Source organism: Salmo salar, chromosome 11 (genome assembly GCF_965601325.2).
Source record: "Salmo salar chromosome 11, fSalSal1, whole genome shotgun sequence".
Lineage (NCBI taxonomy): Eukaryota > Metazoa > Chordata > Actinopteri > Salmoniformes > Salmonidae > Salmo > Salmo salar.
Window position 1 is genome coordinate 67,875,180 of NC_138301.1, and position 72,089 is coordinate 67,947,268.

Consider the following 72,089-nt stretch of genomic DNA (forward strand, 5'->3'; position numbering starts at 1 on the left):
AGTGGGATGGTGGTAACATGAATATAGTTCTGTCAGTGGGATGGTGTTTACATGAATATAGTTCTGTCAGTGGTTACATGAATATAGTTCTGTCAGTGGGATGGTGGTAACGTGAATATTGTTCTGTCAGTGGGATGGTGGTTACATGAATATAGTTCTGTCAGTGGGATGGTGGTAACATTAATATAGTTCTGTCAGTGGGACGGTGGTAACATGAATATAGTTCTGTCAGTGGTTACATGAATATAGTTCTGTCAGTGGGATGGTGGTTACATGAATATAGTTCTGTCATTGGGATGGTGCTAACATGAATATTGTTCTGTCAGTGGTTACATGAATATAGTTCTTTCAGTGGGATGGTGGTTACATGAATATAGTTCTGTCAGTGGTTACATGAATATAGTTCTGTCAGTGGGATGGTGGTTACATGAATATAATTCTGTCAGTGGGCTGGTGGTTACATGAATATAGTACTGTCAGTGGGATGGTGGTTACATGAATATAGTTCTGTCAGTGGGATGGTGGTTACATGAATATAGTTCTGTCAGTGATTACATGAATATAGTTCTGTCAGTGTGATGGTGGTTACATGAATATAGTTCTGTCAGTGGGATGGTGGTAACATTAATATAGTTCTGTCAGTGGGATGGTGGTAACATGAATATAGTTCTGTCAGTGGTTACATGAATATAGTTCTGTCAGTGGGATGGTGGTTACATGAATATAGTTCTGTCAGTGGTTACATGAATATAGTTCTGTCAGTGGGATGGTGGTAACATGAATATAGTTATGTCAGTGGTTACATGAATATAGTTCTGTCAGTGGGATGGTGGTTACATGAATATAGTTCTGTCAGTGGGATGGTGGTAACATTAATATATTTCTGTCAGTGGTTACATGAATATAGTTATGTAAGGGGGATGGTGGTTACATGAATATAGTTCTGTCAGTGGGATGGTTGTAACATGAATATAGTTATGTCAGTGGTTACATGAATATAGTTCTGTAAGGGGGATGGTGGTTACATGAATATAGTTCTGTCAGTGGGATGGTGGTAACATGAATATAGTTCTGTCAGTGGGATGGTGGTAACATGAATATAGTTCTGTCAGTGGGATGGTGGTTACATGAATATAGTTCTGTCAGTGGGATGGTGGTAACATGAATATAGTTATGTCAGTGGTTACATGAATATAGTTCTGTCAGTGGGATGGTGGTAACATGAATATAGTTCTGACAGTGGGATGGTGGTTACATGAATATAGTTCTGTCAGTGGGATGGTGGTAACATTAATATAGTTCTGTCAGTGGTTACATGAATATAGTTCTGTAAGGGGGATGGTTGTTACATGAATATAGTTCTGTCAGTGGGATGGTGGTAACATGAATATAGTTCTGTCAGTGGGATGGTGGTAACATGAATATAGTTCTGTCAGTGGGATGGTGGTAACATGAATAAAGTTCTGTCAGTGGGATGGTGGTAACATGAATATAGTTCTGTCAGTGGGATGGTGGTTACATGAATATAGTTCTGTCAGTGGGATGGTGGTAACATGAATATAGTTCTGTCAGTGGGATGGTGGTAACATGAATATTGTTCTGTCAGTGGGATGGTGGTAACATGAATATAGTTCTGTCAGTGGGATGATGGTAACATGAATATAGTTCTGTCAGTGGGATGGTGGTTACATGAATATAGTTCTGTCAGTGGGATGGTGGTAACATGAATATAGTTCTGTCAGTGGGATGGTGTTTACATGAATATAGTTCTGTCAGTGGTTACATGAATATAGTTCTGTCAGTGGGATGGTGGTTACATGAATATAGTTCTGTCAGTGGGATGGTGGTAACATGAATATAGTTCTGTCAGTGGGATGGTGGTAACATGAATATAGTTCTGTCAGTGGGATGGTGGTTACATGAATATAGTTCTGTCAGTGGGATGGTGGTAACATGAATATAGTTATGTCAGTGGTTACATGAATATAGTTCTGTCAGTGGGATGGTGGTAACATGAATATAGTTCTGACAGTGGGATGGTGGTTACATGAATATAGTTCTGTCAGTGGGATGGTGGTAACATTAATATAGTTCTGTCAGTGGTTACATGAATATAGTTCTGTAAGGGGGATGGTGGTTACATGAATATAGTTCTGTCAGTGGGATGGTGGTAACATGAATATAGTTCTGTCAGTGGGATGGTGGTAACATGAATATAGTTCTGTCAGTGGGATGGTGGTAACATGAATAAAGTTCTGTCAGTGGGATGGTGGTAACATGAATATAGTTCTGTCAGTGGGATGGTGGTTACATGAATATAGTTCTGTCAGTGGGATGGTGGTAACATGAATATAGTTCTGTCAGTGGGATGGTGGTAACATGAATATTGTTCTGTCAGTGGGATGGTGGTAACATGAATATAGTTCTGTCAGTGGGATGATGGTAACATGAATATAGTTCTGTCAGTGGGATGGTGGTTACATGAATATAGTTCTGTCAGTGGGATGGTGGTAACATGAATAAAGTTCTGTCAGTGGGAATGTGGTAACATGAATATAGTTCTGTCAGTGGGATGGTGGTTACATGAATATAGTTCTGTCAGTGGGATGGTGGTCCAATGAATATAGTTCTGTCAGTGGTTACATGAATATAGTTCTGTCAGTGGGATGGTGGTTACATGAATATAGTTCTGTCAGTGGTTACATGAATATAGTTCTGTCAGTGGGATGGTGGTAACATGAATATAGTTCTGTCAGTGGGATGGTGGTTACATGAATATAGTTCTGTCAGTGGGATGGTGGTTACATTAATATAGTTCTGTCAGTGGGATGGTGGTAACATGAATATAGTTCTGTCATTGGTTACATGAATATAGTTCTGTCAGTGTGATGGTGGTTACATGACTATAGTTCTGTCAGTGGGATGGTGGTAACATTAATATAGTTCTGTCAGTGGGATGGTGGTAACATGAATATAGTTATGTCAGTGGTTACATGAATATAGTTCTGTAAGGGGGATGGTGGTTACATGAATATAGTTCTGTCAGTGGGATGGTGGTAACATGAATATAGTTCTGTCAGTGGGATGGTGGTAACATGAATATAGTTCTGTCAGTGGGATGGTGGTTACATGAATATAGTTCTGTCAGTGGGATGGTGGTAACATGAATATAGTTATGTCAGTGGTTACATGAATATAGTTCTGTCAGTGGGATGGTGGTAACATGAATATAGTTCTGACAGTGGGATGGTGGTTACATGAATATAGTTCTGTCAGTGGGATGGTGGTAACATGAATATAGTTCTGTCAGTGGGATGGTGGTAACATGAATATAGTTCTGTCAGTGGGATGGTGGTAACATGAATAAAGTTCTGTCAGTGGGATGGTGGTAACATGAATATAGTTCTGTCAGTGGGATGGTGGTTACATGAATATAGTTCTGTCAGTGGGATGGTGGTAACATGAATATAGTTCTGTCAGTGGGATGGTGGTAACATGAATATTGTTCTGTCAGTGGGATGGTGGTAACATGAATATAGTTCTGTCAGTGGGATGATGGTAACATGAATATAGTTCTGTCAGTGGGATGGTGGTTACATGAATATAGTTCTGTCAGTGGGATGGTGGTAACATGAATATAGTTCTGTCAGTGGGATGGTGTTTACATGAATATAGTTCTGTCAGTGGGATGGTGGTTACATGAATATAGTTCTGTCAGTGGGATGGTGGTAACATGAATATAGTTCTGTCAGTGGTTACATGAATATAGTTCTGTCAGTGGGATGGTGGTAACATGAATATAGTTATGTCAGTGGTTACATGAATATAGTTCTGTCAGTGGGATGGTGGTTACATGAATATAGTTCTGTCAGTGGGATGGTGGTAACATGAATATAGTTCTGTCAGTGGGATGGTGGTAACATGAATATAGTTCTGTCAGTGGGATGGTGGTTACATGAATATAGTTCTGTCAGTGGGATGGTGGTAACATGAATATAGTTATGTCAGTGGTTACATGAATATAGTTCTGTCAGTGGGATGGTGGTAACATGAATATAGTTCTGACAGTGGGATGGTGGTTACATGAATATAGTTCTGTCAGTGGGATGGTGGTAACATTAATATAGTTCTGTCAGTGGGATGGTGGTAACATTAATATAGTTCTGTCAGTGGGACGGTGGTAACATGAATATAGTTCTGTCAGTGGTTACATGAATATAGTTCTGTCAGTGGGATGGTGGTTACATGAATATAGTTCTGTCATTGGGATGGTGCTAACATGAATATTGTTCTGTCAGTGGTTACATGAATATAGTTCTTTCAGTGGGATGGTGGTTACATGAATATAGTTCTGTCAGTGGTTACATGAATATAGTTCTGTCAGTGGGATGGTGGTTACATGAATATAATTCTGTCAGTGGGCTGGTGGTTACATGAATATAGTACTGTCAGTGGGATGGTGGTTACATGAATATAGTTCTGTCAGTGGGATGGTGGTTACATGAATATAGTTCTGTCAGTGATTACATGAATATAGTTCTGTCAGTGTGATGGTGGTTACATGAATATAGTTCTGTCAGTGGGATGGTGGTAACATTAATATAGTTCTGTCAGTGGGATGGTGGTAACATGAATATAGTTCTGTCAGTGGTTACATGAATATAGTTCTGTCAGTGGGATGGTGGTTACATGAATATAGTTCTGTCAGTGGTTACATGAATATAGTTCTGTCAGTGGGATGGTGGTAACATGAATATAGTTATGTCAGTGGTTACATGAATATAGTTCTGTCAGTGGGATGGTGGTTACATGAATATAGTTCTGTCAGTGGGATGGTGGTAACATTAATATATTTCTGTCAGTGGTTACATGAATATAGTTATGTAAGGGGGATGGTGGTTACATGAATATAGTTCTGTCAGTGGGATGGTGGTAACATGAATATAGTTCTGTCAGTGGGATGGTGGTAACATGAATATAGTTCTGTCAGTGGGATGGTGGTTACATGAATATAGTTCTGTCAGTGGGATGGTGGTAACATGAATATAGTTATGTCAGTGGTTACATGAATATAGTTCTGTCAGTGGGATGGTGGTAACATGAATATAGTTCTGACAGTGGGATGGTGGTTACATGAATATAGTTCTGTCAGTGGGATGGTGGTAACATTAATATAGTTCTGTCAGTGGTTACATGAATATAGTTCTGTAAGGGGGATGGTGGTTACATGAATATAGTTCTGTCAGTGGGATGGTGGTAACATGAATATAGTTCTGTCAGTGGGATGGTGGTAACATGAATATAGTTCTGTCAGTGGGATGGTGGTAACATGAATAAAGTTCTGTCAGTGGGATGGTGGTAACATGAATATAGTTCTGTCAGTGGGATGGTGGTTACATGAATATAGTTCTGTCAGTGGGATGGTGGTAACATGAATATAGTTCTGTCAGTGGGATGGTGGTAACATGAATATTGTTCTGTCAGTGGGATGGTGGTAACATGAATATAGTTCTGTCAGTGGGATGATGGTAACATGAATATAGTTCTGTCAGTGGGATGGTGGTTACATGAATATAGTTCTGTCAGAGGGATGGTGGTAACATGAATATAGTTCTGTCAGTGGGATGGTGTTTACATGAATATAGTTCTGTCAGTGGTTACATGAATATAGTTCTGTCAGTGGGATGGTGGTTACATGAATATAGTTCTGTCAGTGGGATGGTGGTAACATGAATATAGTTCTGTCAGTGGGATGGTGGTAACATGAATATAGTTCTGTCAGTGGGATGGTGGTTACATGAATATAGTTCTGTCAGTGGGATGGTGGTAACATGAATATAGTTATGTCAGTGGTTACATGAATATAGTTCTGTCAGTGGGATGGTGGTAACATGAATATAGTTCTGACAGTGGGATGGTGGTTACATGAATATAGTTCTGTCAGTGGGATGGTGGTAACATTAATATAGTTCTGTCAGTGGTTACATGAATATAGTTCTGTAAGGGGGATGGTGGTTACATGAATATAGTTCTGTCAGTGGGATGGTGGTAACATGAATATAGTTCTGTCAGTGGGATGGTGGTAACATGAATATAGTTCTGTCAGTGGGATGGTGGTAACATGAATAAAGTTCTGTCAGTGGGATGGTGGTAACATGAATATAGTTCTGTCAGTGGGATGGTGGTTACATGAATATAGTTCTGTCAGTGGGATGGTGGTAACATGAATATAGTTCTGTCAGTGGGATGGTGGTAACATGAATATTGTTCTGTCAGTGGGATGGTGGTAACATGAATATAGTTCTGTCAGTGGGATGATGGTAACATGAATATAGTTCTGTCAGTGGGATGGTGGTTACATGAATATAGTTCTGTCAGTGGGATGGTGGTAACATGAATATAGTTCTGTCAGTGGGATGGTGTTTACATGAATATAGTTCTGTCAGTGGTTACATGAATATAGTTCTGTCAGTGGGATGGTGGTAACGTGAATATAGCTCTGTCAGTGGGATGGTGGTTACATGAATATAGTTCTGTCAGTGGGATGGTGGTAACATTAATATAGTTCTGTCAGTGGGATGGTGGTAACATGAATATAGTTCTGTCAGTGGTTACATGAATATAGTTCTGTCAGTGGGATGGTGGTTACATGAATATAGTTCTGTCATTGGGATGGTGCTAACATGAATATAGTTCTGTCAGTGGTTACATGAATATAGTTCTTTCAGTGGGATGGTGGTTACATGAATATAGTTCTGTCAGTGGTTACATGAATATAGTTCTGTCAGTGGGATGGTGGTTACATGAATATAATTCTGTCAGTGGGCTGGTGGTTACATGAATATAGTACTGTCAGTGGGATGGTGGTTACATGAATATAGTTCTGTCAGTGGGATGGTGGTTACATGAATATAGTTATGTCAGTGATTACATGAATATAGTTCTGTCAGTGTGATGGTGGTTACATGAATATAGTTCTGTCAGTGGGATGGTGGTAACATTAATATAGTTCTGTCAGTGGGATGGTGGTAACATGAATATAGTTCTGTCAGTGGTTACATGAATATAGTTCTGTCAGTGGGATGGTGGTTACATGAATATAGTTCTGTCAGTGGGATGGTGGTAACATGAATATAGTTCTGTCAGTGGTTACATGAATATAGTTCTGTCAGTGGGATGGTGGTAACATGAATATAGTTATGTCAGTGGTTACATGAATATAGTTCTGTCAGTGGGATGGTGGTTACATGAATATAGTTCTGTCAGTGGGATGGTGGTAACATTAATATATTTCTGTCAGTGGTTACATGAATATAGTTATGTAAGGGGGATGGTGGTTACATGAATATAGTTCTGTCAGTGGGATGGTTGTAACATGAATATAGTTATGTCAGTGGTTACATGAATATAGTTCTGTAAGGGGGATGGTGGTTACATGAATATAGTTCTGTCAGTGGGATGGTGGTAACATGAATATAGTTCTGTCAGTGGGATGGTGGTAACATGAATATAGTTCTGTCAGTGGGATGGTGGTTACATGAATATAGTTCTGTCAGTGGGATGGTGGTAACATGAATATAGTTATGTCAGTGGTTACATGAATATAGTTCTGTCAGTGGGATGGTGGTAACATGAATATAGTTCTGACAGTGGGATGGTGGTTACATGAATATAGTTCTGTCAGTGGGATGGTGGTAACATTAATATAGTTCTGTCAGTGGTTACATGAATATAGTTCTGTAAGGGGGATGGTGGTTACATGAATATAGTTCTGTCAGTGGGATGGTGGTAACATGAATATAGTTCTGTCAGTGGGATGGTGGTAACATGAATATAGTTCTGTCAGTGGGATGGTGGTAACATGAATAAAGTTCTGTCAGTGGGATGGTGGTAACATGAATATAGTTCTGTCAGTGGGATGGTGGTTACATGAATATAGTTCTGTCAGTGGGATGGTGGTAACATGAATATAGTTCTGTCAGTGGGATGGTGGTAACATGAATATTGTTCTGTCAGTGGGATGGTGGTAACATGAATATAGTTCTGTCAGTGGGATGATGGTAACATGAATATAGTTCTGTCAGTGGGATGGTGGTTACATGAATATAGTTCGGTCAGTGGGATGGTGGTAACATGAATATAGTTCTGTCAGTGGGATGGTGTTTACATGAATATAGTTCTGTCAGTGGTTACATGAATATAGTTCTGTCAGTGGGATGGTGGTAACGTGAATATAGTTCTGTCAGTGGGATGGTGGTTACATGAATATAGTTCTGTCAGTGGGATGGTGGTAACATTAATATAGTTCTGTCAGTGGGATGGTGGTAACATGAATATAGTTCTGTCAGTGGTTACATGAATATAGTTCTGTCAGTGGGATGGTGGTTACATGAATATAGTTCTGTCTTTGGGATGGTGCTAACATGAATATAGTTCTGTCAGTGGTTACATGAATATAGTTCTTTCAGTGGGATGGTGGTTACATGAATATAGTTCTGTCAGTGGTTACATGAATATAGTTCTGTCAGTGGGATGGTGGTTACATGAATATAATTCTGTCAGTGGGCTGGTGGTTACATGAATATAGTACTGTCAGTGGGATGGTGGTTACATGAATATAGTTCTGTCAGTGGGATGGTGGTAACATTAATATAGTTCTGTCAGTGGGATGGTGGTAACATGAATATAGTTATGTCAGTGGTTACATGAATATAGTTCTGTCAGTGGGATGGTGGTTACATGAATATAGTTCTGTCAGTGGGATGGTGGTAACATTAATATATTTCTGTCAGTGGTTACATGAATATAGTTATGTAAGGGGGATGGTGGTTACATGAATATAGTTCTGTCAGTGGGATGATGGTAACATGAATATAGTTCTGTCAGTGGGATGGTGGTAACATGAATATAGTTCTGTCAGTGGGATGGTGGTAACATGAATAAAGTTCTGTCAGTGGGATGGTGGTAACATGAATATAGTTCTGTCAGTGGGATGGTGGTTACATGAATATAGTTCTGTCAGTGGGATGGTGGTAACATGAATATAGTTCTGTCAGTGGGATGGTGGTAACATGAATATTGTTCTGTCAGTGGGATGGTGGTAACATGAATATAGTTCTGTCAGTGGGATGATGGTAACATGAATATAGTTCTGTCAGTGGGATGGTGGTTACATGAATATAGTTCTGTCAGTGGGATGGTGGTAACATGAATATAGTTCTGTCAGTGGTAACATGAATATAGTTCTGTCAGTGGGATGGTGTTTACATGAATATAGTTCTGTCAGTGGTTACATGAATATAGTTCTGTCAGTGGGATGGTGGTAACGTGAATATAGTTCTGTCAGTGGGATGGTGGTTACATGAATATAGTTCTGTCAGTGGGATGATGGTAACATTAATATAGTTCTGTCAGTGGGATGGTGGTAACATGAATATAGTTCTGTCAGTGGTTACATGAATATAGTTCTGTCAGTGGGATGGTGGTAACATGAATATAGTTCTGTCAGTGGGATGGTGGTAACATGAATATTGTTCTGTCAGTGGGATGGTGGTAACATGAATATAGTTCTGTCAGTGGGATGATGGTAACATGAATATAGTTCTGTCAGTGGGATGGTGGTTACATGAATATAGTTCTGTCAGTGGGATGGTGGTAACATGAATATAGTTCTGTCAGTGGGATGGTGGTTACATGAATATAGTTCTGTCAGTGGGATGGTGGTAACATGAATATAGTTATGTCAGTGGTTACATGAATATAGTTCTGTCAGTGGGATGGTGGTAACATGAATATAGTTCTGACAGTGGGATGGTGGTTACATGAATATAGTTCTGTCAGTGGGATGGTGGTAACATTAATATAGTTCTGTCAGTGGTTACATGAATATAGTTCTGTAAGGGGGATGGTGGTTACATGAATATAGTTCTGTCAGTGGGATGGTGGTAACATGAATATAGTTCTGTCAGTGGGATGGTGGTAACATGAATATAGTTCTGTCAGTGGGATGGTGGTAACATGAATAAAGTTCTGTCAGTGGGATGGTGGTAACATGAATATAGTTCTGTCAGTGGGATGGTGGTTACATGAATATAGTTCTGTCAGTGGGATGGTGGTAACATGAATATAGTTCTGTCAGTGGGATGGTGGTAACATGAATATTGTTCTGTCAGTGGGATGGTGGTAACATGAATATAGTTCTGTCAGTGGGATGATGGTAACATGAATATAGTTCTGTCAGTGGGATGGTGGTTACATGAATATAGTTCTGTCAGTGGGATGGTGGTAACATGAATATAGTTCTGTCAGTGGGATGGTGTTTACATGAATATAGTTCTGTCAGTGGTTACATGAATATAGTTCTGTCAGTGGGATGGTGGTTACATGAATATAGTTCTGTCAGTGGGATGGTGGTAACATGAATATAGTTCTGTCAGTGGGATGGTGGTAACATGAATATAGTTCTGTCAGTGGGATGGTGGTTACATGAATATAGTTCTGTCAGTGGGATGGTGGTAACATGAATATAGTTATGTCAGTGGTTACATGAATATAGTTCTGTCAGTGGGATGGTGGTAACATGAATATAGTTCTGACAGTGGGATGGTGGTTACATGAATATAGTTCTGTCAGTGGGATGGTGGTAACATTAATATAGTTCTGTCAGTGGTTACATGAATATAGTTCTGTAAGGGGGATGGTGGTTACATGAATATAGTTCTGTCAGTGGGATGGTGGTAACATGAATATAGTTCTGTCAGTGGGATGGTGGTAACATGAATATAGTTCTGTCAGTGGGATGGTGGTAACATGAATAAAGTTCTGTCAGTGGGATGGTGGTAACATGAATATAGTTCTGTCAGTGGGATGGTGGTTACATGAATATAGTTCTGTCAGTGGGATGGTGGTAACATGAATATAGTTCTGTCAGTGGGATGGTGGTAACATGAATATTGTTCTGTCAGTGGGATGGTGGTAACATGAATATAGTTCTGTCAGTGGGATGATGGTAACATGAATATAGTTCTGTCAGTGGGATGGTGGTTACATGAATATAGTTCTGTCAGTGGGATGGTGGTAACATGAATATAGTTCTGTCAGTGGGATGGTGTTTACATGAATATAGTTCTGTCAGTGGTTACATGAATATAGTTCTGTCAGTGGGATGGTGGTAACGTGAATATAGCTCTGTCAGTGGGATGGTGGTTACATGAATATAGTTCTGTCAGTGGGATGGTGGTAACATTAATATAGTTCTGTCAGTGGGATGGTGGTAACATGAATATAGTTCTGTCAGTGGTTACATGAATATAGTTCTGTCAGTGGGATGGTGGTTACATGAATATAGTTCTGTCATTGGGATGGTGCTAACATGAATATAGTTCTGTCAGTGGTTACATGAATATAGTTCTTTCAGTGGGATGGTGGTTACATGAATATAGTTCTGTCAGTGGTTACATGAATATAGTTCTGTCAGTGGGATGGTGGTTACATGAATATAATTCTGTCAGTGGGCTGGTGGTTACATGAATATAGTACTGTCAGTGGGATGGTGGTTACATGAATATAGTTCTGTCAGTGGGATGGTGGTTACATGAATATAGTTATGTCAGTGATTACATGAATATAGTTCTGTCAGTGTGATGGTGGTTACATGAATATAGTTCTGTCAGTGGGATGGTGGTAACATTAATATAGTTCTGTCAGTGGGATGGTGGTAACATGAATATAGTTCTGTCAGTGGTTACATGAATATAGTTCTGTCAGTGGGATGGTGGTTACATGAATATAGTTCTGTCAGTGGGATGGTGGTAACATGAATATAGTTCTGTCAGTGGTTACATGAATATAGTTCTGTCAGTGGGATGGTGGTAACATGAATATAGTTATGTCAGTGGTTACATGAATATAGTTCTGTCAGTGGGATGGTGGTTACATGAATATAGTTCTGTCAGTGGGATGGTGGTAACATTAATATATTTCTGTCAGTGGTTACATGAATATAGTTATGTAAGGGGGATGGTGGTTACATGAATATAGTTCTGTCAGTGGGATGGTTGTAACATGAATATAGTTATGTCAGTGGTTACATGAATATAGTTCTGTAAGGGGGATGGTGGTTACATGAATATAGTTCTGTCAGTGGGATGGTGGTAACATGAATATAGTTCTGTCAGTGGGATGGTGGTAACATGAATATAGTTCTGTCAGTGGGATGGTGGTTACATGAATATAGTTCTGTCAGTGGGATGGTGGTAACATGAATATAGTTATGTCAGTGGTTACATGAATATAGTTCTGTCAGTGGGATGGTGGTAACATGAATATAGTTCTGACAGTGGGATGGTGGTTACATGAATATAGTTCTGTCAGTGGGATGGTGGTAACATTAATATAGTTCTGTCAGTGGTTACATGAATATAGTTCTGTAAGGGGGATGGTGGTTACATGAATATAGTTCTGTCAGTGGGATGGTGGTAACATGAATATAGTTCTGTCAGTGGGATGGTGGTAACATGAATATAGTTCTGTCAGTGGGATGGTGGTAACATGAATAAAGTTCTGTCAGTGGGATGGTGGTAACATGAATATAGTTCTGTCAGTGGGATGGTGGTTACATGAATATAGTTCTGTCAGTGGGATGGTGGTAACATGAATATAGTTCTGTCAGTGGGATGGTGGTAACATGAATATTGTTCTGTCAGTGGGATGGTGGTAACATGAATATAGTTCTGTCAGTGGGATGATGGTAACATGAATATAGTTCTGTCAGTGGGATGGTGGTTACATGAATATAGTTCGGTCAGTGGGATGGTGGTAACATGAATATAGTTCTGTCAGTGGGATGGTGTTTACATGAATATAGTTCTGTCAGTGGTTACATGAATATAGTTCTGTCAGTGGGATGGTGGTAACGTGAATATAGTTCTGTCAGTGGGATGGTGGTTACATGAATATAGTTCTGTCAGTGGGATGGTGGTAACATTAATATAGTTCTGTCAGTGGGATGGTGGTAACATGAATATAGTTCTGTCAGTGGTTACATGAATATAGTTCTGTCAGTGGGATGGTGGTTACATGAATATAGTTCTGTCTTTGGGATGGTGCTAACATGAATATAGTTCTGTCAGTGGTTACATGAATATAGTTCTTTCAGTGGGATGGTGGTTACATGAATATAGTTCTGTCAGTGGTTACATGAATATAGTTCTGTCAGTGGGATGGTGGTTACATGAATATAATTCTGTCAGTGGGCTGGTGGTTACATGAATATAGTACTGTCAGTGGGATGGTGGTTACATGAATATAGTTCTGTCAGTGGGATGGTGGTAACATTAATATAGTTCTGTCAGTGGGATGGTGGTAACATGAATATAGTTATGTCAGTGGTTACATGAATATAGTTCTGTCAGTGGGATGGTGGTTACATGAATATAGTTCTGTCAGTGGGATGGTGGTAACATTAATATATTTCTGTCAGTGGTTACATGAATATAGTTATGTAAGGGGGATGGTGGTTACATGAATATAGTTCTGTCAGTGGGATGATGGTAACATGAATATAGTTCTGTCAGTGGGATGGTGGTAACATGAATATAGTTCTGTCAGTGGGATGGTGGTAACATGAATAAAGTTCTGTCAGTGGGATGGTGGTAACATGAATATAGTTCTGTCAGTGGGATGGTGGTTACATGAATATAGTTCTGTCAGTGGGATGGTGGTAACATGAATATAGTTCTGTCAGTGGGATGGTGGTAACATGAATATTGTTCTGTCAGTGGGATGGTGGTAACATGAATATAGTTCTGTCAGTGGGATGATGGTAACATGAATATAGTTCTGTCAGTGGGATGGTGGTTACATGAATATAGTTCTGTCAGTGGGATGGTGGTAACATGAATATAGTTCTGTCAGTGGTAACATGAATATAGTTCTGTCAGTGGGATGGTGTTTACATGAATATAGTTCTGTCAGTGGTTACATGAATATAGTTCTGTCAGTGGGATGGTGGTAACGTGAATATAGTTCTGTCAGTGGGATGGTGGTTACATGAATATAGTTCTGTCAGTGGGATGATGGTAACATTAATATAGTTCTGTCAGTGGGATGGTGGTAACATGAATATAGTTCTGTCAGTGGTTACATGAATATAGTTCTGTCAGTGGGATGGTGGTAACATGAATATAGTTCTGTCAGTGGGATGGTGGTAACATGAATATTGTTCTGTCAGTGGGATGGTGGTAACATGAATATAGTTCTGTCAGTGGGATGATGGTAACATGAATATAGTTCTGTCAGTGGGATGGTGGTTACATGAATATAGTTCTGTCAGTGGGATGGTGGTAACATGAATATAGTTCTGTCAGTGGTAACATGAATATAGTTCTGTCAGTGGGATGGTGTTTACATGAATATAGTTCTGTCAGTGGTTACATGAATATAGTTCTGTCAGTGGGATGGTGGTAACGTGAATATAGTTCTGTCAGTGGGATGGTGGTTACATGAATATAGTTCTGTCAGTGGGATGATGGTAACATTAATATAGTTCTGTCAGTGGGATGGTGGTAACATGAATATAGTTCTGTCAGTGGTTACATGAATATAGTTCTGTCAGTGGGATGGTGGTTACATGAATATAGTTCTGTCATTGGGATGGTGCTAACATGAATATAGTTCTGTCAGTGGTTACATGAATATAGTTCTTTCAGTGGGATGGTGGTTACATGAATATAGTTCTGTCAGTGGTTACATGAATATAGTTCTGTCAGTGGGATGGTGGTTACATGAATATAATTCTGTCAGTGGGCTGGTGGTTACATGAATATAGTACTGTCAGTGGGATGGTGGTTACATGAATATAGTTCTGTCAGTGGGATGGTGGTTACATGAATATAGTTCTGTCAGTGATTACATGAATATAGTTCTGTCAGTGTGATGGTGGTTACATGAATATAGTTCTGTCAGTGGGATGGTGGTAACATTAATATAGTTCTGTCAGTGGGATGGTGGTAACATGAATATAGTTCTGTCAGTGGTTACATGAATATAGTTCTGTCAGTGGGATGGTGGTTACATGAATATAGTTCTGTCAGTGGGATGGTGGTAACATGAATATAGTTATGTCAGTGGTTACATGAATATAGTTCTGTCAGTGGGATGGTGGTAACATGAATATAGTTCTGTCAGTGGGATGGTGTTTACATGAATATAGTTCTGTCAGTGGGATGGTGGTTACATGAATATAGTTCTGTCAGTGGGATGGTGGTAACATGAATATAGTTCTGTCAGTGGTTACATGAATATAGTTCTGTCAGTGGGATGGTGGTAACATGAATATAGTTATGTCAGTGGTTACATGAATATAGTTCTGTCAGTGGGATGGTGGTTACATGAATATAGTTCTGTCAGTGGGATGGTGGTAACATGAATATAGTTCTGTCAGTGGGATGGTGGTAACATGAATATAGTTCTGTCAGTGGGATGGTGGTTACATGAATATAGTTCTGTCAGTGGGATGGTGGTAACATGAATATAGTTATGTCAGTGGTTACATGAATATAGTTCTGTCAGTGGGATGGTGGTAACATGAATATAGTTCTGACAGTGGGATGGTGGTTACATGAATATAGTTCTGTCAGTGGGATGGTGGTAACATTAATATAGTTCTGTCAGTGGTTACATGAATATAGTTCTGTAAGGGGGATGGTGGTTACATGAATATAGTTCTGTCAGTGGGATGGTGGTAACATGAATATAGTTCTGTCAGTGGGATGGTGGTAACATGAATATAGTTCTGTCAGTGGGATGGTGGTAACATGAATAAAGTTCTGTCAGTGGGATGGTGGTAACATGAATATAGTTCTGTCAGTGGGATGGTGGTTACATGAATATAGTTCTGTCAGTGGGATGGTGGTAACATGAATATAGTTCTGTCAGTGGGATGGTGGTAACATGAATATTGTTCTGTCAGTGGGATGGTGGTAACATGAATATAGTTCTGTCAGTGGGATGATGGTAACATGAATATAGTTCTGTCAGTGGGATGGTGGTTACATGAATATAGTTCTGTCAGTGGGATGGTGGTAACATGAATATAGTTCTGTCAGTGGGATGGTGGTAACATGAATATAGTTCTGTCAGTGGGATGGTGGTTACATGAATATAGTTCTGTCAGTGGTTACATGAATATAGTTCTGTCAGTGGTAACATGAATATAGTTCTGTCAGTGGGATGGTGTTTACATGAATATAGTTCTGTCAGTGGTTACATGAATATAGTTCTGTCAGTGGGATGGTGGTAACGTGAATATTGTTCTGTCAGTGGGATGGTGGTTACATGAATATAGTTCTGTCAGTGGGATGGTGGTAACATTAATATAGTTCTGTCAGTGGGACGGTGGTAACATGAATATAGTTCTGTCAGTGGTTACATGAATATAGTTCTGTCAGTGGGATGGTGGTAACATGAATATAGTTCTGTCAGTGGGATGGTGGTAACATGAATATAGTTCTGTCAGTGGGATGGTGGTTACATGAATATAGTTCTGTCATTGGGATGGTGCTAACATGAATATTGTTCTGTCAGTGGTTACATGAATATAGTTCTTTCAGTGGGATGGTGGTTACATGAATATAGTTCTGTCAGTGGTTACATGAATATAGTTCTGTCAGTGGGATGGTGGTTACATGAATATAATTCTGTCAGTGGGCTGGTGGTTACATGAATATAGTACTGTCAGTGGGATGGTGGTTACATGAATATAGTTCTGTCAGTGGGATGGTGGTTACATGAATATAGTTCTGTCAGTGATTACATGAATATAGTTCTGTCAGTGTGATGGTGGTTACATGAATATAGTTCTGTCAGTGGGATGGTGGTAACATTAATATAGTTCTGTCAGTGGGATGGTGGTAACATGAATATAGTTCTGTCAGTGGTTACATGAATATAGTTCTGTCAGTGGGATGGTGGTTACATGAATATAGTTCTGTCAGTGGTTACATGAATATAGTTCTGTCAGTGGGATGGTGGTAACATGAATATAGTTATGTCAGTGGTTACATGAATATAGTTCTGTCAGTGGGATGGTGGTTACATGAATATAGTTCTGTCAGTGGGATGGTGGTAACATTAATATATTTCTGTCAGTGGTTACATGAATATAGTTATGTAAGGGGGATGGTGGTTACATGAATATAGTTCTGTCAGTGGGATGGTTGTAACATGAATATAGTTATGTCAGTGGTTACATGAATATAGTTCTGTAAGGGGGATGGTGGTTACATGAATATAGTTCTGTCAGTGGGATGGTGGTAACATGAATATAGTTCTGTCAGTGGGATGGTGGTAACATGAATATAGTTCTGTCAGTGGGATGGTGGTTACATGAATATAGTTCTGTCAGTGGGATGGTGGTAACATGAATATAGTTATGTCAGTGGTTACATGAATATAGTTCTGTCAGTGGGATGGTGGTAACATGAATATAGTTCTGACAGTGGGATGGTGGTTACATGAATATAGTTCTGTCAGTGGGATGGTGGTAACATTAATATAGTTCTGTCAGTGGTTACATGAATATAGTTCTGTAAGGGGGATGGTTGTTACATGAATATAGTTCTGTCAGTGGGATGGTGGTAACATGAATATAGTTCTGTCAGTGGGATGGTGGTAACATGAATATAGTTCTGTCAGTGGGATGGTGGTAACATGAATAAAGTTCTGTCAGTGGGATGGTGGTAACATGAATATAGTTCTGTCAGTGGGATGGTGGTTACATGAATATAGTTCTGTCAGTGGGATGGTGGTAACATGAATATAGTTCTGTCAGTGGGATGGTGGTAACATGAATATTGTTCTGTCAGTGGGATGGTGGTAACATGAATATAGTTCTGTCAGTGGGATGATGGTAACATGAATATAGTTCTGTCAGTGGGATGGTGGTTACATGAATATAGTTCTGTCAGTGGGATGGTGGTAACATGAATATAGTTCTGTCAGTGGGATGGTGTTTACATGAATATAGTTCTGTCAGTGGTTACATGAATATAGTTCTGTCAGTGGGATGGTGGTTACATGAATATAGTTCTGTCAGTGGGATGGTGGTAACATGAATATAGTTCTGTCAGTGGGATGGTGGTAACATGAATATAGTTCTGTCAGTGGGATGGTGGTTACATGAATATAGTTCTGTCAGTGGGATGGTGGTAACATGAATATAGTTATGTCAGTGGTTACATGAATATAGTTCTGTCAGTGGGATGGTGGTAACATGAATATAGTTCTGACAGTGGGATGGTGGTTACATGAATATAGTTCTGTCAGTGGGATGGTGGTAACATTAATATAGTTCTGTCAGTGGTTACATGAATATAGTTCTGTAAGGGGGATGGTGGTTACATGAATATAGTTCTGTCAGTGGGATGGTGGTAACATGAATATAGTTCTGTCAGTGGGATGGTGGTAACATGAATATAGTTCTGTCAGTGGGATGGTGGTAACATGAATAAAGTTCTGTCAGTGGGATGGTGGTAACATGAATATAGTTCTGTCAGTGGGATGGTGGTTACATGAATATAGTTCTGTCAGTGGGATGGTGGTAACATGAATATAGTTCTGTCAGTGGGATGGTGGTAACATGAATATTGTTCTGTCAGTGGGATGGTGGTAACATGAATATAGTTCTGTCAGTGGGATGATGGTAACATGAATATAGTTCTGTCAGTGGGATGGTGGTTACATGAATATAGTTCTGTCAGTGGGATGGTGGTAACATGAATAAAGTTCTGTCAGTGGGAATGTGGTAACATGAATATAGTTCTGTCAGTGGGATGGTGGTTACATGAATATAGTTCTGTCAGTGGGATGGTGGTCCAATGAATATAGTTCTGTCAGTGGTTACATGAATATAGTTCTGTCAGTGGGATGGTGGTTACATGAATATAGTTCTGTCAGTGGTTACATGAATATAGTTCTGTCAGTGGGATGGTGGTAACATGAATATAGTTCTGTCAGTGGGATGGTGGTTACATGAATATAGTTCTGTCAGTGGGATGGTGGTTACATTAATATAGTTCTGTCAGTGGGATGGTGGTAACATGAATATAGTTCTGTCATTGGTTACATGAATATAGTTCTGTCAGTGTGATGGTGGTTACATGACTATAGTTCTGTCAGTGGGATGGTGGTAACATTAATATAGTTCTGTCAGTGGGATGGTGGTAACATGAATATAGTTATGTCAGTGGTTACATGAATATAGTTCTGTAAGGGGGATGGTGGTTACATGAATATAGTTCTGTCAGTGGGATGGTGGTAACATGAATATAGTTCTGTCAGTGGGATGGTGGTAACATGAATATAGTTCTGTCAGTGGGATGGTGGTTACATGAATATAGTTCTGTCAGTGGGATGGTGGTAACATGAATATAGTTATGTCAGTGGTTACATGAATATAGTTCTGTCAGTGGGATGGTGGTAACATGAATATAGTTCTGACAGTGGGATGGTGGTTACATGAATATAGTTCTGTCAGTGGGATGGTGGTAACATGAATATAGTTCTGTCAGTGGGATGGTGGTAACATGAATATAGTTCTGTCAGTGGGATGGTGGTAACATGAATAAAGTTCTGTCAGTGGGATGGTGGTAACATGAATATAGTTCTGTCAGTGGGATGGTGGTTACATGAATATAGTTCTGTCAGTGGGATGGTGGTAACATGAATATAGTTCTGTCAGTGGGATGGTGGTAACATGAATATTGTTCTGTCAGTGGGATGGTGGTAACATGAATATAGTTCTGTCAGTGGGATGATGGTAACATGAATATAGTTCTGTCAGTGGGATGGTGGTTACATGAATATAGTTCTGTCAGTGGGATGGTGGTAACATGAATATAGTTCTGTCAGTGGGATGGTGTTTACATGAATATAGTTCTGTCAGTGGGATGGTGGTTACATGAATATAGTTCTGTCAGTGGGATGGTGGTAACATGAATATAGTTCTGTCAGTGGTTACATGAATATAGTTCTGTCAGTGGGATGGTGGTAACATGAATATAGTTATGTCAGTGGTTACATGAATATAGTTCTGTCAGTGGGATGGTGGTTACATGAATATAGTTCTGTCAGTGGGATGGTGGTAACATGAATATAGTTCTGTCAGTGGGATGGTGGTAACATGAATATAGTTCTGTCAGTGGGATGGTGGTTACATGAATATAGTTCTGTCAGTGGGATGGTGGTAACATGAATATAGTTATGTCAGTGGTTACATGAATATAGTTCTGTCAGTGGGATGGTGGTAACATGAATATAGTTCTGACAGTGGGATGGTGGTTACATGAATATAGTTCTGTCAGTGGGATGGTGGTAACATTAATATAGTTCTGTCAGTGGTTACATGAATATAGTTCTGTAAGGGGGATGGTGGTTACATGAATATAGTTCTGTCAGTGGGATGGTGGTAACATGAATATAGTTCTGTCAGTGGGATGGTGGTAACATGAATATAGTTCTGTCAGTGGGATGGTGGTAACATGAATAAAGTTCTGTCAGTGGGATGGTGGTAACATGAATATAGTTCTGTCAGTGGGATGGTGGTTACATGAATATAGTTCTGTCAGTGGGATGGTGGTAACATGAATATAGTTCTGTCAGTGGGATGGTGGTAACATGAATATTGTTCTGTCAGTGGGATGGTGGTAACATGAATATAGTTCTGTCAGTGGGATGATGGTAACATGAATATAGTTCTGTCAGTGGGATGGTGGTTACATGAATATAGTTCTGTCAGTGGGATGGTGGTAACATGAATATAGTTCTGTCAGTGGGATGGTGTTTACATGAATATAGTTCTGTCAGTGGTTACATGAATATAGTTCTGTCAGTGGGATGGTGGTAACGTGAATATTGTTCTGTCAGTGGGATGGTGGTTACATGAATATAGTTCTGTCAGTGGGATGGTGGTAACATTAATATAGTTCTGTCAGTGGGACGGTGGTAACATGAATATAGTTCTGTCAGTGGTTACATGAATATAGTTCTGTCAGTGGGATGGTGGTTACATGAATATAGTTCTGTCATTGGGATGGTGCTAACATGAATATTGTTCTGTCAGTGGTTACATGAATATAGTTCTTTCAGTGGGATGGTGGTTACATGAATATAGTTCTGTCAGTGGTTACATGAATATAGTTCTGTCAGTGGGATGGTGGTTACATGAATATAATTCTGTCAGTGGGCTGGTGGTTACATGAATATAGTACTGTCAGTGGGATGGTGGTTACATGAATATAGTTCTGTCAGTGGGATGGTGGTTACATGAATATAGTTCTGTCAGTGATTACATGAATATAGTTCTGTCAGTGTGATGGTGGTTACATGAATATAGTTCTGTCAGTGGGATGGTGGTAACATTAATATAGTTCTGTCAGTGGGATGGTGGTAACATGAATATAGTTCTGTCAGTGGTTACATGAATATAGTTCTGTCAGTGGGATGGTGGTTACATGAATATAGTTCTGTCAGTGGTTACATGAATATAGTTCTGTCAGTGGGATGGTGGTAACATGAATATAGTTATGTCAGTGGTTACATGAATATAGTTCTGTCAGTGGGATGGTGGTTACATGAATATAGTTCTGTCAGTGGGATGGTGGTAACATTAATATATTTCTGTCAGTGGTTACATGAATATAGTTATGTAAGGGGGATGGTGGTTACATGAATATAGTTCTGTCAGTTAGTTCTTTCAGTGGGATGGTGGTTACATGAATATAGTTCTGTCAGTGGTTACATGAATATAGTTCTGTCAGTGGGATGGTGGTTACATGAATATAATTCTGTCAGTGGGCTGGTGGTTACATGAATATAGTACTGTCAGTGGGATGGTGGTTACATGAATATAGTTCTGTCAGTGGGATGGTGGTTACATGAATATAGTTCTGTCAGTGATTACATGAATATAGTTCTGTCAGTGTGATGGTGGTTACATGAATATAGTTCTGTCAGTGGGATGGTGGTAACATTAATATAGTTCTGTCAGTGGGATGGTGGTAACATGAATATAGTTCTGTCAGTGGTTACATGAATATAGTTCTGTCAGTGGGATGGTGGTTACATGAATATAGTTCTGTCAGTGGTTACATGAATATAGTTCTGTCAGTGGGATGGTGGTAACATGAATATAGTTATGTCAGTGGTTACATGAATATAGTTCTGTCAGTGGGATGGTGGTTACATGAATATAGTTCTGTCAGTGGGATGGTGGTAACATTAATATATTTCTGTCAGTGGTTACATGAATATAGTTATGTAAGGGGGATGGTGGTTACATGAATATAGTTCTGTCAGTGGGATGGTTGTAACATGAATATAGTTATGTCAGTGGTTACATGAATATAGTTCTGTAAGGGGGATGGTGGTTACATGAATATAGTTCTGTCAGTGGGATGGTGGTAACATGAATATAGTTCTGTCAGTGGGATGGTGGTAACATGAATATAGTTCTGTCAGTGGGATGGTGGTTACATGAATATAGTTCTGTCAGTGGGATGGTGGTAACATGAATATAGTTATGTCAGTGGTTACATGAATATAGTTCTGTCAGTGGGATGGTGGTAACATGAATATAGTTCTGACAGTGGGATGGTGGTTACATGAATATAGTTCTGTCAGTGGGATGGTGGTAACATTAATATAGTTCTGTCAGTGGTTACATGAATATAGTTCTGTAAGGGGGATGGTGGTTACATGAATATAGTTCTGTCAGTGGGATGGTGGTAACATGAATATAGTTCTGTCAGTGGGATGGTGGTAACATGAATATAGTTCTGTCAGTGGGATGGTGGTAACATGAATAAAGTTCTGTCAGTGGGATGGTGGTAACATGAATATAGTTCTGTCAGTGGGATGGTGGTTACATGAATATAGTTCTGTCAGTGGGATGGTGGTAACATGAATATAGTTCTGTCAGTGGGATGGTGGTAACATGAATATTGTTCTGTCAGTGGGATGGTGGTAACATGAATATAGTTCTGTCAGTGGGATGATGGTAACATGAATATAGTTCTGTCAGTGGGATGGTGGTTACATGAATATAGTTCTGTCAGTGGGATGGTGGTAACATGAATATAGTTCTGTCAGTGGGATGGTGTTTACATGAATATAGTTCTGTCAGTGGTTACATGAATATAGTTCTGTCAGTGGGATGGTGGTTACATGAATATAGTTCTGTCAGTGGGATGGTGGTAACATGAATATAGTTCTGTCAGTGGGATGGTGGTAACATGAATATAGTTCTGTCAGTGGGATGGTGGTTACATGAATATAGTTCTGTCAGTGGGATGGTGGTAACATGAATATAGTTATGTCAGTGGTTACATGAATATAGTTCTGTCAGTGGGATGGTGGTAACATGAATATAGTTCTGACAGTGGGATGGTGGTTACATGAATATAGTTCTGTCAGTGGGATGGTGGTAACATTAATATAGTTCTGTCAGTGGTTACATGAATATAGTTCTGTAAGGGGGATGGTGGTTACATGAATATAGTTCTGTCAGTGGGATGGTGGTAACATGAATATAGTTCTGTCAGTGGGATGGTGGTAACATGAATATAGTTCTGTCAGTGGGATGGTGGTAACATGAATAAAGTTCTGTCAGTGGGATGGTGGTAACATGAATATAGTTCTGTCAGTGGGATGGTGGTTACATGAATATAGTTCTGTCAGTGGGATGGTGGTAACATGAATATAGTTCTGTCAGTGGGATGGTGGTAACATGAATATTGTTCTGTCAGTGGGATGGTGGTAACATGAATATAGTTCTGTCAGTGGGATGATGGTAACATGAATATAGTTCTGTCAGTGGGATGGTGGTTACATGAATATAGTTCTGTCAGTGGGATGGTGGTAACATGAATATAGTTCTGTCAGTGGGATGGTGTTTACATGAATATAGTTCTGTCAGTGGTTACATGAATATAGTTCTGTCAGTGGGATGGTGGTAACGTGAATATAGCTCTGTCAGTGGGATGGTGGTTACATGAATATAGTTCTGTCAGTGGGATGGTGGTAACATTAATATAGTTCTGTCAGTGGGATGGTGGTAACATGAATATAGTTCTGTCAGTGGTTACATGAATATAGTTCTGTCAGTGGGATGGTGGTTACATGAATATAGTTCTGTCATTGGGATGGTGCTAACATGAATATAGTTCTGTCAGTGGTTACATGAATATAGTTCTTTCAGTGGGATGGTGGTTACATGAATATAGTTCTGTCAGTGGTTACATGAATATAGTTCTGTCAGTGGGATGGTGGTTACATGAATATAATTCTGTCAGTGGGCTGGTGGTTACATGAATATAGTACTGTCAGTGGGATGGTGGTTACATGAATATAGTTCTGTCAGTGGGATGGTGGTTACATGAATATAGTTATGTCAGTGATTACATGAATATAGTTCTGTCAGTGTGATGGTGGTTACATGAATATAGTTCTGTCAGTGGGATGGTGGTAACATTAATATAGTTCTGTCAGTGGGATGGTGGTAACATGAATATAGTTCTGTCAGTGGTTACATGAATATAGTTCTGTCAGTGGGATGGTGGTTACATGAATATAGTTCTGTCAGTGGGATGGTGGTAACATGAATATAGTTCTGTCAGTGGTTACATGAATATAGTTCTGTCAGTGGGATGGTGGTAACATGAATATAGTTATGTCAGTGGTTACATGAATATAGTTCTGTCAGTGGGATGGTGGTTACATGAATATAGTTCTGTCAGTGGGATGGTGGTAACATTAATATATTTCTGTCAGTGGTTACATGAATATAGTTATGTAAGGGGGATGGTGGTTACATGAATATAGTTCTGTCAGTGGGATGGTTGTAACATAAATATAGTTATGTCAGTGGTTACATGAATATAGTTCTGTAAGGGGGATGGTGGTTACATGAATATAGTTCTGTCAGTGGGATGGTGGTAACATGAATATAGTTCTGTCAGTGGGATGGTGGTAACATGAATATAGTTCTGTCAGTGGGATGGTGGTTACATGAATATAGTTCTGTCAGTGGGATGGTGGTAACATGAATATAGTTATGTCAGTGGTTACATGAATATAGTTCTGTCAGTGGGATGGTGGTAACATGAATATAGTTCTGACAGTGGGATGGTGGTTACATGAATATAGTTCTGTCAGTGGGATGGTGGTAACATTAATATAGTTCTGTCAGTGGTTACATGAATATAGTTCTGTAAGGGGGATGGTGGTTACATGAATATAGTTCTGTCAGTGGGATGGTGGTAACATGAATATAGTTCTGTCAGTGGGATGGTGGTAACATGAATATAGTTCTGTCAGTGGGATGGTGGTAACATGAATAAAGTTCTGTCAGTGGGATGGTGGTAACATGAATATAGTTCTGTCAGTGGGATGGTGGTTACATGAATATAGTTCTGTCAGTGGGATGGTGGTAACATGAATATAGTTCTGTCAGTGGGATGGTGGTAACATGAATATTGTTCTGTCAGTGGGATGGTGGTAACATGAATATAGTTCTGTCAGTGGGATGATGGTAACATGAATATAGTTCTGTCAGTGGGATGGTGGTTACATGAATATAGTTCGGTCAGTGGGATGGTGGTAACATGAATATAGTTCTGTCAGTGGGATGGTGTTTACATGAATATAGTTCTGTCAGTGGTTACATGAATATAGTTCTGTCAGTGGGATGGTGGTAACGTGAATATAGTTCTGTCAGTGGGATGGTGGTTACATGAATATAGTTCTGTCAGTGGGATGGTGGTAACATTAATATAGTTCTGTCAGTGGGATGGTGGTAACATGAATATAGTTCTGTCAGTGGTTACATGAATATAGTTCTGTCAGTGGGATGGTGGTTACATGAATATAGTTCTGTCTTTGGGATGGTGCTAACATGAATATAGTTCTGTCAGTGGTTACATGAATATAGTTCTTTCAGTGGGATGGTGGTTACATGAATATAGTTCTGTCAGTGGTTACATGAATATAGTTCTGTCAGTGGGATGGTGGTTACATGAATATAATTCTGTCAGTGGGCTGGTGGTTACATGAATATAGTACTGTCAGTGGGATGGTGGTTACATGAATATAGTTCTGTCAGTGGGATGGTGGTAACATTAATATAGTTCTGTCAGTGGGATGGTGGTAACATGAATATAGTTATGTCAGTGGTTACATGAATATAGTTCTGTCAGTGGGATGGTGGTTACATGAATATAGTTCTGTCAGTGGGATGGTGGTAACATTAATATATTTCTGTCAGTGGTTACATGAATATAGTTATGTAAGGGGGATGGTGGTTACATGAATATAGTTCTGTCAGTGGGATGATGGTAACATGAATATAGTTCTGTCAGTGGGATGGTGGTAACATGAATATAGTTCTGTCAGTGGGATGGTGGTAACATGAATAAAGTTCTGTCAGTGGGATGGTGGTAACATGAATATAGTTCTGTCAGTGGGATGGTGGTTACATGAATATAGTTCTGTCAGTGGGATGGTGGTAACATGAATATAGTTCTGTCAGTGGGATGGTGGTAACATGAATATTGTTCTGTCAGTGGGATGGTGGTAACATGAATATAGTTCTGTCAGTGGGATGATGGTAACATGAATATAGTTCTGTCAGTGGGATGGTGGTTACATGAATATAGTTCTGTCAGTGGGATGGTGGTAACATGAATATAGTTCTGTCAGTGGTAACATGAATATAGTTCTGTCAGTGGGATGGTGTTTACATGAATATAGTTCTGTCAGTGGTTACATGAATATAGTTCTGTCAGTGGGATGGTGGTAACGTGAATATAGTTCTGTCAGTGGGATGGTGGTTACATGAATATAGTTCTGTCAGTGGGATGATGGTAACATTAATATAGTTCTGTCAGTGGGATGGTGGTAACATGAATATAGTTCTGTCAGTGGTTACATGAATATAGTTCTGTCAGTGGGATGGTGGTTACATGAATATAGTTCTGTCATTGGGATGGTGCTAACATGAATATAGTTCTGTCAGTGGTTACATGAATATAGTTCTTTCAGTGGGATGGTGGTTACATGAATATAGTTCTGTCAGTGGTTACATGAATATAGTTCTGTCAGTGGGATGGTGGTTACATGAATATAATTCTGTCAGTGGGCTGGTGGTTACATGAATATAGTACTGTCAGTGGGATGGTGGTTACATGAATATAGTTCTGTCAGTGGGATGGTGGTTACATGAATATAGTTCTGTCAGTGATTACATGAATATAGTTCTGTCAGTGTGATGGTGGTTACATGAATATAGTTCTGTCAGTGGGATGGTGGTAACATTAATATAGTTCTGTCAGTGGGATGGTGGTAACATGAATATAGTTCTGTCAGTGGTTACATGAATATAGTTCTGTCAGTGGGATGGTGGTTACATGAATATAGTTCTGTCAGTGGGATGGTGGTAACATGAATATAGTTCTGTCAGTGGTTACATGAATATAGTTCTGTCAGTGGGATGGTGTTAACGTGAATATAGTTCTGTCAGTGGAATGGTGGTAACATGAATATAGTTCTGTCAGTGGGATGGTGGTTACATGAAAATAGTTCTATCAGTGGGATGGTGGTTACATGAATATAGTTCTGTCAGTGGGATGGTGGTTACATGAATATAGTTCTGTCAGTGATTACATGAATATAGTTCTGTCAGTGATTACATGAATATAGTTCTGTCAGTGTGATGGTCGTTACATGAATATAGTTCTGTCAGTGGGATGGTGGTAACATGAATATAGTTCTGTCAGTGGGATGGTGGTTACATTAATATAGTTCTGTCAGTGGGATGGTGGTAACATGAATATAGTTCTGTCAGTGGTTACATGAATATAGTTCTGTCAGTGGGATGGTGGTTACATGAATATAGTTCTGTCAGTGGGATGGTGGTAACATGAATATAGTTCTGTCAGTGGTTACATGAATATAGTTCTGTCAGTGGGATGGTGGTAACATGAATATAGTTATGTCAGTGGTTACATGAATATAGTTCTGTCAGTGGGATGGTGGTTACATGAATAGAGTTATGTCAGTGGGATGCTGGTTACATGAATATAGTTCTGTCAGTGGGATGGTGGTTACATGAATATAGTTATGTCAGTGGGATGGTGGTAACATGAATATAGTTCTGTCAGTGGTTACATGAATATTGTTCTGTCAGTGGGATGGTGGTAACATGAATATAGTTCTGTCAGTGGGATGGTGGTAACATGAATATAGTTCTGTCAGTGGGATGGTGGTTACATGAATATAGCTCTGTCAGTGGGATGGTGGTAACATGAATATAGTTCTGTCAGTGGTAACATGAATATAGTTCTGTCAGTGGGATGGTGGTTACATGAATATAGTTCTGTCAGTGGTTACATGAATATAGTTCTGTCAGTGGGATGGTGTTAACGTGAATATAGTTCTGTCAGTGGAATGGTGGTAACATGAATATAGTTCTGTCAGTGGGATGGTGGTTACATGAAAATAGTTCTATCACTTGGATGGTGGTTACATGAATATAGTTCTGTCAGTGGGATGGTGGTTACATGAATATAGTTCTGTCAGTGATTACATGAATATAGTTCTGTCAGTGTGATGTGGTTACATGAATATAGTTCTGTCAGTGGGATGGTGGTAACATGAATATAGTTCTGTCAGTGGTTACGTGAATATATTTCTATCAGTGGGATGGTGGTTACATGAATATAGTTCTGTCAGTGGGATGGAGGTTACATGAATATAGTTCTGTCAGTGGTTACATGAATATAGTTCTGTCAGTGGGATGGTGGTTACATGAATATAGTTCTGTCAGTGGGATGGTGGTAACATTAATATATTTCTGTCAGTGGTTACATGAATATAGTTATGTAAGGGGGATGGTGGTTACATGAATATAGTTCTGTCAGTGGGATGGTGGTAACATGAATATAGTTCTGTCAGTGGGATGGTGGTAACATGAATATAGTTCTGTCAGTGGGATGGTGGTAACATGAATAAAGTTCTGTCAGTGGGATGGTGGTAACATGAATATAGTTCTGTCAGTGGGATGGTGGTTACATGAATATAGTTCTGTCAGTGGGATGGTGGTAACATGAATATAGTTCTGTCAGTGGGATGGTGGTAACATGAATATTGTTCTGTCAGTGGGATGGTGGTAACATGAATATAGTTCTGTCAGTGGGATGATGGTAACATGAATATAGTTCTGTCAGTGGGATGGTGGTTACATGAATATAGTTCTGTCAGTGGGATGGTGGTAACATGAATATAGTTCTGTCAGTGGTAACATGAATATAGTTCTGTCAGTGGGATGGTGTTTACATGAATATAGTTCTGTCAGTGGTTACATGAATATAGTTCTGTCCGTGGGATGGTGGTAACGTGAATATAGTTCTGTCAGTGGGATGGTGGTTACATGAATATAGTTCTGTCAGTGGGATGGTGGTAACATTAATATAGTTCTGTCAGTGGGATGGTGGTAACATGAATATAGTTCTGTCAGTGGTTACATGAATATAGTTCTGTCAGTGGGATGGTGGTTACATGAATATAGTTCTGTCATTGGGATGGTGCTAACATGAATATAGTTCTGTCAGTGGTTACATGAATATAGTTCTTTCAGTGGGATGGTGGTTACATGAATATAGTTCTGTCAGTGGTTACATGAATATAGTTCTGTCAGTGGGATGGTGGTTACATGAATATAATTCTGTCAGTGGGCTGGTGGTTACATGAATATAGTACTGTCAGTGGGATGGTGGTTACATGAATATAGTTCTGTCAGTGGGATGGTGGTAACATGAATATAGTTCTGTCAGTGGGATGGTGGTCCAATGAATATAGTTCTGTCAGTGGTTACATGAATATAGTTCTGTCAGTGGGATGGTGGTTACATGAATATAGTTCTGTCAGTGGGATGGTGGTAACATGAATATAGTTCTGTCAGTGGGATGGTGGTTACATGAATATAGTTCTGTCAGTGGGATGGTGGTCCAATGAATATAGTTCTGTCAGTGGGATGGTGGTTACATGAATATAGTTCTGTCAGTGGTTACATGAATATTGTTCTGTCAGTGGGATGGTGGTAACATGAATATAGTTCTGTCAGTGGGATGGTGGTTACATGAATATAGTTCTGTCAGTGGGATGGTGGTTACATTAATATAGTTCTGTCAGTGGGATGGTGGTAACATGAATATAGTTCTGTCATTGGTTACATGAATATAGTTCTGTCAGTGTGATGGTGGTTACATGACTATAGTTCTGTCAGTGGGATGGTGGTAACATTAATATAGTTCTGTAAGTGGGATGGTGGTAACATGAATATAGTTATGTCAGTGGTTACATGAATATAGTTCTGTCAGTGGGATGGTGGTAACATGAATATAGTTCTGTCAGTGGGATGGTGGTAACATGAATATAGTTCTGTCAGTGGTAACATGAATATAGTTCTGTCAGTGGGATGGTGTTTACATGAATATAGTTCTGTCAGTGGTTACATGAATATAGTTCGTCAGTGGGATGGTGGTAACGTGAATATAGTTCTGTCAGTGGGATGGTGGTTACATTAATATAGTTCTGTCAGTGGGATGGTGGTAACATGAATATAGTTCTGTCATTGGTTACATGAATATAGTTCTGTCAGTGTGATAGTGGTTACATGACTATAGTTCTGTCAGTGGGATGGTGGTAACATTAATATAGTTCTGTCAGTGGGATGGTGGTAACATGAATATAGTTATGTCAGTGGTTACATGAATATAGTTCTGTCAGTGGGATGGTGGTAACATGAATATAGTTCTGACAGTGGGATGGTGGTTACATGAATATAGTTCTGTCAGTGGGATGGTGGTAACATGAATATAGTTCTGTCAGTGGTTACCAAATATAGTTCTGTAAGGGGGATGGTGGTTACATGAATATAGTTATGTCAGTGGGATGGTGGTAACATGAACATAGTTCTGTCAGTGGGATGGTGGTAACATGAATAAAGTTCTGTCAGTGGGATGGTGGTAACATGAATATAGTTCTGTCAGTGGGATGGTGGTTACATGAATATAGTTCTGTCAGTGGGATGGTGGTAAAATGAATATAGTTCTGTCAGTGGGATGGTGGTTACATGAATATAGTTCTGTCAGTGGGATGGTGGTTACATGGATATAGTTCTGTCAGTGGGATGGTGGTAACATGAATATAGTTCTGTCAGTGGTTACATGAATATAGTTCTGTCAGTGGGATGGTGGTTACATGAATATAGTTCTGTCAGTGGGATGGTGGTTACATGAATATAGTTCTGTCAGTGGGATGGTGGTTACATGAATATAGTTCTGTCAGTGGGATGGTGGTAACATGAATATAGTTCTGTCAGTGGGATGGTGGTAACATGAATATAGTTCTGTCAGTGGGATGGTGGTTACATGAATATAGTTCTGTCAGTGGGATGGTGGTCCAATGAATATAGTTCTGTCAGTGGTTACATGAATATAGTTCTGTCAGTGGGATGGTGGTTACATGAATATAGTTCTGTCAGTGGTTACATGAATATAGTTCTGTCAGTGGGATGGTGGTAACATGAATATAGTTCTGTCAGTGGGATGGTGGTTACATGAATATAGTTCTGTCAGTGGGATGGTGGTTACATTAATATAGTTCTGTCAGTGGGATGGTGGTAACATGAATATAGTTCTGTCATTGGTTACATGAATATAGTTCTGTCAGTGTGATGGTGGTTACATGACTATAGTTCTGTCAGTGGGATGGTGGTAACATTAATATAGTTCTGTAAGTGGGATGGTGGTAACATGAATATAGTTATGTCAGTGGTTACATGAATATAGTTCTGTCAGTGGGATGGTGGTAACATGAATATAGTTCTGTCAGTGGGATGGTGGTCACATGAATATAGTTCTGTCAGTGGTAACATGAATATAGTTCTGTCAGTGGGATGGTGTTTACATGAATATAGTTCTGTTAGTGGTTACATGAATATAGTTCGTCAGTGGGATGGTGGTAACGTGAATATAGTTCTGTCAGTGGGATGGTGGTTACATTAATATAGTTCTGTCAGTGGGATGGTGGTAACATGAATATAGTTCTGTCATTGGTTACATGAATATAGTTCTGTCAGTGTGATAGTGGTTACATGACTATAGTTCTGTCAGTTGGATGGTGGTAACATTAATATAGTTCTGTCAGTGGGATTTTGGTAACATGAATATAGTTATGTCAGTGGTTACATGAATATAGTTCTGTCAGTGGGATGGTGGTAACATGAATATAGTTGTGACAGTGGGATGGTGGTTACATGAATATAGTTCTGTCAGTGGGATGGTGGTAACATGAATATAGTTCTGTCAGTGGTTACCAAATATAGTTCTGTAAGGGGGATGGTGGTTACATGAATATAGTTATGTCAGTGGGATGGTGGTAACATGAACATAGTTCTGTCAGTGGGATGGTGGTAACATGAATAAAGTTCTGTCAGTGGGATGGTGGTAACATGAATATAGTTCTGTCAGTGGGATGGTGGTTACATGAATATAGTTCTGTCTGTGGGATGGTGGTAAAATGAATATAGTTCTGTCAGTGGGATGGTGGTTACATGAATATAGTTCTGTCAGTGGGATGGTGGTTACATGAATATAGTTCTGTCAGTGGGATGGTGGTAACATGAATATAGTTCTGTCAGTGGTTACATGAATATAGTTCTGTCAGTGGGATGGTGGTTACATGAATATAGTTCTGTCAGTGGGATGGTGGTTACATGAATATAGTTCTGTCAGTGGGATGGTGGTTACATGAATATAGTTCTGTCAGTGGGATTGTGGTAACATGAATATAGTTCTGTCAGTGGGATGGTGGTTACATTAATATAGTTCTGCCAGTGGGATGGTGGTTACATGAATATAGTTCTGTCAGTGGTTACATGAATATAGTTCTGTCAGTGGGATGGTGGTTACATGAATATAGTTCTGTTAGTGGGATGGTGGTTACATGAATATAGTTCTGTCAGTGGGATGGTGGTAACATGAATATAGTTCTGTCAGTGGGATGGTGGTTACATGAATATAGTTCTGTCAGTGGGATGGTGGTTACATGAATATAGTTCTGTCAGTGGGATGGTGGTCCAATGAATATAGTTCTGTCAGTGGTTACATGAATATAGTTTTGTCAGTGGGATGGTGGTCCAATGAATATAGTTCTGTCAGTGGTTACATGAATATAGTTCTGTCAGTGGGATGGTGGTTACATGAATATAGTTCTGTCAGTGGGATGGTGGTTACATGAATATAGTTCTGTCATTTGGATGGTGGTAACATGAATATTGTTCTGTCAGTGGGATGGTGGTAACAGGAAAATAGTTATGTCAGTGGTAACATGAATATAGTTCTGTCAGTGGGATGGTGGTTACATGAATATAGTTCTATCAGTGGTTACATGAATATAGTTTTGTCAGTGGGATGGTGGTAACGTGAATATAGTTCTGTCAGTGGGATGGTGGTAACATGAATATAGTTCTGTCAGTGGGATGGTGGTTACATGAATATAGTTCTGTCAGTGGGATGGTGGTTACATGAATATAGTTCTGTCAGTGGGATGGTGGTTACATGAATATAGTTCTGTCAGTGATTACATCAATATAGTTCTGTCAGTTGGATGGTGGTAACATGAATATAGTTCTGTCAGTGGGATGGTGGTAACATAAATATAGTTCTGTCAGTGTGATGGTGGTTACATGAATATAGTTCTGTCAGTGGGATGGTGGTAACATTAATATAATTCTGTCAGTGGGATGATGGTAACATGAATATAGTTCTGTCAGTGGTTACATGAATATAGTTCTGTCAGTGGGATGGTGGTTACATAAATATAGTTCTGTCAGTAGGATGGTGGTAACATGAATATAGTTATGTCAGTGGTTACATTAATATATTTCTGTCAGTGGGATGGTGGTTACATGGATATAGTTCTGTCAGTGGGATGGTGGTTACATGAATATTGTTCTGTCAGTGGTTACATGAATATAGTTCTGTCTGTGGGATGGTGGTAACGTGAATATAGTTCTGTCAGTGGGATGGTGGTAACATGAATATAGTTCTGTCAGTGGGATGGTGGTTACATGAATATAGTTCTGTCAGTGGGATGCTAGTTACATGAATATAGTTCTGTCAGTGGGATGGTGGTTACATGAATATAGTTCTGTCAGTAATCACATGAATATAGTTCTGTCAGTGGGATGGTGGTAACATGAATATAGTTCTGTCAGTGTGATGGTGGTTACATGAATATAGTTCTGTCAGTGGTTACATGAATATAGTTCTGTCAGTGGGATGGTGGTTACATAAATATAGTTCTGTCAGTAGGATGGTGGTAACATGAATATAGTTCTGTCAGTGGTTACATGAATATATTTCTGTCAGTGGGATGGTGGTTACATGGATATAGTTATGTCAGTGGGATGGTGGTTACATGAATATAGTTCTGTCAGTGGTTACATGAATATAGTTCTGTCAGTGGTTACATGAATATAGTTCTGTCAGTGTGATGGTGGTTACATAAATATACTTCTGTCAGTGGGATAGTGGTAACATGAATATAGTTCTGTCAGTGGTTACATGAATATATTTCTGTCAGTGGGATGGTGGTTACATGAATATAGTTCTGTCAGTGGGATGGTGGTTACATGGATATAGTTCTGTCAGTGGTTACATGAATATAGTTCTGTCAGTGGGATGGTGGTTACATGAATATAGTTCTGTCAGTGGTTACATGAATATAGTTCTGTCAGTGGGATGGTGGTAACATGAATATAGTTCTGTCAGTGGGATGGTGGTTACATATATATATTTCTGTCAGTGGGATGGTGGTTACATGAATATAGTTCTGTCAGTGGTTACATGAATATAGTTCTGTCAGTGGGATGGTGGTAACATGAACTGGCGATATGGTACTCTATACCAGCCATACTCAATAAGGACCGTGGGTTCTGGACCCAGAACGGAGTCAATAAGGACCGTGGGATTTGGACCCAGAACGGAGTCAATAAGGACCGTGGGATCCGTACCCAGAACGGAGTTAATAAGGACCGTGGGATCCGGACCCAGAACAAGTTTTTTTTGTTTTGTTTTTTTAAACATAACATTTTCACATTTAATTCGGTCGGGATTTGCCTCCTGGTGTCATATGAACACACATAAGACATGGAAAATGTGTAGAATTGCAGGAAATGAGCTTTAAAACTGCTAAGGGTTGTGAACAGTTCAACGGGTTGGGTGACATGGGTTGTGAGGGTCTGTTACACTGATAAATGACAATATCCGTCCGGACCTTTGCCATCTAGGACATCTGTGTGACTGGATCATCTCAAATAGTATTAGAGTACTCCTGGACTACTGTGCTTATTGAAATATTTAAAGAAACTATTCATGTTTGGAGCACATTATAGAAAAAGACATGTATGGACAAAAGACAAAGTAGGAAAAAAAACTATAACAATTCCCTTTGTCATTTTCTTATCCTGGGTCAAATGAAAAACATTTGTTCCAAAAAATAACATAATTAACAAGCACAATAAATATACATACAGTGTCAAATAAATACTATATTTTGTTTCCCAAATCATGATTTGTGAGGAGGATCCCCGCCATTTAATTAGTCTCTTTTCATACTTTAGAACAGTGGGTACTAGGGTACTAGGACTCCTGGGGGTACTAGGCCTGTTCTCAGGGGGTACTAGGACTCCTGGGGGTATTTGGCCTGTCCTCAGGGGGTACTAGGACTCCTGGGGGTACTAGGACTCCTGGGGGTACTTGGCCTATCCTCAGCGGGTACTAGAACTCCTGGGGGTACTTGGCCTGTCCTCAGGGGGTACTAGGGTACTAGGGCTCCTGGGGGTACTTGGCCTATCCTCAGCGGGTACTAGGACTCCTGGGGGTACTTGGCCTGTCCTCAGTGGGTACTAGGGTACTAGGACTCCTGGGGGTACTAATTCTCCTGGGGGTACTAGGACTCCTGGGGGTACTTAGCCTATCCTCAGGGGGTACTAGGGTACTAGGACTCCTGGGGGTACTTGGACTCCTGGGGGTACTAGGACTCCTGGGGGTACTTGGCCTATCCTCAGGGGGTACTTGAGAAGACTCATGAGACCATAGGCCTACTGGTAAAATGCACCTGAGGGGGTACTCCAGGGGTACTCTGGGCAGAGCAACATTTAGCTGGTGGTACAGTAACAGATAAAGGTTGTGAATCACTGCTTTAGAATGAGGGGGTACTCCAGGGGTACTCTGGGCAGAGCAACATTTAGCTGGTGGTACAGTAACAGATAAAGGTTGTGAACCATTGCTTTAGAATGAGGGGGTACTCCAGGGGTACTCTGGGCAGAGCAACATTTAGCTGGTGGTACAGTTAGAGATAAAGGTGCTTTAGAATGCTGCCTGTTCCTCTGACAGTATCTAAGGTTCCATCCATAGAACCATTCTAGTTCTATGATTCCATTCCTGGAGTATTCTGGAATGTTCTTATTCTACTGCATCGACATATAAGGCCAATTAAAACTGCTTCCGGAAAGCAACATATCTCTAATGAGAGTTTCTATTGGTGTTTTTCCGACCAACCGGATGAAGAATAACTGTTCTATAACGGACGAGGAGACGGTGCGTAGAGAGGGCAGACGGAGTAATAGCTTCCCAAACCGGTTTGGTTGGTTAGGATACTGGTTCCTGATGTACCCGTCCAGGGCGCACTGGGATTTCTCCTGAAGATCATCCACGTGAGTTACGTCTGACAGACCGCACGCATCTATAAAAACAGAGAATTCAAATCAGAAATCATTAGCAATAATATAGGCTTATCTTCTTCGTGTACAATGCAATATTGGCTAATATTAGATCATCAATTCATTACAAATAATACAATGGCTGAGTTTACACAGGCAGCCCAATTCCGTTCTCGTTTTTGCTCTTTTGATCAATCAGATCAGCTGTTTAACCAATAATTGGGCAATATATCAGAATTGGGCTGCTTGTGTAAATCCAGCCAATATGGCATAGACATTTAACGCCTACTGCAATTTTTCGAAATCAATATTATTATAGGCTATTGTTAATACAGTATGTTGTATGCCTATATAGGCCCACTCCAATTGATTACATTTTTACATTTTACATTTTAGTCATTTAGCAGACGCTCTTATCCAGAGCGCTCTTATCCAGAGTAAGTGCATACATTTTTCATATGAAATCAATTTAACTGCGTAAAGAACAAGACAAAGCAAATTATGCCGTATTTGCTTCACTCAAAATGGCGCTACAGGGGCTTTTCAATAGAACATGGCCCTCTGAAATTAAACGGGTCCGAAATAACATCACAAACAGGCCTATATAACCTACAGCCCTGTCTGCTAAATAAAACGGGTCGAAAATAACATCACAAACAGGCCTATAAAACGTACAGCCCTGTCTGCTAAATTAAATGGGTCGAAAATAACATCACAAACAGGCCTATATAACGTACAGCCCTGTCTGCTAAATAAGATGGCTCCGAAATAACATCACAAACAGGCCTATAAAACGTACAGCCCTGTCTGCTAAATAAAACGGGTCGGAAATAACATCACAAACAGGCCTATAAAACGTACAGCCTGTCTGCTAAATAAAACGGGTCGAAAATAACATCACAAAAAGGCCTATAAAACGTACAGCCCTGTCTGCTAAATAAATCAGGTGCGAAATAACATCACAAACAGGCCTATAAAATGTACAGCCCTGTCTGCTAAATAAAACGGGTCGAAAATAACATCACAAACAGGCCTATAAAACGTACAGCCCTGTCTGCTAAATAAAACGTGTCGAAAATAACATCACAAACAGGCCTATAAAACGTACAGCCCTGTCTGCTAAATAAAACGGGTCGAAAATAACATCACAAACAGGCCTATATAACCTACAGCCCTGTCTGCTAAATAAAACGGGTCCGAAATAACATCACAAACAGGCCTATAAAATGCACAGCCCTGTCTGCTAAATTAAACGGGTCGAAAATAACATCACAAACAAGCCTATAAAACGTACAGCCCTGTCTGCTAAATTAAACGGGTCCGAAATAACATCACAAACAGGCCTATAAAACATACAGCCCTGTCTGCTAAATAAAACAGGTCCGAAATGACATCACAGACAGGCCTATAAAACGTACAGCCCTGTCTGCTAAATAAAACGGGTCGAAAATAACATCACAAACAGGCCTATAAAACGTACAGCCCTGCCTGCTAAATAAAACGGGTCGAAAATAACATCACAAACAGGCCTATATAACGTACAGCCCTGTCTGCTAAATAAAACGGGTCCGAAATAACATCACAAACAGGCCTATAAAACGTACAACCCTATCTGCTAAATAAAACGGTTCGAAAATAACATTACAAACAGGCCTATAAAACGTACAGCCCTGTCTGCTAAATAAAATGGCTCCGAAATAACATCACAAACAGGCCTATAAAACGTACAGCCCTGTCTGCTAAATAAAACGGGTCCGAAATAACATCACAAACAGGCCTATAAAACGTACAACCCTATCTGCTAAATAAAACGGTTCGAAAATAACATTACAAACAGGCCTATAAAACGTACAGCCCTGTCTGCTAAATAAAATGGCTCCGAAATAACATCACAAACAGGCCTATAAAACGTACAGCCCTGTCTGCTAAATAAAACGGGTCGGAAATAACATCACAAACAGGCCTATAAAACGTACAGCCCTGTCTGCTAAATAAATCGGGTCCGAAATAACATCACAAACAGGCCTATAAAACGTACAGCCCTGTCTGCTAAATAAAACGGGTCGAAAATAACGTACAGCCCTGTCTGCTAAATAAAACGAGTCTGAAATAACATCACAAACAGGCCTATAAAACGTACAGCCCTGTCTGCTAAAGAAAACGGGTCGAAAATAACATAACAAACAGGCCTATATAACCTACTGCCCTGTCTGCTAAATAAAACGGGTCGAAAATAATATCACAAACAGGCCTATATAACGTACAGCCCTGTCTGCTAAATAAAACAGGTCCGAAATAACATCACAGACAGGTCTATAAAACGTACAGCCCTGTCTGCTAAATAAAACGGGTCGAAAATAACATCACAAACAGGCCAATAAAACGTACAGCCCTGTCTGCTAAATAAATCGGGTCCAAAATAACATCACAAACAGGCCTATAAAATGTACAGCCCTGTCTGCTAAATAAAACGGGTCGAAAATAACATCACAAACAGGCCTATAAAACGTACAGCCTGTCTGCTAAATAAAACGGGTCCGAAATAATATCACAAACAGGCCTATAAAACGTACAGCCCTGTCTGCTAAATAAAACAGGTCCGAAATAACATCACAGACAGGCCTATAAAACGTACAGCCCTGCCTGCTAAATAAAACGGGTCGAAAATAACATCACAAACAGGCCTATATAACGTACAGCCCTGTCTGCTAAATTAAACGGGTCCGAAATAACATCACAAACAGGCCTATAAAACGTACAGCCCTGTCTGCTAAATAAAACAGGTCCGAAATAACATCACAGACAGGCCTATAAAATGTACAGCCCTGTCTGCTAAATAAAACGGGTCGAAAATAACATCACAAACAGGCCTATAAAACGTACAGCCCTGTCTGCTAAATAAAACGGGTCGGAAATAACATCACAAACAGGCCTATAAAACGTACAGCCCTGTCTGCTAAATAAAACGGTTCCGAAATAACATCACAAACAGGCCTATAAAATGTACAGCCCTGTCTGCTAAATAAAACGGGTCGAAAATAACATCATTAACAGGCCTATAAAACGTACAGCTCTGTCTGCTAAATAAAACGGGTCGAAAATAACATCACAAACAGGCCTATAAAACGTACAGCCTGTCTGCTAAATAAAACGGGTCCGAAATAACATCACAAACAGGCCTATAAAACGTACAGCCCTGTCTGCTAAATAAAACGTGTCGAAAATAACATCACAAACAGGCCTATAAAACGTACAGCCCTGTCTTCTAAATAAAACGGGTCGAAAATAACATAACAAACAGGCCTATATAACCTACAGCCCTGTCTGCTAAATAAAACGGGTCCGAAATAACATCACAAACAGGCCTATAAAATGCACAGCCCTGTCTTCTAAATTAAACGGGTCGAAAATAACATCACAAACAAGCCTATAAAACGTACAGCCCTGTCTGCTAAATTAAACGGGTCCGAAATAACATCACAAACAGGCCTATAAAACGTACAGCCCTGTCTGCTAAATAAAACAGGTCCGAAATAACATCACAGACAGGCCTATAAAATGTACAGCCCTGTCTGCTAAATAAAACGGGTCGAAAATAACATCACAAACAGGCCTATAAAACGTACAGCCCTGCCTGCTAAATAAAACGGGTCGAAAATAACATCACAAACAGGCCTATATAACGTACAGCCCTGTCTGCTAAATAAAACGGGTCCGAAATAACATCACAAACAGGCCTATAAAACGTACAACCCTATCTGCTAAATAAAACGGGTCGAAAATAACATTACAAACAGGCCTATAAAACGTACAGCCCTGTCTGCTAAATAAAATGGCTCCGAAATAACATCACAAACAGGCCTATAAAACGTACAGCCCTGTCTGCTAAATAAAACGGGTCGGAAATAACATCACAAACAGGCCTATAAAACGTACAGCCATGGCTGCTAAATAAAACGGTTCCGAAATAACATCACAAACAGGCCTATAAAACGTACAGCCCTGTCTGCTAAATAAATCGGGTCCGAAATAACATCACAAACAGGCCTATAAAACGTACAGCCCTGTCTGCTAAATAAAACGGGTCGGAAATAACATCACAAACAGGCCTATAAAACGTACAGCCCTGTCTGCTAAATTAAACGGGTCCGAAATAACATCACAAACAGGCCTATAAAACGAACAGCCCTGTCTGCTAAATAAAACGGGTCGGAAATAACATCACAAACAGGCCTATAAAACGTACAGCCCTGTCTGCTAAATAAAACGGGTCGAAAATAACATCACAAACAGGCCTATAAAACGTACAGCCTGTCTGCTAAATAAAACGGGTCGAAAATAACATCACAAACAGGCCTATATAACCTACAGCCCTGTCTGCTAAATAAAACGGGTCCGAAATAACATCACAAACAGGCCTATAAAATGCACAGCCCTGTCTGCTAAATTAAACGGGTCGAAAATAACATCACAAACAGGCCTATAAAACGTACAGCCCTGTCTGCTAAATTAAACGGTTCCGAAATAACATCACAAACAGGACTATAAAACGTACAGCCCTGTCTGCTAAATAAAACAGGTCCGAAATAACATCACAGACAGGCCTATAAAACGTACAGCCCTGTCTGCTAATTAAAACGGGTCGAAAATAACATAACAAACAGGCCTATAAAACGTACAGCCCTGTCTGCTAAATAAAACGGGTCGAAAATAACGTACAGCCCTGTCTGCTAAATAAAACGGGTCTGAAATATCATCACAAACAGGCCTATAAAACGTACAGCCCTGTCTGCTAAATAAAACGGGTCGAAAATAACATAACAAACAGGCCTATATAACCTACAGCCCTGTCTGCTAAATAAAACGGGTCGAAAATAATATCACAAACAGGCCTATATAACGTACAGCCCTGTCTGCTAAATAAAACAGGTCCGAAATAACATCACAGACAGGCCTATAAAACGTACAGCCCTGTCTGCTAAATAAAACGGGTCGAAAATAACATCACAAACAGGCCTATAAAACGTACAGCCCTGTCTGCTAAATTAAACGGTTCCGAAATAACATCACAAACAGGCCTATAAAACGTACAGCCCTGTCTGCTAAATAAATCGGGTCCAAAATAACATCACAGACAGGCCTATAAAATGTACAGCCCTGTCTGCTAAATAAAACGGGACGAAAATAACATCACAAACAGGCCTATAAAACGTACAGCCCTGCCTGCTAAATAAAACGGGTCGAAAATAACATCACAAACAGGCCTATATAACGTACAGCCCTGTCTGCTAAATAAAACGTGTCGAAAATAACATCACAAACAGGCCTATAAAGCGTACAGCCCTGTCTGCTAAATAAAACGGGTCGAAAATAACATCACAAACAGGCCTATATAACCTATAGCCCTGTCTGCTAAATAAAACGGGTCCGAAATAACATCACAAACAGGCCTATGAAATGCACAGCCCTGTCTGCTAAATTAAACGGGTCGAAAATAACATCACAAACAAGCCTATAAAACGTACAGCCCTGTCTGCTAAATTAAACGGGTCCGAAATAACATCACAAACAGGCCTATAAAACGTACAGCCCTGTCTGCTAAATAAAACAGGTCCGAAATAACATCACAGACAGGCCTATAAAACGTACAGCCCTGTCTGCTAAATAAAACGGGTCGAAAATAACATCACAAACAGGCCTATAAAACGTACAGCCCTGCCTGCTAAATAAAACGGGTCGAAAATAACATCACAAACAGGCCTATATAACGTACAGCCCTGTCTGCTAAATAAAACGGGTCCGAAATAACATCACAAACAGGCCTATAAAACGTACAACCCTATCTGCTAAATAAAACGGGTCGAAAATAACATTACAAACAGGCCTATAAAACGTACAGCCCTGTCTGCTAAATAAAATGGCTCCGAAATAACATCACAAACAGGCCTATAAAACGTACAGCCCTGTCTGCTAAATAAAACGGGTCGGAAATAACATCACAAACAGGCCTATAAAACGTACAGCCCTGTCTGCTAAATAAAACGGTTCCGAAATAACATCACACGTACAGCCCTGTCTGCTAAATAAAACGGGTCGAAAATAACATCACAAACAGGCCTATAAAACGTACAGCCTGTCTGCTAAATAAAACGGGTCGAAAATAACATCACAAACAGGCCTATATAACCTACAGCCCTGTCTGCTAAATAAAACGGGTCCGAAATAACATCACAAACAGGCCTATAAAATGCACAGCCCTGTCTGCTAAATTAAACGGGTCGAAAATAACATCACAAACAGGCCTATAAAACGTACAGCCCTGTCTGCTAAATTAAACGGGTCCGAAATAACATCACAAACAGGCCTATAAAACGTACAGCCCTGTCTGCTAAATAAAACAGGTCCGAAATAACATCACAGACAGGCCTATAAAACGTACAGCCCTGTCTGCTAATTAAAACGGGTCGAAAATAACATAACAAACAGGCCTATAAAACGTACAGCCCTGTCTGCTAAATAAAACGGGTCGAAAATAACGTACAGCCCTGTCTGCTAAATAAAACGGGTCTGAAATAACATCACAAACAGGCCTATAAAACGTCTGCTAAATAAAACGGGTCGAAAATAACATAACAAACAGGCCTATATAACCTACAGCCCTGTCTGCTAAATAAAACGGGTCGAAAATAATATCACAAACAGGCCTATATAACGTACAGCCCTGTCTGCTAAATAAAACAGGTGCGAAATAACATCACAGACAGGCCTATAAAACGTACAGCCCTGTCTGCTAAATAAAACGGGTCGAAAATAACATCACAAACAGGCCTATAAAACGTACAGCCCTGTCTGCTAAATTAAACGGTTCCGAAATAACATCACAAACAGGCCTATAAAACGTACAGCCCTGTCTGCTAAATAAATCGGGTCCAAAATAACATCACAAACAGGCCTATAAAATGTACAGCCCTGTCTGCTAAATAAAACGGGTCGAAAATAACATCACAAACAGGCCTATAAAACGTACAGCCCTGTCTGCTAAATAAAACGGGTCGAAAATAACATCACAAACAGGCCTATAAAACGTACAGCCTGTCTGCTAAATAAAACAGGTCCGAAATAACATCACAAACAGGCCTATAAAACGTACAGCCCTGTCTGCTAAATAAAACAGGTCCGAAATAACATCACAGACAGGCCTATAAAACGTACAGCCCTGTCTGCTAAATAAAACGGGTCGAAAATAACATCACAAACAGGCCTATAAAACGTACAGCCCTGCCTGCTAAATAAAACTGGTCGAAAACAACATTACAAACCGGCCTATATCACGTATACCCCTGTCTGCTAATTAAAACGGGTCGGAAATAACATCACAAACAGGCCTATAAAACGTACAGCCCTGTCTGCTAAATAAAACGGGTCGAAAATAACATCACAAACAGGCCTATAAAACGTACAGCCTGTCTGCTAAATTAAACGGGTCGAAAATAACATCTCAAACAGGCCTATAAAACGTACAGCCCTGTCTGCTAAATTAAACGGGTCCGAAATAACATCACAAACAGGCCTATAAAACGTACAGCCCTGTCTGCTAAATGAAACAGGTCCGAAATAACATCACAGACAGGCCTATAAAACGTACAGCCCTGTCTGCTAATTAAAACGGGTCGAAAATAACATAACAAACAGGCCTATAAAACGTACAGCCCTGTCTGCTAAATAAAACGGGTCGTAAATAACGTACAGCCCTGTCTGCTAAATAAAACGGGTCGGAAATAACATCACAAACAGGCCTATAAAACGTACAGCCCTGTCTGCTAAATAAAACGGTTCCGAAATAACATCACAAACAGGCCTATAAAACGTACAGCCCTGTCTGCTAAATAAATCGGGTCCGAAATAACATCACAAACAGGCCTATAATACGTACAGCCCTGTCTGCTAAATAAAACGGTTCCGAAATAACATCACAAACAGGCCTATAAAACGTACAGCCCTGTCTGCTAAATAAATCGGGTCCGAAATAACATCACAAACAGGCCTATAAAACGTACAGCCCTGTCTGCTAAATAAAACGGGTCGAAAATAACATCACAAACAGGCCTATAAAACGTACAGCCCTGTCTGCTAAATTAAACGGGTCCGAAATAACATCACAAACAGGCCTATAAAACGTACAGCCCTGTCTGCTAAATAAAACGGGTCGAAAATAACATCACAAACAGGCCTATAAAACGTACAGCCCTGTCTGCTAAATAAAACGGGTCGAAAATAACATCACAAACAGGCCTATAAAACGTACAGCCCTGTCTGCTAAATAAAACGGGTCGAAAATAACATCACAAACAGGCCTATATAACCTACAGCCCTGTCTGCTAAATAAAACGGGTCCGAAATAACATCACAAAAAGGCCTATAAAATGCACAGCCCTGTCTGCTAAATTAAACGGGTCGAAAATAACATCACAAACAGGCCTATAAAACGTACAGCCCTGTCTGCTAAATTAAACGGGTCCGAAATAACATCACAAACAGGCCTATAAAACGTACAGCCCTGTCTGCTAAATGAAACAGGTCCGAAATAACATCACAGACAGGCCTATAAAACGTACAGCCCTGTCTGCTAATTAAAACGGGTCGAAAATAACATAACAAACAGGCCTATAAAACGTACAGCCCTGTCTGCTAAATAAAACGGGTCGAAAATAACGTACAGCCCTGTCTGCTAAATAAAACGGGTCTGAAATAACATCACAAACAGGCCTATAAAACGTACAGCCCTGTTTGCTAAATAAAACGGGTCGAAAATAACATAACAAACAGGCCTATATAACCTACAGCCCTGTCTGCTAAATAAAACGGGTCGAAAATAATATCACAAACAGGCCTATATAACGTACAGCCCTGTCTGCTAAATAAAACAGGTCCGAAATAACATCACAGACAGGCCTATAAAACGTACAGCCCTGTCTGCTAAATAAAACGGGTCGAAAATAACATCACAAACAGGCCTATAAAACGTACAGCCCTGTCTGCTAAATTAAACAGGTCCGAAATAACATCACAGACAGGCCTATAAAACGTACAGCCCTGTCTGCTAATTAAAACGGGTCGAAAATAACATAACAAACAGGCCTATAAAACGTACAGCCCTGTCTGCAAAATAAAACGGGTCGAAAATAACGTACAGCCCTGTCTGCTAAATAAAACGGGTCTGAAATAACATCACAAACAGGCCTATAAAATGTACAGCCCTGTCTGCTAAATAAAACGGGTCGAAAATAACATAACAAACAGGCCTATATAACCTACAGCCCTGTCTGCTAAATAAAACGGGTCGAAAATAATATCACAAACAGGCCTATATAACGTACAGCCCTGTCTGCTAAATAAAACAGGTCCGAAATAACATCACAAACAGGCCTATAAAACGTACAACCCTATCTGCTAAATAAAACGGGTCGAAAATAACATTACAAACAGGCCTATAAAACGTACAGCCCTGTCTGCTAAATAAAATGGCTCCGAAATAACATCACAAACAGGCCTATAAAACGTACAGCCCTGTCTGCTAAATAAAACGGGTCGGAAATAACATCACAAACAGGCCTATAAAACGTACAGCCCTGTCTGCTAAATAAAACGGTTCCGAAATAACATCACACGTACAGCCCTGTCTGCTAAATAAAACGGGTCGAAAATAACATCACAAACAGGCCTATAAAACGTACAGCCTGTCTGCTAAATAAAACGGGTCGAAAATAACATCACAAACAGGCCTATATAACCTACAGCCCTGTCTGCTAAATAAAACGGGTCCGAAATAACATCACAAACAGGCCTATAAAACGTACAGCCCTGTCTGCTAAATTAAACGGGTCCGAAATAACATCACAAACAGGCCTATAAAACGTACAGCCCTGTCTGCTAAATGAAACAGGTCCGAAATAACATCACAGACAGGCCTATAAAACGTACAGCCCTGTCTGCTAATTAAAACGGGTCGAAAATAACATAACAAACAGGCCTATAAAACGTACAGCCCTGTCTGCTAAATAAAACGGGTCGTAAATAACACACAGCCCTGTCTGCTAAATAAAACGGGTCGGAAATAACATCACAAACAGGCCTATAAAACGTACAGCCCTGTCTGCTAAATAAAACGGTTCCGAAATAACATCACAAACAGGCCTATAAAACGTACAGCCCTGTCTGCTAAATAAATCGGGTCCGAAATAACATCACAAACAGGCCTATAAAACGTACAGCCCTGTCTGCTAAATAAAACGGGTCGAAAATAACATCACAAACAGGCCTATAAAACGTACAGCCCTGTCTGCTAAATAAAACGGGTCGAAAATAACATCACAAACAGGCCTATATAACCTACAGCCCTGTCTGCTAAATAAAACGGGTCCGAAATAACATCACAAAAAGGCCTATAAAATGCACAGCCCTGTCTGCTAAATTAAACGGGTCGAAAATAACATCACAAACAGGCCTATAAAACGTACAGCCCTGTCTGCTAAATTAAACGGGTCCGAAATAACATCACAAACAGGCCTATAAAACGTACAGCCCTGTCTGCTAAATGAAACAGGTCCGAAATAACATCACAGACAGGCCTATAAAACGTACAGCCCTGTCTGCTAATTAAAACGGGTCGAAAATAACATAACAAACAGGCCTATAAAACGTACAGCCCTGTCTGCTAAATAAAACGGGTCGAAAATAACGTACAGCCCTGTCTGCTAAATAAAACGGGTCTGAAATAACATCACAAACAGGCCTATAAAACGTACAGCCCTGTTTGCTAAATAAAACGGGTCGAAAATAACATAACAAACAGGCCTATATAACCTACAGCCCTGTCTGCTAAATAAAACGGGTCGAAAATAATATCACAAACAGGCCTATATAACGTACAGCCCTGTCTGCTAAATAAAACAGGTCCGAAATAACATCACAGACAGGCCTATAAAACGTACAGCCCTGTCTGCTAAATAAAACGGGTCGAAAATAACATCACAAACAGGCCTATAAAACGTACAGCCCTGTCTGCTAAATTAAACAGGTCCGAAATAACATCACAGACAGGCCTATAAAACGTACAGCCCTGTCTGCTAATTAAAACGGGTCGAAAATAACATAACAAACAGGCCTATAAAACGTACAGCCCTGTCTGCAAAATAAAACGGGTCGAAAATAACGTACAGCCCTGTCTGCTAAATAAAACGGGTCTGAAATAACATCACAAACAGGCCTATAAAATGTACAGCCCTGTCTGCTAAATAAAACGGGTCGAAAATAACATAACAAACAGGCCTATATAACCTACAGCCCTGTCTGCTAAATAAAACGGGTCGAAAATAATATCACAAACAGGCCTATATAACGTACAGCCCTGTCTGCTAAATAAAACAGGTCCGAAATAACATCACAAACAGGCCTATAAAACGTACAACCCTATCTGCTAAATAAAACGGGTCGAAAATAACATTACAAACAGGCCTATAAAACGTACAGCCCTGTCTGCTAAATAAAATGGCTCCGAAATAACATCACAAACAGGCCTATAAAACGTACAGCCCTGTCTGCTAAATAAAACGGGTCGGAAATAACATCACAAACAGGCCTATAAAACGTACAGCCCTGTCTGCTAAATAAAACGGTTCCGAAATAACATCACACGTACAGCCCTGTCTGCTAAATAAAACGGGTCGAAAATAACATCACAAACAGGCCTATAAAACGTACAGCCTGTCTGCTAAATAAAACGGGTCGAAAATAACATCACAAACAGGCCTATATAACCTACAGCCCTGTCTGCTAAATAAAACGGGTCCGAAATAACATCACAAACAGGCCTATAAAACGTACAGCCCTGTCTGCTAAATTAAACGGGTCCGAAATAACATCACAAACAGGCCTATAAAACGTACAGCCCTGTCTGCTAAATGAAACAGGTCCGAAATAACATCACAGACAGGCCTATAAAACGTACAGCCCTGTCTGCTAATTAAAACGGGTCGAAAATAACATAACAAACAGGCCTATAAAACGTACAGCCCTGTCTGCTAAATAAAACGGGTCGTAAATAACACACAGCCCTGTCTGCTAAATAAAACGGGTCGGAAATAACATCACAAACAGGCCTATAAAACGTACAGCCCTGTCTGCTAAATAAAACGGTTCCGAAATAACATCACAAACAGGCCTATAAAACGTACAGCCCTGTCTGCTAAATAAATCGGGTCCGAAATAACATCACAAACAGGCCTATAAAACGTACAGCCCTGTCTGCTAAATAAAACGGGTCGAAAATAACATCACAAACAGGCCTATAAAACGTACAGCCCTGTCTGCTAAATAAAACGGGTCGGAAATAACATCACAAACAGGCCTATAAAACGTACAGCCCTGTCTGCTAAATAAAACGGTTCCGAAATAACATCACAAACAGGCCTATAAAACGTACAGCCCTGTCTGCTAAATAAATCGGGTCCGAAATAACATCACAAACAGGCCTATAAAACGTACAGCCCTGTCTGCTAAATAAAACGGGTCGAAAATAACATCACAAACAGGCCTATAAAACGTACAGCCCTGTCTGCTAAATTAAACGGGTCCGAAATAACATCACAAACAGGCCTATAAAACGTACAGCCCTGTCTGCTAAATAAAACGGGTCGAAAATAACATCACAAACAGGCCTATAAAACGTACAGCCCTGTCTGCTAAATAAAACGGGTCGAAAATAACATCACAAACAGGCCTATAAAACGTACAGCCCTGTCTGCTAAATAAAACGGGTCGAAAATAACATCACAAACAGGCCTATATAACCTACAGCCCTGTCTGCTAAATAAAACGGGTCCGAAATAACATCACAAAAAGGCCTATAAAATGCACAGCCCTGTCTGCTAAATTAAACGGGTCGAAAATAACATCACAAACAGGCCTATAAAACGTACAGCCCTGTCTGCTAAATTAAACGGGTCCGAAATAACATCACAAACAGGCCTATAAAACGTACAGCCCTGTCTGCTAAATGAAACAGGTCCGAAATAACATCACAGACAGGCCTATAAAACGTACAGCCCTGTCTGCTAATTAAAACGGGTCGAAAATAACATAACAAACAGGCCTATAAAACGTACAGCCCTGTCTGCTAAATAAAACGGGTCGAAAATAACGTACAGCCCTGTCTGCTAAATAAAACGGGTCTGAAATAACATCACAAACAGGCCTATAAAACGTACAGCCCTGTTTGCTAAATAAAACGGGTCGAAAATAACATAACAAACAGGCCTATATAACCTACAGCCCTGTCTGCTAAATAAAACGGGTCGAAAATAATATCACAAACAGGCCTATATAACGTACAGCCCTGTCTGCTAAATAAAACAGGTCCGAAATAACATCACAGACAGGCCTATAAAACGTACAGCCCTGTCTGCTAAATAAAACGGGTCGAAAATAACATCACAAACAGGCCTATAAAACGTACAGCCCTGTCTGCTAAATTAAACAGGTCCGAAATAACATCACAGACAGGCCTATAAAACGTACAGCCCTGTCTGCTAATTAAAACGGGTCGAAAATAACATAACAAACAGGCCTATAAAACGTACAGCCCTGTCTGCTAAATAAAACGGGTCGAAAATAACGTACAGCCCTGTCTGCTAAATAAAACGGGTCTGAAATAACATCACAAACAGGCCTATAAAATGTACAGCCCTGTCTGCTAAATAAAACGGGTCGAAAATAACATAACAAACAGGCCTATATAACCTACAGCCCTGTCTGCTAAATAAAACGGGTCGAAAATAATATCACAAACAGGCCTATATAACATACAGCCCTGTCTGCTAAATAAAACAGGTCCGAAATAACATCACAGACAGGCCTATAAAACGTACAGCCCTGTCTGCTAAATAAAACGGGTCGAAAATAACATCACAAACAGGCCTATAAAACGTACAGCCCTGTCTGCTAAATTAAACGGTTCCGAAATAACATCACAAACAGGCCTATAAAACGTACAGCCCTGTCTGCTAAATAAATCGGGTCCAAAATAACATCACAAACAGGCCTATAAAATGTACAGCCCTGTCTGCTAAATAAAACGGGTCGGAAATAACATCACAAACAGGCCTATAAAACGTACAGCCCTGTCTGCTAAATAAAACGGTTCCGAAATAACATCACAAACAGGCCTATAAAACGTACAGCCCTGTCTGCTAAATAAATCGGGTCCGAAATAACATCACAAACAGGCCTATAAAACGTACAGCCCTGTCTGCTAAATAAAACGGGTCGAAAATAACATCACAAACAGGCCTATAAAACGTACAGCCCTGTCTGCTAAATTAAACGGGTCCGAAATAACATCACAAACAGGCCTATAAAACGTACAGCCCTGTCTGCTAAATAAAACGGGTCGAAAATAACATCACAAACAGGCCTATAAAACGTACAGCCCTGTCTGCTAAATAAAACGGGTCGAAAATAACATCACAAACAGGCCTATAAAACGTACAGCCCTGTCTGCTAAATAAAACGGGTCGAAAATAACATCACAAACAGGCCTATATAACCTACAGCCCTGTCTGCTAAATAAAACGGGTCCGAAATAACATCACAAAAAGGCCTATAAAATGCACAGCCCTGTCTGCTAAATTAAACGGGTCGAAAATAACATCACAAACAGGCCTATAAAACGTACAGCCCTGTCTGCTAAATTAAACGGGTCCGAAATAACATCACAAACAGGCCTATAAAACGTACAGCCCTGTCTGCTAAATGAAACAGGTCCGAAATAACATCACAGACAGGCCTATAAAACGTACAGCCCTGTCTGCTAATTAAAACGGGTCGAAAATAACATAACAAACAGGCCTATAAAACGTACAGCCCTGTCTGCTAAATAAAACGGGTCGAAAATAACGTACAGCCCTGTCTGCTAAATAAAACGGGTCTGAAATAACATCACAAACAGGCCTATAAAACGTACAGCCCTGTTTGCTAAATAAAACGGGTCGAAAATAACATAACAAACAGGCCTATATAACCTACAGCCCTGTCTGCTAAATAAAACGGGTCGAAAATAATATCACAAACAGGCCTATATAACGTACAGCCCTGTCTGCTAAATAAAACAGGTCCGAAATAACATCACAGACAGGCCTATAAAACGTACAGCCCTGTCTGCTAAATAAAACGGGTCGAAAATAACATCACAAACAGGCCTATAAAACGTACAGCCCTGTCTGCTAAATTAAACAGGTCCGAAATAACATCACAGACAGGCCTATAAAACGTACAGCCCTGTCTGCTAATTAAAACGGGTCGAAAATAACATAACAAACAGGCCTATAAAACGTACAGCCCTGTCTGCTAAATAAAACGGGTCGAAAATAACGTACAGCCCTGTCTGCTAAATAAAACGGGTCTGAAATAACATCACAAACAGGCCTATAAAATGTACAGCCCTGTCTGCTAAATAAAACGGGTCGAAAATAACATAACAAACAGGCCTATATAACCTACAGCCCTGTCTGCTAAATAAAACGGGTCGAAAATAATATCACAAACAGGCCTATATAACATACAGCCCTGTCTGCTAAATAAAACAGGTCCGAAATAACATCACAGACAGGCCTATAAAACGTACAGCCCTGTCTGCTAAATAAAACGGGTCGAAAATAACATCACAAACAGGCCTATAAAACGTACAGCCCTGTCTGCTAAATTAAACGGTTCCGAAATAACATCACAAACAGGCCTATAAAACGTACAGCCCTGTCTGCTAAATAAATCGGGTCCAAAATAACATCACAAACAGGCCTATAAAATGTACAGCCCTGTCTGCTAAATAAAACGGGTCGAAAATAACATCACAAACAGGCCTATAAAACGTACAGCCCTGTCTGCTAAATAAAACGGGTCGAAAATAACATCACAAACAGGCCTATAAAACGTACAGCCTGTCTGCTAAATAAAACGGGTCGAAAATAACATCACAAACAGGCCTATAAAACGTACAGCCCTGTCTGCTAAATTAAACGGGTCCGAAATAACATCACAAACAGGCCTATAAAACGTACAGCCCTGTCTGCTAAATAAAACGGGTCGAAAATAACATAACAAACAGGCCTATATAACCTACAGCCCTGTCTGCTAAATAAAACGGGTCGAAAATAATATTACAAACAGGCCTATATAACGTACAGCCCTGTCTGCTAAATAAAACGGGTCGAAAATAACATCACAAACAGGCCTTTATAACGTAGAGCCCTGTCTGCTAAATAAAACAGGTCCGAAATAACATCACAGACAGGCCTATAAAACGTACAGCCCTGTCTGCTAAATAAAACGGGTCGAAAATAACATCACAAACAGGCCTATAAAACGTACAGCCCTGTCTGCTAAATTAAACGGGTCCGCAATAACATTACAAACAGGCCTATAGGCCTTTTCTCAGACTGCTCCACACTATAGCTGCACTCTTCAAATGCATTTTTAAAAGCAGATTTAAAAACATAATTCTGAATGCAACGCTGTGCCTCTTTCCATGTCGCTACCTCTATGTCGCTACCTACCTCCATGTTATCTGAGGATACACGCTTAGAAAAAAGGGTTCCAAAATGGTTAATCGGCTGTCCCAATAGAATAACCCTTTTTTGGCTTCAGGTGGAACCGTTCCGGTTCCCTGTAGAACCCTCTGTGGAAAGGGTTCTACCTGGAACCGAAAGTGTTCTATCTGGACCAAAATACGGTTATTCAAATGGTTCTCCTATGGGGACAGCCGAATAACCCATTTACGTTCTAGACAGCACCTTATTTCTAAGTGCAGCGCTACAGTACAGGGGTGAATAAAGGGTTATGCCCTAGCGCACAGAATGAACACTGCTCATGGCCTGGTTCTGCTGGGACCAGTCTAATACTATTTGTTTACCGTCAGTCAAGGCATCCATCGACTTGAGTTGACAAAATACATGATTTGGTTTCTTCTTTTTTTATAGGACATAAAAAAATGATTTTCATTCATCTCGCCACCATAAAGCCTTTTAGGCTCAGGCCGAGTTGTGTTCATTCATCTCGCCACCATAAAGCCTTTTAGGCTCAGGCCGAGTTGTGTTCATTCATCTCGCCACCATAAGGCCTTTTAGGCTCAGGCCGAGTTGTGTTCATTCATCTCGCCACCATAAGGCCTTTTAGGCTCAGGCCTAGTTGTTTAAATACATTACGGCATTTAAGAAATTCTGCAAAACGAAATTAAATATAGGTAGACTTTTCTTTATTCTTTATTATGAAATATTTAATTTTCTGTCAGTAATGGTTAAGTTGTGTGGCTGATGATAGGTGAATGACTTACATGTCTGTAGGTCATACAACTAACAAAATTAGCCTGTAAAATATTTTGATAATAATAATAATTATTAGTTTGAAAAGAAATGTAATTAATTAAATAAAACGCCAATAATTTTATTAATCATATCATATAATTCACAGGGGCCTATATAATAACCACGCTGAATTAATTATTGTAAAAACAAATATATAAAATCATCATATATTTATATAATTCACGAACGTTGAGTCCAATTTCCTCAATATTTTTGCAGGTATTTTAGTAGACCTATTACGTTTTCACATTCGGCATTCAACTCATAGGATTGTCTGAAAAGTGAATTTGAGGGGTAATTGATATAGTTGATCTGTGGTGATTTGGGGAACACCACTACAGCTGTTCCTGTTGCCGATGAGGGTGACGCTTGTCTATGTTTAGGTTTGTATTGATACCAGTCACAGTGAACAGCAGTGAAGCATAGCGGCGTGTGTGTGTTTACCTGACGTAAAGAGAACTATAGCCTTAATACAGCTGTACTCGGCTGAGTCAACATGCAGAACCTTCAGCTTCTCCACTTGCTCCTGGAAGATCCGGATATGGTCCATGAAAGACACGACTCTCTCCGCCGACATGGGGGCGGCATGCAGCCCCGCCGCAGCCAGGAGAGGAGCCACATGCACCGGCATTGAGCATTGGGCCGCGTTCAGCACGAACAACTCGCTCCAAGTGAGCCGGAGCAGGGCGACCTGGTCGGTGATCTGGAGGTCGGGGAAGAAGGGGATGTTTCGGGCCCACTCCACCGCCGAGAACAGCATCCGGGCGGCCAGCTCACAGATGTTCTCCATCCCCATGAGGTTGTTGGACTGCATACACTGCGTGCTGTATCTGGATGTGGGGTAGGGCTCGGCTCGCATGAGCAGCGAGATGTATCCAGATAGGTAGGAGTGGCATTGGAGAGGGTCTCCGTTGGTTATGGAGAACTGACCGTGGTACGGTTGAGGTGGGAGCATCCTTCCTCTCTGAACCGCTGTGATACAACGAGACAGAGACAATATTATTGTCGGGTAGATAACGGTGGCCTACAAGGTGACAGATCAATATTAATGTCGGGTAGATAACGGTGGCCTACAAGGTGACAGATCAATATTAATGTCGGGTAGATAACGGGACGTTGGCCTACAAGGTGACAGATCAATATTAATGTCGGGTAGATAACGGTGGCCTACAAGGTGACAGATCAATATTAATGTCGGGTAGATAACGTGCAGTGGCCTACAAGGTGACAGATCAATATTAATGTTGGGTAGATAACGGTGCGTTGGCCTACAAGGTGACAGATCAATATTAATGTCGGGTAGATAACGGTGCGTTGGCCTACAAGGTGACAGATCAATATTAATGTCGGGTAGATAACGGTGCGTTGGCCTACAAGGTGACAGATCAATATTAATGTCGGGTAGATAACGGTGCGTTGGCCTACAAGGTGACAGATCAATATTCATGTCGGGTAGATAACGGTGCGTTGGCCTACAAGGTGACAGATCAATATTAATGTCGGGTAGATAACGGTGCGGTGGCCTACAAGGTGACAGATCAATATTAATGTCGGGTAGATAACGGTGGCCTACAAGGTGACAGATCAATATTAATGTCGGGTAGATAACGGTGGCCTACAAGGTGACAGATCAATATTAATGTCGGGTAGATAACGGTGGCCTACAAGGTGACAGATCAATATTAATGTCGGGTAGATAACGTAGGCCTACAAGGTGACAGATCCTATTGGTAAATATAGTGAATAGCGGCGTGTTCGTGTGAGTACATGTCTACCAATCCTGATGGAACAAAAGGGATTCTATCGCTTGCTTCATACACGGTTCTATATCCTATATAACTCCTTGTTTTCTAAGCGTGTAAAAACACACACAGCCCACTGCCTTTATTCCTCTGAAACAATAAGCTCATGAACAATAACAGCATGGAGACTATTATTAGGAGCTCAGTAATGGAGATTTAACAGTATTATATTATCTTATAGCCTATCTGAACTACACGGATGAATATGTTGTTAAAATGTAGTGAGTTTACGAGCCGTATCTTTAGAGAACTTTTTTTTTTTTAAATCATTGGCTTCTAGTGACTACAGCTACAGGCTATAAGTGACCTAAAGGGAGATGAGAAACAAGCTTGTTTATCTTCTCTCCGCATTCCCACTTTGACACGTCTTCAGTCGGCAGTACTGGCATTGATTCCTGTGGTGTTGATCAATGGGACAGTTCCTGCTAGCGCGGCAGGTGTAGCTGAGGTTCCGCCTGACGCTCCGTTTGAAGAAGCTCTTACACCCCTCACATGTGAACTGGCCGTAGTGCTTCCCGCTGGATTTATCCCCGCACACCACACACTCGATCTGCTGAAGCTGCTGTTTGTCCACGGAGTTAGTCGACGTTTGACTAGTGATAGATTGAGATATGTTGCTTGAATGAGCGCCTTGGGGTGTCTGATGTGTTGAGGGGATATCCAGACAGGGTATGGGATTGAGGTGTCCCGTTAGGTCGGTAGAGAGGGATAACGGTCCGACTTGAGAGAGGGGGGAAGAGATTCCGCCTTGAGAGTCGCGGGCGATATCTTTCTCGCCGTTTCTCCACGTTACCATTGCCATATCTATCCGTTAATGTTTCCAAAACGTTCCGTTTCATTGTCACCCCAGTGTGCTGCCCGCGGGTGTCGACAAGTAAAGGTACAAATATATAAATACAAAAGTATTGCACCATTCTATTCAGTAATTAAGAAGCATAAAGCATAGCAGTATGTAAAGTGCCGGTGCTGGATGAATGCGTGAACAATCTGACTGAATATAGTCACTCAGCAAATTAAACTACCATTTCTAAATCGCTCGGTCCAGAAAAGTGATCCACCATCAGAAACACCAAGGGAAAAACACACACATTAAAACACACACGCATCCAGTCAAAATCCACACTGGAGCTAAAAGCAATCTCTTTTCCAAAATGTGAGTCATTCTCTAATTCCCTCTATCCAACCCGGTAAAACCGGGCACCCTAATCAGATATCCCGTGTTGTACGGAGCTGAAGCGGCGACGCAGCAACTCGAACCGGGTTCATGAAAACAGCGGCATCGTGGCTCGTGCTATTCCAATGAGTTAGGAGTTATCGGTGAAAGGAAAGACAACAGCGAGAGAAAGCGGGTTTTTGATGATGGCTGGACGTGTCCTGTAGAGAATGGGATAATGTGCTTGGACAAGACGGGTGTGCCTCTGACGTCTCCACTGAGCGGGTCAGCCATATAAGGAGCGAGGAAGTCCTTTGGTCTGTGAGGAATGGACTAGGCCAAGTACCAGGTGGAAACTAGGCCAAGTACCAAGTGGAAACTAGGACAAGTACCAGGTGGAAACTAGGCCCAGTACCAGGTGGAAACTAGGCCAAGTACCAGGTGGAAACTAGGCCAAGTACCAGGTGGAAACTAGGCCAGGTACCAGGTGGAAACTAGGCCAGGTACCAGGTGGAAACTAGGCCAAGTACCAGGTGGAAACTAGGCCCAGTGCCAGGTGGAAACTAGGCCAAGTACCAGGTGGAAACTAGGCCAGGTACCAGGTGGAAACTAGGCCAGGTACCAGGTGGAAACTAGGTCAAGTACCAGGTGGAAACTAGGCCCAGTACCAGGTGCCCCCCCTAGTGGCAGACCGGGTGTGTTGGTCGGTAATCTGATGCCCCCCCTAGTGGCAGACCGGGTGTGTTGGTCGGTAATCTGATGCCCCCCCTAGTGGCAGACCGGGTGTGTTGGTCGGTAATCTGATGCCCCCTAGTGGCAGACCGGGTGTGTTGGTCGGTAATCTGATGCCCCCCCTAGTGGCAGACCGGGTGTGTTGGTCGGTAATCTGATGCCCCCTAGTGGCAGACCGGGTGTGTTGGTCGGTAATCTGGTGCCCCCCCTAGTGGCAGACCGGGTGTGTTGGTCGGTAATCTGATGCCCCCTAGTGGCAGACCGGGTGTGTTGGTCGGTAATCTGATGCCCCCTCTAGTGGCAGACCGGGTGTGTTGGTCGGTAATCTGATGCCCCCTAGTGGCAGACCGGGTGTGTTGGTCGGTAATCTGATGCCCCCCCTAGTGGCAGACCGGGTGTGTTGGTCGGTAATCTGATGCCCCCTCTAGTAGCAGACCGGGTGTGTTGGTCGGTAATCTGATGCCCCCTAGTGGCAGACCGGGTGTGTTGGTCGGTAATCTGATGCCCCCCCTAGTGGCAGACCGGGTGTGTTGGTTGGTAATCTGATGCCCCCCCTAGTGGCAGACCGGGTGTGTTGGTTGGTAATCTGATGCCCCTCGTGGCAGACCGGGTGTGTTGGTCGGTAATCTGATGCCTATCCTATAATCTGATGACCTATCTGTTACCCAAAGGCTGTCACTGCTCGTTCTTCTGCATCCCAGCCTACTGTATGAGAAAGCACTGCTCGTCCCAGACCAATCAGATGCTCTACTTGCTGAGAGAGCATCAGGCAGATGTCCCAGACCAATCAGGGGCTCTACTTGCTGCTGAGCGAGCACCAGGCAGATGTCCCAGACCAATCAGGGGTTCTACTTGCTGCTGAGAGAGCACCAGGCAGATGTCCCAGACCAATCAGATGCTCTACTTGCTGAGAGAGCACCAGGCAGATGTCCCAGACCAATCAGGGGCTCTGCTTGCTGAGAGAGCACCAGGCAGATGTCTCAGACCAATCAGGGGCTCTGCTTGCTGCTGAGAGAGCACCAGGCAGATGTCCCAGACCAATCAGGGGCTCTACTTGCTGAGAGAGCACCAGGCAGATGTCCCTGACCAATCAGGGGCTCTACTTGCTGCTGAGAGAGCACCAGGCAGATGTCCCTGACCAATCAGGGGCTCTACTTGCTGAGAGCACCAGGCAGATGTCCCAGACCAATCAGGGGTTCTACTTGCTGAGAGCACCAGGCAGATGTCCCAGACCAATCAGGGGCTCTACTTGCTGCTGAGAGAGCACCAGGCAGATGTCCCAGACCAATCAGGGGCTCTACTTGCTGAGAGAGCACCAGGTAGATGTCCCAGACCAATCAGGGGCTCTACTTGCTGCTGAGAGAGCACCAGGCAGATGTCCCAGTCCAATCAGGGGCTCTGCTTGCTGAGAGAGCACCAGGCAGATGTCCCAGACCAATCAGGGGCTCTACTTGCTGCTGAGAGAGCACCAGGCAGATGTCCCAGTCCAATCAGGGGCTCTGCTTGCTGAGAGAGCACCAGGCAGATGTCCCAGACCAATCAGGGGCTCTACTTGCTGAGAGAGCACCAGGCAGATGTCCCAGACCAATCAGGGGCTCTGCTTGCTGAGAGAGCACCAGGCAGATGTCCCAGACCAATCAGGGGCTCTACTTGCTGAGAGAGCACCAGGCAGATGTCCCAGACCAATCAGGGGCTCTGCTTGCTGAGAGAGCACCAGGCAGATGTCCCAGACCAATCAGGGGCTCTGCTTGCTGCTGAGAGAGCACCAGGCAGATGTCCCAGACCAATCAGGGGCTCTGCTTGCTGAGAGAGCACCAGGCAGATGTCCCAGACCAATCAAAGGGAGGTTTAACATCAAAATTTCCATTGGTATGGAGATTACTGTCTTCTATTTAAGGTAGCAGCAGCTTAAACCTCTCCGTCTCTCTATTTTCAATTAAATTCAAAGGACTTTATCGGCGTGGGAAAAATATGTTGGCATTGCCAAAGCAAATGGAATAGACAATAAACAAGGGAAATAAACATTCAGAACTGAACAGTAAACATTACACTCACAAGTTAAAAGTCTCTCTTTCTCTCTCTCTCTCTCTCTCTTCATCTCCCCATCTCTCTCCCTTCCTCCATTTTCTTGTTGTGTGGTGTTATCTATCTGTGGTGTTATCTATCTGGGACTAAATGTGAATCCCTTTCCCTCTACAGTAGTTAACATGTTATGATCTGGCCTCCTGCTGGAAGTCTGCAGCAACAAGTCCAGCATCACATCATGGCAGCTAATCCTTCCACCCTGCAGCCCCTCAGCAGCACCATATGGTCATCAGATAAATCCACTGAGTGCTCAAGAACAGGACCAGATCAGATGCACTACAGTACAGTCAGTCAGTCAGAATCTCTCTCTGTCACTCAATTCAATTCAATTCAAGGGGCTTTATTGGCATGGGAAACATGTGTTAACATTGCCAAAGCAAGTGAGGTAGATAATATACAAAAGTGAAATAAACAATAAAAAATTAACAGTAAACATTACACATACAGAAGTTTCAAAAGAATAAAGACATTACAAATGTCATATTATGTCTATATATCGTGTTGTAACAATGTACAAATGGTTAAAGTACACAAGGGAAAATAAATAAGCATAAACATGGGTTGTATTTACAATGGTGTTTGTTCTTCACTGGTTGACCTTTTCTTGTGGCAACAGGTCACACATCTTGCTGCTATGATGGAACACTGTGGTATTTCACCCAGTAGATATGGGAGGTTATCAAAATTGGGTTTGTTTTCGAATTCTTTGTGGATCTGTGTAATCTGAGGGAAATATGTGTCTCTAATATGGTCATACATTGGGCAGGAGGTTAGGAAGTGCAGCTCAGTTTCCATCTCATTTTGTGGGCAGTGTTGCACATAGCCTGTCACCTCTTGAGAGCCAGGTCTGCCTACGGCAGCCTTTCTCAATAGCAAGGCTATGCTCACTGAGTCTGTACATAGTCAAAGCTTTCCTTAAGTTTGGGTCAGTCACAGTGGTCAGGTATTCTGCCACTGTGTTCTCTCTGTTTAGGTCCAAATAGCATTCTAGTTTGCTCTGTTTTTTAGTTAATTCTTTCCAATGTGTCAAGTAATTATCTTTTTGTTTTCTCATGATTTGGTTGGGTCTAATTGTGTTGCTGTCCTGGGGCTCTATGGGGTCTGTTTGTGTTTGTGAGCAGAGCCCCAGGACCAGCTTGCTTAGGGGACTCTTCTCCAGGTTAATCACTCTGTAGGTGATTGCTTTGTTATGGAAGGTTTGGGAATCACTTCCTTTTAGGTGGTTGTAGAATTTAATGGCTCTTTTCTGGATTTTGATAATTAGTGGGTATCGGTGTCACGCCCTGACCTGACCTGAGAGAGCCGTTTTTCTCTGTTTGGTTAGGTCAGGGTGTGATATGGGGTGGGCATTCTATGTCATATATTTCTTTGTGTTTGGCCGAGTATGGTTCCTAATCAGAGGCAGCTGTCTATCGTTGTCTCTGATTGGGAATCATACTTAGGCAGCCCTTTTTCCCGCCTTCAGTTGTGGGATCTTGTTTTTGTACAGCTCAGTGAAAGTCTGCAGGATGTGACGTTCATTTGTTTGTTATTTTGTTTAGTGTTCTGAGTATAAATAAAATTTAATCATGAGCACTTACCACGCTGCACCTTGGTCTCCTCCTTACGACGGTCGTCACAGAAGATCCCACCACAAAAAGACCAAGCAGCGTGCCCAGGAGGAGCAGGGATCCTGGGCCCGGGAGAAGAGAGAGTGGAGGACGTCCTGGACCTGGGAGGAGATAATGGCAGGGGACAAGACCCTGCCATGGACGCAGGTGGAGACAGCGAGAGAGGAACGGCAACAATACGAGGAACTAGCGCGGCAACGACGGAAATAAGAGAGGCAGCCCCCAAAATGTTTTTTGGGGGGCACACGGGGAGATTGGCAGAGTCAGGGTGGAGACCTGAGCCAACTCCCCGTGCTTACCGTGGGGAGCAGGTGAACAGCCAGGCACCGTGTTATGCTGTGATGCGCACATAACCCGTATGCATTCATAACCCGGTGCGCGCTGTGCCTGCGCCCTGTGCCTGCGCCCTGCATTTGCCGTGCTAGAGTGGGCATTCAGCCAGGACGGATTGAGCCGGCTCAGCGCTCCTGGTCTCCAGTGTGCCTCCTCGGTCCCGGATATCCTGCGCCAGCTCTACGCACTGTGTCGGCAGTAAGCCTTCACAGCCCAGTTCATCCTGTGCCAGCGCTCCGCCCTTGCCGGGCTAAACTGAACATCCAGCCAGGACGGGTTGTGCCAGCCATATGCTCCAGACCTCCAGTGCGCCTCCACGGCCCAGTATACCCTGTGCCTGCTCTGCGCACCCAGCCTCCAGTGCGTCTCCCCAGTCCGGTGAGACCTGTTCCGGCTCCACGTAAGAAGCCTCCAGTGATGATCCATGATCCGAAGCCTCCAGTGATGATCCATGGCCCAGAGGCTGTAGGGATGATCCATGGCATGAAGCCTCCAGTGATAATCCATGGCCCGGAGCCTCCAGTGATGATCCATGGCATGAAGCCTCCAGTGATGATCCATGGCCCGGAGCCTCCAGTAATGATCCATGGTGTGGAACCTGTAGTGATGATCCATGGCCCGGAGCCTGTAGGGATGATCCATGGCATGAAGCCTCCAGTGATGATCCATGGCCCGGAGCCTCCAGTGATGATCCATGGCGCGGAACCTCCAGTGATGATCCATGGTCCGAAGCCTCCAGTGATGATCCATGATCCGAAGCCTCCAGTGATGATCCATGGCCCGGAGCCTGTAGGGATGATCCATGGCATGAAGCCTCCAGTGATAATCCATGGCCCGGAGCCTCCAGTGATGATCCATGGCACGAAGCCTCCAGTTATGATCCATGGCCCGGAGCCTCCAGTAATGATCCATGGCGTGGAACCTGTAGTGATGATCCATGGCCCGGAGCCTGTAGGGATGATCCATGGCATGAAGCCTCCAGTGATGATCCATGGCCCCGCGGCCTCCAGTGATGATCCATGCCGCGGAACCTCCAGTGATGATCCATGGCACGAAGCCTCCAGTGATAATCCATGGCGCGGAACCTGTAGTGATGATCCATGGCACGGAGCCTACAGCGGCGGTCTGCAGTCCAGAGTCTTCAGCGGCAGTCTGCAGTCCAGGGTCTTCAGCGGCGGTTAGTTTACACCCATCCTGGTGTTGAGGGGTATTAGTTTACACCCCATCCTGGTGTTGAGGGGTATTAGTTTACACCCCATCCTGGTGTTGAGGGGTATTAGTTTACACCCCATCCTGGTGTTGAAGGGTATTAGTTTACACCCCATCCTGGTGTTGAGGGGTATTAGTGTACACCCTATCCTGGTGTTGAGGGGTATTAGTTTACACCCCATCCTGGTGTTGAGGGGTATTAGTTTACACCCTATCCTGGTGTTGAGGGGTATTAGTTTACACTCCATCCTGGTGTTGAGGGGTATTAGTTTACACCCCATCCTGGTGTTGAGGGGTATTAGTTTACACACCATCCTGGTGTTGAGGGGTATTAGTTTACACCCCATCCTGGGGTTGAGGGGTATTAGTTTACACCCCATTCTGGTGAGGGGTATTAGTTTACACCCCATCCTGGTGTTGAGGGGTATTAGTTTACACCCCATCCTGGTGTTGAGGGGTATTAGTTTACACCCCATCCTGGTGTTGAGGGGTGTTAGTTTACACCCCATCCTGGTGTTGAGGGGTATTAGTTTACACCCCATCCTGGTGTTGAGGGGTATTACTTTACACCCCATCCTGGTGTTGAAGGGTATTAGTTTACACCCCATCCTGGTGTTGAGGGGTATTAGTTTACACCCCATCCTGGTGTTGAGGGGTATTAGTTTACACCCCATCCTGGTGAGGGGTATTAGTTTACACTCCATCCTGGTGTTGAGGGGTATTAGTTTACACCCCATCCTGGTGTTGAGGGGTATTAGTTTACACCCCATTCTGGTGTTGAGGGGTATTAGTTTACACCCCAGCTTGAGTCAATAAGTATTCAACCCCTTTATTATGGAAAACCTAAATAAGTTCACGAGTAAAAATGTGCTTATCAAGTCATACAATGAGTTGCATGGACTCACTCTGTCTGCAATAATAATGTTTATCATGATTTTTGAATGACTACCTCATCTCTTTACCCCACACATACAATTATCTGTAAGGTCCCTCAGTCGAGCAGTACATTTCAAACACAGGTTCAAGCACAAAGACCAGGGAGGGTTTCCAATGCCTCGCAAAGAAAGGCACCTATTGGTAGATTTTTAAAAAGCTGATATTGAATATCCCTTTGAGCAGCGTGAAGTTATTCATTACACTTTGGACAGCGTATCAATACACCCAGTCATTACAAAGACACAGGTGTCCTTCCTAACTCAGTTGCCGGAGAGGAAGGAAACCGCTTAGGGATTTCACCATGAGGCCAATGGTGACTTTAAAACACAGAGTTTAATGGCTGTGATAGGAGAAAACTGAGGATGGATCAACAACGTTGGCGTTACTCCACAATACTAACCTAAATGACGTAGTGAAAAGAAGGAAGCTGGTGCTTCAGCTTTTCAACCTCTGCCATGTCGTGGATTCAGAGCTATCTATCTATCTATCTATCTAATAAACATAGGGTTTTCTTTTGTCTTTTTTTCTTTAATGGAAGCTTCTCTAATGTCAAACATGAAGAGTTTGGTGTACCGCAGGGAAGCTCTTTAGGTCCTCTACTCTTTTCTATTTTTACCAATGACCTGCCAATGGCATTAAACAAAGCATGTGTGTATGTATGCTGATGATTCAACCATATACACATCAGCAACCACAGCTAATAAAGTCGCTGAAACCCTTAACAAAGAGTTGCAGTCTGTTTTGGAAAGGGTGGCCAGTAATAAACTGGTCCTGAACATCTCTAAAACTAAGCGCATTGTATTTGATACAAATCATTCCTTAAGTTCTAGACCTCAGCTGAATCTGGTAATGAATGGTGTGGCTGTTGAACAAGTTGAGGAGACTAAATTACTTGGTGCTACCTTAGATTGTAACTGTTATGGTCAAAACATATAGATTCAATAGTTGTAAAGATGGGGAGAGGTCTGTCCGTAATAAATAGATGCTCTGCTTTTTTGACACCACACTCCACAAAGCAAGGTCTGCAGGCTTTAGTTTTGTCTTATCTTGAGTTTTATCCAGTCATATGGTCAAGTCCTGCAGCCCCTAGTTTTGTCTAATCTTGAGTATTGTCCAGACGTGTGGTCCAGTCCTGCAAGGAAAGACCTAGTTAAGCTGTAGCTGGCCCAGAACAGAGCGGCATGTCTTGCTCTTCATTGTAATCAGAGGGCTGATATTAATACCATGCATGCCAGTCTCTCTTGGCTAAGAGTTGAGGAAAGACTAACTGCGTCACTTCTTGTTTATATAAGAAACATAAATGTGTTGGAAATTCCAAATTGTTTGCACATTCAACTAACACACAGCTCTGACACACACACTTACCCCACCAGACATGCCACCAGGGGTCTTTTCACAGTCCCCAGGTCCAGAAAAATTCAAGGAAAAGTACAGCATTATGCAGAGCCATGAGTGCATGGAACTTCCATCTTATATATTGCAAGTGAACAGCAAACCTGGTTTCAAAAACACTTAAAGCAAAGCCTCACGACACATCGCCTCTCCCCCATGTGACCTACTGGTTGTGTGTACTGACATGTGACCTACTGGTTGTGTGTACTGACATGTGACCTACAGGTTGTATGTACTGACATCTGACCTACTGGTTGTGTGTGTGTACTGACATGTGACCTACTGGTTGTGTGTTTTTACTGACATGTGGCCTACTGGTTGTGTGTCATGTGACCTACTGGTTGTGTGTATGTACTGACATGTGACTTACTGGTTGTGTGTTTGTACTGACATGTGACTTACTGGTTGTGTGTATGTACTGACATCTGTAACTGATAGATTCACACACACTACATGTCATGTTTTTAAATGTATGTAAATTGTGGGTATCCAGATAAATAAAATAAAGCCTCTACAGAATACAAATGTTCCAAAACATGCATCCTGTTTGCAATAAGGCACTAAAGTAAAGCTGCAAAAAATGTGGCAAAGAAATATATTTTATGTCCTGACTACAAAGCGTTATGTTTGGGGGAAATTCAACACATCACTGAGTACCACTCTTAATATTTTGAAGCATGGTGGTGGCTGCATCATGTTATGGGTATGCTTGTCATCAGCAAGGACTAGGGAGTAAAAAAAAAAAAAGAAACGGAATAAAGCTAAGCACAGGCAACATCCTAGAGGATGGCCAAATACCCACTGGAGTTGATAACCAAGATGACATTGAATGTTTCTGAGTGGCGTAGTTACAGTTTGACTTGACAATATATGGCCAGACTTGAACATGGCTGTCTAGCAATCATCAACAACCATAATGTGCAAATATTGTACAATCCAGGTGTGCAAAGCTCTCAGAGACTTACCCAGACTCACAGCTGACCAACTGGCAGGTGTCTTCACTGACATTTTCAACATGTCCCTGATTGAGTCTGTAATACCAACATGATTCAAGCAGACCACCATAGTCCCTGTGCCCAAGAACACAAAGGTAACCTGCCTAAATGACTACAGACCCGTAGCACTCACGTCTGTAGCCATGAAGTGCTTTGAAAGGCTGGTCATGGCTCACATCAATACCATTATCCCAGAAACCCTAGACCCACTCCAATTTGCATACCGCCCAAACAGATCCACAGATGATGCAATCTCTATTGCACTCCACACTGCCCTTTCCCACCTGGACAAAAGGAACATCTGCGTGAGAATGCTGTTCATTGACTACAGCTCAGCGTTCAACACTGTAGTGCCCTCAAAGCTCATCACTAAGTTAAGGAACCTGGGACTAAACACCTCCCTCTGCAACTGGATCCTGGACTTCCTGACGGGCCGCCCCCAGGTGGTGAGGGTAGGTAGCAACACATCTGCCACGCTGATCCTCAACACTGGAGCTCCCCAGGGGTGCGTGCTCAGTCCCCTCCTGTAGTCCCTGTTCACCCACGACTGCATGGCCAGGCATGACTCCAACACCATCATTAAGTTTGCAGACGACACAACAGTGGTAGGCCTGATCACCGACAACGACGAGACAGCCATTAGGGCGGAGGTCAGAGACCTGTCCGGGTGATGCCAGAATAACAACCTATCCCTCAACATAACCAAGACTTAGGAGATGATTGTGGACTACAGGAAAAGGAACACTGAGCATGCCCCCATTCTCATCGACAGGGCTGTATTGGAGCAGGTTGAGAGCTTCAAGTTCCTTGGTGTCCACATCAACAACAAACTAGAATGGTCCAAACACACCAAGACAGTTGTGAAGCGGGCACGACAAAGACTATTCCCCATCAAGAAACAAAAAAGATTTGCATGGGTCCTGAGATCCTCAAAAGGTTCTACAGCTGCAACATCAAGAGGATCCTGACCGGTTGCATCACTGCCTGGTACGGAAATCCGACCGTAAGGAACTTCAGAGGTTAGTGCGTAGAGCCCAATACATCGGGGGCAAAGCTGCCTGCCATCCAGGATCTCTACACCAGGCGGTGTCAGAGGAAGGCCCTAAAAATTGTCAAAGACCCCAGCCACCCCAGTCATAGACTGTTCTCTCTACTACCGCATGACAAGCGGTACCGGAGTGCCAAGTCTAGGACAAAAAGGCTTCTCAACAGTTTTTACCCCCAAGCCATAAGACTCCTTAACAGGTAATCAAATGGCTACCCGGACTATTTGCATTGTGTGCCCCCCACCCCTCTTTTACGCTGCTGCTACTCTCTGTTAATCATATATGCATAGTCACTTTAACTATATCTACATGTACATACTACCTCAATTGGCCCGACCAACCAGTGCTCCCGCACATTGGCTAACCGGGCTATCTGCATTGTGTCCCACCACCCACCAACCCCTCTTTTACGCTGCTGCTACTCTCTGTTCATCATATATGCATAGTCACTTTAACCTCATCTACATGTACATACTACCTCAATCAGCCTGACTAATCGGTGTCTGTATATAGCCTCGCTACTCTTATTTTCAAATGTCTTTTTACTGTCGTTTTATTTCTTTACCTACACACACACACACACACACACACACACACACACACACACACACACACACACACACACACACACACACACACACTTTTTTTTCGCACTATTGGTTAGAGCCTGTAAGTAAGCATTTCACTGTAAGGTCTACACCTGTTGTATTCGGCGCACGTGACAAATAAACTTTTATTTGAGCTGTAAACACTGCCAAAGGTGATTATAACATATTGACAGACAGACAGACAGACAGACAGACAGACAGACAGACAGACAGACAGACAGACAGACAGACAGACAGACAGACAGACAGACAGACAGACAGACAGACAGACAGACAGACAGACAGACAGACAGACAGACAGATAGGCTGCAGACAGGCAGACAGCAGAAAGACTGCAGACTGCAGACAGACTGCAGACAGACTGCAGACAGACAGACTGCAGACAGACTGCAGACAGACAGACTGCAGACAGACTGCAGACAGACAGACTGCAGACAGACAGACTGCAGACAGACAGACAGACAGACTGCAGACAGACAGACAGACAGACAGACAGACAGACAGACAGACAGACAGACAGACAGACAGACAGACAGACAGACAGACAGACAGACAGACAGACAGACAGACAGACAGACAGACAGACAGACAGACAGACAGAGTTAGTCTGTAAGAGATCACAGCTCTAGCATCAGTAGGAAGGTGATCTGATGATCCTCAACCTTGGCTGCCATTGGAGCTAATAGTAAATCCAGTTAGCCAAGTTAAGCAGGGCAAATCCTTGGCAACAATAGTCAAGCTTACTGCACTTCAGCTACAGCATCCACCATTCCAACAATCACTCCCTACTGCCCTTACTATAGACCAGAGTTTACCAAAACAGAATCACTCCCTACTGCCCTTACTATTCACCAGAGTTTACCAAAACAGAATCACTCCCCACTGCCCTTACTATAGACCAGAGTTTACCAAAACAGAATCACTCCCTACTGCCCTTACTATAGACCAGAGTTTACCAAAACAGAATCACTCCCTACTGCCCTTACTATTGACCAGAGTTTTCCAAAACAGAATCACTCCCTACTGCCCTTACTATTCACCAGAGTTTACCAAAACAGAATCACTCCCCACTGCCCTTACTATAGACCAGAGTTTACCAAAACAGAATCACTCCCTACTGCCCTTACTATAGACCAGAGTTTACCAAAACAGAATCACTCCCTACTGCCCTTACTATTGACCAGAGTTTACCAAAACAGAATCACTCCCTAATGCCCTTACTATTCACCAGAGTTTACCAAAATAGAATCACTCCCTACTGCCCTTACTAGTGACCAGAGTTTACCAAAACAGAAACACTCCCTACTGCCCTTACTATTCACCAGAGTTTACCAAAACAGAATCACTCCCTACTGCCCTTACTATAGACCTGGAGTTTACCAAAACAGATCATTTCTGTCTTTACACCATTTTCCACTGCAATTTAAGTATCTGTTATTTTCTGTATGGCACAGAATCACTCCCTACTGCCCTTACTATTGACCAGAGTTTACCAAAACAGAATCACTCCCTAATGCCCTTACTATTCACCAGAGTTTACCAAAATAGAATCACTCCCTACTGCCCTTACTAGTGACCAGAGTTTACCAAAACAGAAACACTCCCTACTGCCCTTACTATTCACCAGAGTTTACCAAAACAGAATCACTCCCTACTGCCCTTACTATAGACCTGGAGTTTACCAAAACAGATCATTTCTGTCTTTACACCATTTTCCACTTCAATTTAAGTATCTGTTATTTTCTGTATGGCACAGAATCACTCCCTACTGCCCTTACTATTGACCAGAGTTTACCAAAACAGAATCACTCCCTAATGCCCTTACTATTGACCAGAGTTTACCAAAACAGAATCACTCCCTAATGCCCTTACTATTGACCATAGTTTACCAAAACAGAATCACTCCCTACTGCCCTTACTATTGACCAGAGTTTACCAAAAGAGAATCACTCCCTACTGCCCTCACTATTGACCAGAGTTTACCAAAACAGAATCACTCCCTACTGCCCTTACTATTGACCAGAGTTTACCAAAACAGAATCACTCCCTACTGCCCTTACTATTCACCAGAGTTTACCAAAACAGAATCACTCCCTACTTACCTTACTATTGACCAGAGTTTACCAAAACAGAATCACTCCCTACTACCCTTACTAGTGACCAGAGTTTACCAAAACAGAATCCCACCTGTTGGAGCCACCAACATTAGTTCCTGTCAAGGCAGCAGCTACTCCTCCTGGGGTTTATTATGGATCCCCATTAGTTCCTGCCAAGGCAGCGGCTACTCTTCCTGGGGTTTATTATGGATCCCCATTAGTTCCTGCCAAGGCAGCAGCTACTCTTCCTGGGGTTTATTATGGATCCCCATTAGTTCCTGTCAAGGCAGCAGCTACTCTTCCTGGGGTTTATTATGGATCCCCATTAGTTCCTGCCAAGGCAGCAGCTACTCCTCCTGGGGTTTATTATGGATCCCCATTAGATCCTGCCAAGGCAGCAGGTACTCTTCCTGGGGTTTATTATGGATCCCCATTAGTTCCGTCAAGGCAGCAGCTACTCTTCCTGGGGTTTATTATGGATCCCCATTAGTTCCTGTCAAGGCAGCAGCTATCCCCATTAGCAGTTGCAAAAGCAGCAGCTACTCTTCCTGGGGTCCACACAAAACATGAAACATAATACAGATTTACATAATACAGAATGACATAATTCAGAATTACATAATACAGAATTACTTAATACAGAATATCATTAGACAAGAACAGCTCAAAAACAGAACTACATACATTTTTAAAAGGCACACGTAGCCTACATATCAATACATACACACAAACTATCTAGATCAAATAGGGGAGAGGTGTTGTGCCATGAGGTGCTGCTTTATCTGTTTTTTGAAACCAGGTTTGCTGTTTATTAGAGCAATATGAGATGGGAGTTCCATGCAGTAATGGCTCTATATAATACTGTACATTTTCTGGAATTTGTTCTGGATTTGGGGACTGTGAAAAGACCCCTGGTGGCATGTCTGGTGGGGTAAGTGTGTGTGTCAGAGCTGTGTGTAAGTTGACTATGCAAACAATTTGGGATTTTCAACAAAATGTTTCTCATAAAAAGAAGAAGTGATGCAGTCAGTCTCTCCTCAACACTTAGCCAAGAGAGACTGGCATGCATGGTATTAATATCAGCCCTCTGATTACAATGAAGAGCAGAACGTGCCGCTCTGTTCTGGGCCAGCTGCAGCTTAACTAGGTCTTTCCTTGCAGCACTGGACCACACGACTGGACAATAATCAAGATAAGACAAATCTAGAGGCTGCAGGACTTGCTTTGTGGAGTGTGGTGTCAAAAAAAAGCAGAGCATCTCTTTATTACGGACAGACCTCTCCCCATCAACCATTCAATCTATATGTTCTGACCATGACAGTTTACCATCTAAGGTAACACCAAGTAATTTAGCCTCCTCAACTTGTTCAACAGCCACACCATTCATTACCAGATTCAGCTGAGGTCTAGAACTTAGGGAATGATTTGTACCAAATACAATGGTGTAGTATTCAGATGATGTTGTATATCACATCGTTCTGATAGTTTTAGAGCCATTCTTCAAGGCACAGTCTGCGATTGCTACATCATTTTTTTAAAAGTTTAAATTAACCCCAAAAGCTCCAACATATTTTTGTTCTTAAAAGCCCCAACGGGTGTAATTTGTTTATTGGTAATGTTTGGCAAAGAGACACTGTCTGCCAAGCAGTAAGACTTTTCCTTTTATCAACCTTTTGCAACAGAAGTATTTTTTTATTCCCCAAAAGAATCCTTTTGAGGCTGTGATTCCACCTGTGAGAACAGGACATTAGACCCACCTGTTGGAGCCCCCACAGTGTCACGTCCTCTACCAATGGTAGAGCAGGTCAGGACATTAGACCTGTGGAGCCACCACAGTGTC

At 41.6% G+C, this 72,089-nt stretch overlaps 1 protein-coding gene across 1 annotated transcript; it reads right to left on the reverse strand.

The window, feature by feature from the left end:
• Positions 1-36,586: 36,586 nt before the first annotated feature.
• LOC106562559 (COUP transcription factor 2-like) lies at positions 36,587-56,856 on the reverse strand. The gene is made up of 3 exons (XM_045690391.1): positions 56,393-56,856; positions 54,697-55,226; positions 36,587-36,861 (listed from the first exon to the last, which is right to left on the reverse strand). Exons 1-3 carry the CDS (start codon positions 56,854-56,856, stop codon positions 36,587-36,589), a joined length of 1,269 nt encoding a protein of 422 aa, XP_045546347.1.
• Between the last annotated feature and the right edge of the window lie 15,233 nt (positions 56,857-72,089).

Bases quoted from the DNA above. Each gene is read 5' to 3' on its own strand.
- LOC106562559 (XM_045690391.1), bottom strand. From the start codon at position 56,856: ATGGCAATGGTAACGTGGAGAAACGGCGAGAAAGATATCGCCCGCGAC. The intron at 55,227-56,392 runs ATAAACAAGCTT...TCGTTGTATCAC, and splicing joins AGTGGGAATGCGGAGAGAAG to AGCGGTTCAGAGAGGAAGGA. The intron at 36,862-54,696 runs GTAAACACACAC...CTGTTTTTATAG, and splicing joins TATAGTTCTCTTTACGTCAG to ATGCGTGCGGTCTGTCAGAC.